The 67,735-nt window shown below is 42.4% G+C and overlaps 1 protein-coding gene across 1 annotated transcript; it reads left to right on the top strand.

Moving 5' to 3' along the window:
- Positions 1 to 27,161: 27,161 nt before the first annotated feature.
- Positions 27,162 to 67,462, top strand: MINDY4B (MINDY family member 4B). Its single transcript, XM_068545628.1, has 12 exons — positions 27,162 to 27,268; positions 27,508 to 27,535; positions 29,344 to 29,511; positions 37,191 to 37,310; positions 38,041 to 38,132; positions 40,774 to 40,939; positions 41,814 to 41,879; positions 46,675 to 46,745; positions 48,510 to 48,582; positions 49,485 to 49,646; positions 65,475 to 65,655; positions 67,320 to 67,462. Exons 1-12 carry the CDS (start codon positions 27,162 to 27,164, stop codon positions 67,460 to 67,462), a joined length of 1,377 nt encoding a protein of 458 aa, XP_068401729.1.
- Positions 67,463 to 67,735: the final 273 nt, after the last annotated feature.

The raw sequence follows: 67,735 nt of genomic DNA, 5'->3' as shown, positions 1-67,735 counted from the left end.
TCTCAGCCCCCTTCATCATGGCTCATGGCAGTCGTTCATGGCTCAGGGCAGATGACTGCTTCAGAAGATAAGCCCCCTCCTCCAAGTGACAAGGGACAGAGTGATGCTGGTCAGTTTAGAGAAGAGGTACCTGCTCCTTGAAGCTAAAGGACAGAGAAAAAGACTGGGCAGGCCTGGGGCCCCGGCTTCCAGGATAAAATTCCCACTCAGGAAAACACCCTCTTGCTGATAAAAATGCTAATGCAAACTCAATAGACTTACACTTTGATTTACAGACTTTGCGATTCCCCCCGTACCCCCTTAGATAACCAGACACACCTGCCGTGTCATGCCCAGAGCTGGGCTCACTGGCCTGTTTGGAAAGTCCGAATGAGCCCAAGGCCAACTGGATGACCCTGTCAGAAACCTCCAGAAAGTGTCCCCTGAGGGTCCTACAGGACAGTATCACACAGTGGCGGTAGAGACCCTGGGGAATAGCTATGGTGCTCTGAAGGCCACCCAACAATTAAAAGGCACACAATATTGTAAATCAACTATACTTCAGTAATTTTTTAAAAGGCACACGTCTTAAATGGTAATATCTCTTTACTAGACTCTTGGTTGGAGGGACTTCGACTCACTCGGAAAGAACAGGATGAGTGGCAAGCTGGGTGTGTCCCTCACTCGGCACAAGTTCTCTTCTTCCTGTGGGTCAGCAATCTAGTTCTGGAGGAGAGGGAGAGTCTCAGGGGCTCCTGGTAGCCTCTGTTCCCTCTCTCCTCCAGTCTGGTTTGTAAGGGGGAGCACAGAGAAGGTGCCTGGGCCCTCAAGCAATTCAAGCCCGTGCCCCACCAGGGACACACAGTCTCAGGGCACACCAGCCGCTCGCCCTGTCGTTGCAGCCTCCTCAGGTTCCAGTTTGTCATGGACTTTACCTAGTGCAAAAAAGGGTGTCACATCTGATTCACAGGTATGCATTCTAAGATGCCCCAGCTCACTAACTGCACTTAAACTGCCATCCTTTCATTTAGCCAAGGAAAATGAAGAGTATGCCTTCACGTGGGGAAGGACCATGTTTGATGCACATTCCTGCCAGACAGCCCAGGAGAAGCTGGTGTAGACACCCATCTGCTCCCACATAGGTGCTCCCTTCGCCCTGATCTTTGGCTGTCACCCTCTCCCCACTGGCCCTCTGTGGCAGACACTGCTATGCACTCCCCACCCCGTTCCTCTTAGGAACACAGCTAAGGCACGTTTCCCAGCTCCTTTGCAGCTGGGGCCATGGGAGTGAGTCTGGATTGATGGGATACGGGCTCAAGTGACCCAGGCCATTTTCGGGCCTGGTCCTGAAGACCCTCCCGTGCGATGCCCCAGCTCTGCCTTCCCCTGGCACTGCAGCCTTGGAGGTCATGGGATCCAAGTGGCGGGGCTACAAAGCGGAGGCAGTCTTTGTTACCTGCCCTGGAGTGCGACAAGAGTGGTAAATAAACTTTCTGTAGAGCCGTTGAGTTTGGGTGGTTATTTGTTACTACTTAGCCTCACCAACAAAGCCCAGCTCTCCAGGAAAGTTCTGCTTCGTGACAGTGAGACGCTCTCTAAGTCCCTCGAGATGCAGCCTGAGGCCAGGTACACCCTCTACCACCACCACCGAGTGGCTCCCTATGCCTTCGTCCTCCTCAAAGCCATGGCCCTCTGGCCACATTACTCATCACCCCCCACCCCTGAAATGAAGACCAGAGAGTGAATTTTCTGCATAAATATCTAAAGAGTAAATAAATGCTTTTGCTTTTGCTGGTATCCTTCAGGATTCTTTCCAAAGGACGATTAATAAACCCCTTCTCATTCATTCAGAAAGGTTTTATCTTGCATCTACAGTGGATCTAGCTGTGTGTAAGGCATTGAAGATGGGGGGAGGAAATGTAGAGTCAGAAAAACATTCTTCCTTGATCTGTGGTTGAGAGCAGAGAAGAATATCTGTCGATATCCTTATTTTCTTCTTAAAGCTTCAATTTATTATTAAAGACAGAGCTTTAAAATTTGTGCAGTAAAAACTCCAACTAATCAGATGCGATTCCTTAACTACATAAATCCCCCCCAAATCAACAATTATCCTAGAGTTTCATTTTTCACAAAATGTTGTAAGAACTGTGAAATTAATTAAATAATGCCAAGGAAGGTTTTCTAATGTATCTGAAAGAGCCAGGAAGGAGGGGGTGAGGCTTCCATCACTGCCCAGGTTTGGGGTGTCACCTGGGTCGTGCCTAGGCAGGCAGCCGTTTTCCCTTCCACAGTACCACTTGCCCTTACTTCCCCCTCCTGAGCAGTCAGGGCATTTGGAGGAGGGATTTTTCCACAGTTCTGGGTCAGACGAGTCCTGAGTGAAGCCTCGGGGCCCTGACCAGAGTCCTTCCTGCAAGGACACTGATGGGAAGCCCTCTCCCTGCTGTCAGCTGAGGTTTCACCTGGACGGCAATGAGGGTGACACCCAGGCACTGCCTTCATTTCCCCAATATTGTTTAGTGCTGGAAAAAGATGGTACTTAGTCCAGCAGAGATTCTAGTTTTAACCTAGGTGTACCTCTCCCCCTCCTGCCCATTCCCAGCCCTAGGAATTTTCTAGCTAGTTTGGAGACAAAAGCAAACTTTTTCTTCAAGAATGTATCTGACTCTGTTTCACACCTAAATTAGTGACTACTGAACTTGACATCACTTTTTAAGTCCACCATCGTCACCCTCTTCTCCCCAAAGCTTATGTGTAGCTACCTGGACTGGCCACAGGTATCTGGAATACAGGTGAAGAAGTGAAACTGACATAGGAGAGCAGAAAAGCAAATAGAACCAGTGAAATATTGCACCTTCCACCCAACACACACACATTAACATGAAACTGGCAACAAGGACCTACTGTATAGCACTGGAAAATATACTCAATATTTTGTAATAACCTATAGGGGAAAAGAATCTTAAAAAGAATACATATATATATATATATAAAACTGCATCACTGTGCTGTACACCTGAAACTAACATGACATTGTAAATCAACTATACTTCAATTAAAAAAAAAAAACGAACTGGGAGCTCTTTTCTTCACTTTTTTTTTTCACTTTCTAGCAAACTTCACAACTGCCCTCCCACCTGCACAAATATGCTGACTATTTCCTTTTTAAAATTCATAAATATATAAAAACATAAAGTGTATTTATGCCATATCAATTAATCCTCTATTCTTTACCTCAAAAGAAAGAAAACTTCCTATTTTACTTAATATCTTGGTCAGTGAATATTTAATATAGAAAAAAACCCCCACTTAAAACATCTTAACCAAGGAAGGAAAGAGTGAGAGCAAGAATGCATGGGAGAGAAATCCATCTGAAAGACACAAGGCATCTCCATCACACTAGTACACGAGGACGAGGACGGTTTATGCACTCAGGCCCCAGGGAGAGGCAGATCTCGTGGAAAGCCAGTAGGACCAAGGTTGCCCTTCCCCTCCCTTCTCTTCTCTCCTACACCCTCCTCTGTGTGTATGTGTGTGTGTGTGTGTGTGTGTGTGTGTGTGTCTAAGGCCACATGCCTCTGGCCCCTGTTTCTCCTGTACCTCTAATTCACTTTCCTCTCTCTCTCTGCATACCAGCTTTCTTTGCTTTTTCAAAACATGAGGGGGAAAAGTTCAGCTCTATATTATCTGCAGGATCTACATTATCCCCAAGATCCAGAACCAGTGAGTGAGAGGGAGTGGGGGAGGGAGGGAAGGAGGGGGAGAGAGAGAGAGAGAGAGAGAGAATGAACATCAGAATGATACAGCCCAGCCTCTGCATCAGATGCCCTTGGTCACGTGCCCATCCTTACTCCACACAACTGAAGTAAGAGATGAGTCACAGCTGCAGGGAGGGGCTGGGCCCAGAGGATGAGTGAGTGTGTGTGTGTGTGTGTGTGTGTGTGTGTGTGTGTGTGTGTGTGTGTGAGGGGAGGTCTCCTAGAAGAGGATATGAGTTTGGCAGGTACCCCAAAACTACCCATCACGGTTGCTTATGTGATTCTGCATCCCATACATTAATCTTTATTCCTTGTTATCTTTTAGTGTCATTTCTTGCCTTGTAATGACTGATCAAACTTCCTTCACAATTTCTTACCCATTTTATTGTTTTCTAAAATCAGAGAGAGAAAGACATGGAGATACATTGAGAGAAAGACGTGGAGACACAGCTTCACTTTTTCTCTGTGTATCGCATTCACAGATATCCCAGCTGACCGAACAGTAAGTACTTCCTTAAGAGGGGGGAGGGGGAGGGGCTCTCTAGATGATTTCTATGGAAAAGGCAAAGCAGTTTCATTTCTAGATGTATTCATTCTATTCTAACGTGACAGCCTTTTCCCATCCTTTCTCTGGCCTTCTTCACCCACTCCATAGCACATCTATGGCCAAACCGACACGTACGTAATGAGCCGGGTGAGCAAAAGGGCCTGAGCGGAGATTGTTCTCATCATGTTTACAAACCCACATTTCTCTGCAAGAAGCTCACTTCAAGCCTTCTTATCTTCCTCCTGCCTTGCTTCCGGCTATTCTGTGAATCACATTAAAGTCCTTTATCTCATGAAACACATGCAGGATCAATAGCCATGCTTTCCCGTGTGTTTAATGTCTGCTGAAGAAAGCGGCAGGGCCTGACTCACTATGGGCACGCTTGCCCCCCCTTGTTGCAGGAGATGCCATGTGAACCCACAAAGCCCCGGCCATTGGGTTCAAGGTGAGAGCTCTCCCAGCCTCACCTGAGTGGCCTTTGGCTTGTGATATAGTCCCATAGCACAACCACAGAGCGTCCTGTTTTTTGGAGGATTCTTAAAGGCATTTCCTTCACGTCTTGGTATTAGGATTTGTTGTTCTTCTTCCAAAGAACCATGGTTGGTTGGTTGTTTCAATGGTGGTATCACCACCCCCCCAAACCCCCAAGTTGTTCAGTCACCGAAAAGCCTAAAGCCGCATCTGTGGCTCACTTGTGGCATCTAGGATTTCAAAGATACACGTTATGTCCTAGTAACTAGCCTTATTCCTGGCTGGATTCGGGTTCCAATGATTTTTAAATTTTTTGAAATGTATTTACCTATTACTTCTACTTCTATTTTATGATATCTTCATGAATTGTATACTACTTTAGGAGTTGCTGTAAGTTTTTTTGAACAAGCTGGGATATAAATTTTACAAATCCAAGTCTTTCCATCATCCTAGGACTACAAGGGCTTAAGGAAAGATGTAAATAAAATATAACCCAATCCTCAAAATGCTTTCACCGTAAATCAGTTCTGTTTCATCCACTGCTGAATTCCTAGAACAATGCCTGATGTGTGCTAAGCACTCAATACATTTTTGTTAAATGTTGATGGCCAATTTTCAACCCTTCTTTCTGTCCCAGAGACCTGACTGCTTCTAATCTTTACTGAAGTCCCTAAACTCAGTCCCCTCCCTACCATATTGCATGTACCCTTCCCCTTGGTTTCTGTCTAACCATAAATCTACCAGGGCTTTCACTCCTTCATTTTGGAGGGGGTGGTGATGTTGAGATATAAGGTCTATTGTACGGCCACATCTTCCCAATCTTTTGCCAGTAACTGCCTACAACACTCAAGAGAAGCTGCCGATGCTGGTTCTAGTGAATGAATCAAATGACTCGCAAGATATTGATTAAGCTTCAACCACATGCCCTACAGGAAAGACGTACAAGGCATTGGCCCCTGCTCTTAGAACTTAAATCAGTTTCCTAAAATCACGGAAACTACGCTACCACTAAAATACAGACTATTTTCTCAGTAAGTAAATACAAATTGAACCAGCGTGTTGAAGCAGGAAAGAGACTTGGTTTAAGCCCAAACTCTTGCTCTCACCAGTTCTGTAATGTTGGGGCATCATCTAACTTTTCCTGACATTTGTTGACCCATCTGAAACCAATATAAATATCCCTAGACTTCCCCAGTAGATGAACATAAATAACAATCATACTAGATTTAATTTCCAAATTTCGATGGCTCTTAATAGTCAGCCCCCTGCCAAAAAGAGAACCAAGGCATTGCTTCCCACCCTGCCCTCTCACCCAAGTCCCTCCTACTTCATTCTGGAAGTTTCTAAGTCCTCCTGTTTCCTCTGCTATCCCAGCTCCCACACCAAGGCAGCTCACAGCCTACCTGCCTCTGAGGCGTCTATGACAAGACTGCTTTCCCAAGGCAAAGGAATTGTTCCCCAGGGACACTCTGCAACCCTAGGGTTCTAGAACGCATGGAGTCTGTGATAGAGCGAGGGCATGGGTGGAGAAGAGCGCACTCTGTCATCTGTACCCCCAACTAGCCTTGTTTGTGCCTGGGATGTCAAATATCTTTCAGGAAAGCCCAAAACCAGACCTGTAGGCTGAGTGCAACCCAAATGCCACACATGGGATGGCATTCTCTCCTGTCACAAGTCCCTCTTCTCTCCTCTCCAAGCACCCAGCTACAAAATTTCCTTCTCTGACCCAGCAGGTCATGCTTATCAGCTCTTGTCGATGTCTTATAGATGCATCCAGAAAGGACCCTAGCCTACGATCTGTAGAGTCAGGGTTGGATCCAAAGCTGCATTATACGTGAAAGACGACCCACTCAGAAAACCTCTACAGTCCCTCTCGACTAAAGCAGCTAATGATTTGAAGGAATCCAGCACTTCCTGGAGGGCACAGCAGGGCCAGGCAGGGCAGCACGTCTCTGGGAGCACTGACTTTGACTGTGCAGGGATGAGGAGGTGGTACCAGGACCTGCCCTAACCTGGCAGCCCCACATCAGAGGCATTTGCCAGTCTGTTCTGCACAGGGTCCTGCCATGCAGACCAAAGAGCCAAGAAAGAAGGTGGACAGTAGGTATTTTAAGCCCTCAGTATTCCTTATTCATCTAATTTTAAGGCCTCTTCCTCCTTTTCTTTCTTCTTCAGTTATATTAGTACTACTTCCCATTTTTTCTTTAAGCAGTGAAAAGTTTATATCATATTTTTTAAACGGCTCACTTTGGAAATTGAAAGCTTCTGTGTAGGGCAGCTTGGGAGCTTTCTAAATCTGCTCCCTGCTCAGAAAGTTCAAAGCTATATCTTCAGCACCTTTTGAGTTACAAATCCCTCAGATTCCAAGTCAAAGTAATCCATGCCTTCAGCTGAGGTATCAGCCTGGCCCCCATTAAAGGTAGAGGACTATGTTGGCTCAGCAAGGTCACAGAGCCAGAGCAAGAGCAATGCAGTGTTGATTTAGGTCTACAGGCTGGCCGTGGAGAGATGCTTAGGGCCCTGGAGAGGCCATATCTGTGGAGGCAGCACGGAGGAAGCAAGAACCCATCCTGGGGAGGGGTCCTCGTGTGCAGTCGTTTCACAGCAAATTGTCGAAAGGAAATGGCATAGTTGGATTTACGTTATAGAAGGACATGCTGGGGCCTGTTGAGGAGGGGTAGGAGCAGAGACTGGTCAACCAACAAGGACATTTTATAGAAAGTCACCCAGGAGATGATGAGAGTCTGACTCAGGCAGTAAAGGGATGCAGAAATGTTTATGAGGCTAAATCGTCAGGGTCTGATGATTGACCAAATGGGAGGAGTAGAGGTGAGTTCAGTTCTATACCAAAGTCTCTCTCCCTTACTGCAGTAGCTTGAGTAAAATCTCACTTGCCATTTTTAATAAGTGTCCGGTGAACATTTTTTCTGTTAAACCAAAGACAAGCTACCCAAATATGAAGTGGGTGAGGAGTGAGAAGACAGAATGTAGGACTAGAGCCTCAGAGGTCGGGCCCACAGTTCAGTGAGGGCAGTCAGAGGAGCCACGCAGGAGAGCTAAATGCTTGGGAGGTGTCTTGGGGGCCAGAAGAAATAGCCAGATAAACATAGGAGAAGCCAGGTCTTCTGCCTTCAAATCCAGTATAGCTAAGCTTGCTTGTGATTGCACAGAGTGTGGTGTGGATGCATACAAATGTGGAAACGTACACATGTGGGCACACACACAAGCAAACTAGGCAGCCACCTGTGCAGTACAGTGTTAAATGGGGGTGGAGAGGGTCGAAAGCTCTTCCCTTTTCCCAGAAAGGCCACCTTTTCATTTCTGTTCTGACACATAAAATTCTTTTATTAGAAAAAAATATGTTTTATTATGTAATTAGAATTAAGGCTGATTTGATCAGCCTGGGAGAGGTATATATCTACAAATTCACATTTTTTACAGTGTCAATAATTGTTGTTGGATCCTTTTCTAATGGCCAGTTTTGATTGGGAAAGAACATGGAAACAGAAGAAACGACAATTTACCTTTCACTTTGAGAGGGTGAAAGGGCACAGATTTATAAGATGAGGGCACCAAATGTTAAACACTGCCAAGTTTGCCAATAATAGAGTTTAGTTGAGGTTCTTGTACGGAAAAGAAACTACCCTAATAAACTGAAACAAAGAAATGGAATTTATTGAAGGAATAAGGCATCTCACAGAATGCAAAGACTTGCTGACCTCTAGGACCCTGGAAAGACTCCAGGATCCCAAGGTTTGTGATTGGCCCCTACAGACCTCAACCACTAGTAGGATTGTCTCACCATCATCTGTCCCTCCAGTCCAAATGCATATTCCCCAAATAAAAAATCAAGCCTGTTTGGGACAAGATTCTATGCCTGAATCAACCAGCTGCAACTGGGATGGGGTCATGACGCAGGGCTCCTGGGGGCTCCCTCTGTGAGAAGGGCAGTGTGATCAGATTCGGGAAAGGTGCGGTGTACCTGGGCTCCCTCCATACATTACTTCCCAGCCATGTGGCTCTTCACCCTTTATAAAGCCCAAGCACTTCCCCACGACTATTCTCATCCTCACAATTATCACATATGTAGGCTAAGCAGGGACTCTTTCAGATGCAATGATGCCTTCTTTCAGGTGAGGAAGATGAGGCTTACAAAGCTTAGTGGACTTACCCAAGGTCACAGATAGACTAAGTAGAGGAGGCAGGACTTAAACCTATGTCTCCCGTGCTGCAAAACCAAGTATGTGAGTGTGGGTGTGGGAGACACAAATGACTACCTGGGTAGAAATGCATGAATAATAGGTAAGGGGGTGTCTGGATCAGAACAACCAGAACTGAAGGAATGTGGTCACTTGCACTCTGAAACTAAGCTATTTACAAGGGGGCAAGAAAAAGGGGAGGAGGGACCAGAATACAGGTGGAGGAAAGAGAAAAGCAAGAAATAGACTCAGATCAAGAGGAAGACTTCTGGAATCCGCACATAAAACATATCTATAATGTATCAATGGCAGAGGCTATTCGTTGCCCCCCCCCCACCAATGGCTAATCTTCCCTTACAATATAGTAAAAACATTCTTAGTAGAATGAATGGCTGCCCAGCTAAGGGTTACATTTCCAATCTCCCTTCCAAGTAGTGGCCACATGGTTCTGGTTTTTGGGGTGTGAGCAAAAGTGACATGTACAGATTCCTTGTCATGCTCTTAAAGGGCATGTCTTTTACCTCTTCCTCCTTTCTACACTCTGGAATACAGAGTTAATGGCAGGAGGTAAAGCAGCCATATTGGACCATGAAGTACAAGCCAAGTATGAGGATGGCAGAGACACACAATGGATAAAGCCTGGGTTCCTGATGATTAAGCCACCATACTAATCACTGCCAACCCAGAATTATTTTCAATTCCAAGAAATAATTTTATTATGGTTATATTGAAGAAATAATATAATGCCATGCATCATGCAGTATTATAGTAGGCACTGGTAAATGCTAAATATTTACATGATTGATATGCAGGCTAAAAAAAAAAGTTGGTGTATTTGGCTAGGGAATTAGTGGTAAGTTCTATGTCTTCTTTATCTACTTTAAGATTTAAAATGATTATATATCAATAGTGAAATTATTAAGAAACTATATTCCATCAATTGAAATTTTTTGAATGCTTACAACTCTTAATACAATTATTCCTCTTCAAGGAATTTTTTTTTTCTCATAGGGAAACTTTTTACCAGAAATTTCTATCAAAAACACAATGACGGTAATTATATACTTTTGGCTCTTGTGTGAGATTTTTCATAGACTAAATTCCTTTAAAATACAAATTTTGGGGCTTCCCTGGTGGCGCAGTGGTTGAGAGTCTGCCTGCCAATGCAGGGGACACGGGTTCGGGCCCTGGTCTGGGAAGATCCCACATGCCGCGGAGCAACTAGGCCCGTGAGCCACAATAACTGAGCCTGCGCGTCTGGAGCTTGTGCTCCGTAACAAGAGAGGCCGCGATAGTGGGAGGCCTGCGCACCGTGATGAAGAGTGGCCCCCGCTTGCCGCAACTAGAGAAAGCCCTCGCACAGAAACGAAGACCCAACACAGCCAAAAATAAATAAATAAATAAATTTTTAAAAAAAATACAAATTTTAAATCACTGGTTATGAACATTAAATATTTTAAACGTTTTACTATGGAAAATTTCAAATATATACATGATTAGAGAAAGCAATACAATGAACCCTTGTATACGTATTACACATCTTCAGCTACTAACTCCTGACCAATTTTGTTTCATCTGTATGGCCTCATCCACTTCCAATCCTCCCCAAGTGGATTATTTTGAGGCAAAGCACAGACATCACATCATTTCATCCATAAATATTTTAGCATATATCTCAGGATAAGGATTCTTTTTTAAAAACGTGATCATCATACCATTCTTTGTTATTATCATTAAACATACAGTGTTTAATTTCCCCAATTATCTCATAAACTTTTTTGCAGGATCCAAATAAATTCCATACATTGCAATCAGTTGATACGTCTCTGTTAGTGTATAGGTTACTTGGACTTTTATGGAAAAGACCAACGATCTTCTGGCTTGTTTAAGCCACTGTCACTTGGAGTCTCTCTGTCACGACAAGGACATCCGAACACCCCATCTCTCCACTAGACCTGCAGGGGCCTCGGCCTAGAACCACTGCAGGCTCCGGTCCTCAGGGCAGGCACGTGGCTCACTACCCTGGTCCCCAGGCCTGGACCGACCCAGACAAGGGCAGGGCCAGAATCCAGCACCCAATCCTGTCTTGGGCTGAGATATTTCTAGTCCTTATCGGGCCACCCATCAGCCATGGCAATAATCAGGACTTGTTGGAAGCACCAGATTTTCTCCAGAAGCAGCCCAGGTCTGTTTCACGTAAAGTCTGAATTTCTTTCCCACGTTGAGAAGGCACTATACTGAGAATTGGTTAGTTTGTAAATTGACTAAGAGACCACCTAGGTCAGGGGTCAGTAACTTTTTCCATAAAGGGCCAAATAGTAATTATTTTAGGCTTGGCAGGCCATACGATCTCTGTTGCAACTACTCAACTCTGCTCTTGAGTCTGAAAGCAGCCATAGACAGCATGTAAACAAGTGAGTGTGGCTGTGTTCCAATAAAACTTTATTTATGGACACAAACCGGGATTTCATATAATTTTCATAAATATTATAATATACATTATTACAAATTATAATTATGTATTGTTAAATTATACTATGAAATAGTAAAATATTTTATGTCATGAAATAGTATTCTTTTGTTTTTAACCATTTAAAAATGTAAAATCCATTCTTAGCTTGCTGGCTGCACATAAACAGATGGCAGACCAGACTTGTTTGTCTGTGGGCTGTCATTTGTTAAGCCCTGATGTAGCCGAACCTTCTCATCTCTTTTACTGAGAATTAAACTGAGGACCAGAGAGGTGAATTAATTCACCCAAAGTCACACAGCAAGTTGATGACAGAGGCCAATCTGAACCCCAAATGTACCAAAGAGTAGAATACTCTAATGTGCAAGAACAGTGTACTCAGGAACCATTTGAAAGGCCAAAGACAGAGAACCAGAGCTTATATTCAATGCCATATGGATACATAATGACAATAGACAGCTTGACTGCAGTGCCCGTTTCCTAGTAACCACAGTCTCTCTGATGAAAGATTGTTCCCTCTTGTTATTTATAACTTATTTCCCAATTGGGAGGGTGAGTGATTGGTTCATATTTAGTTACAAGAGCCAGGGAAATCCTGATCTACCATCTTAGGATAGACACAAACCTTATAGCCACAGCTGCCAGGAGATGGGAGAAAGCAAAGAAAGCAGCAATGTACAGTGTTGTCCCTGTTACCAACAACAAGGGTCACATATAGCAATTCCTGACTGCCTGACACAAATAACAGATGGTGTGAGGGGATACGGGAGGAAAGGGATGCATTCCTATTTATGCTCTACAGAAGCAGTCATTATGAAACACCTCTCTGCACCTTGTTCATTACTGGGAGCATCTGTTAATTTTGTCTGCCTTTTGACTTTGTTAGCATAACTTTGCTTCTGGCTCCTAGGATTATTATTCATTCCTGAGAATGAATTCTGCTGTCTCTGAAGGGGCTTTCTTGGTTCCATTGAAAATTAGATGATCTAAAGTCCAGGAAGAGAGCCCAAAGCATTAAAAACCATGAACAGCCTATAAAAATGAAAAGAGTTCATGGGCCTGAGTCAAGAGATTCCAGGTGGAGTTGGGTAGAATTGACAAATTAAGCCAAAATCAGAGAAGGTATGCACTGAAGGGGTTATCTGGAGATTAGCTAGTGTTGTCCAACCCCTTATTTACTTCTACAGGCTCAGAGAGGGCAAGTGACTTTCATAAGATCACACAGCAGCTTAAGTGCATTCATATCTCTTTACTTGCTGCCCTGTGACCTTTCTGTTGCCTGAGCAGCTGCTAAAACAAGGCAGAAAATATCTCAAAGCAGGCAGATGTGAAGCGCCAACATGATGAATAGATACAGAGCCTTCACTTCCTTCCATGCACAAATGTAAAGAGACAATTATGTGTCATTACACAATATAGGAAAGTAGTCAAAAAGCAACATTTGTTAAAAGAGTAAGGAAGACAAGCCCTAAAACAATAACCCATCCCCATTTGTGTGGTGCTTTTTAGTTAACAGAGACCTTGCAACGCCCTGAGTTGTTTTGTAACAACTCTAAGAGGTTGACAGTGCAGGAAATGTCCCTATTTTGAAGAGAAACTGCTAAAAGTCATAAACACCTGCTATGTTCCACTGTTCTGAATGCTTCTTAGGTATTAATTAATAAATCCTCATAGTGATCCAATGATGTGGTTAAAATTATTATCCCCATTTTTCAAGGGTAGAAACTAAAGCGCAGAAAAGTGAAATGATTGGTCCAAGATCACTGCCAGTATCTAGATATGGTGGACACACCCTAGGTTGACCCCCCAACTAGTCATTGTTCTGTGTCATAACCTCCCCTTGAGTGTTGGCAGGACTTGTGACTTGCTTATTATCAACAGAATCTGGGATAAAGAAGGATATTACACAATGATAAAGGGGTCAATTCACCAAGAACACATAGTAATTCTTAAAATGTATGTGCCTACCAACAGAGCATCAAACTTCATGAGGCAAAAACTGATAGATCTGCAAGGAGAAAATAGATGAATCCACTATCATAGTGAGAGACTTTAACACCCTCTCCCAGAAATGGGTGGATCCAGCAGGTGGAAAAATCAGTAAGGACATAGTTCAATTCAACAATGCCATCAATCAACTGGATATAATTGACATATAGAATATTTCATCCAACTAGTAGCATAATATATATTCTTCTCAAGCTCACACGGAACATTCACCAAGATAGATCACATTCTGGGCCATAAAACACACCTAACGTACTATAAGATGTTAGGTTGGTGCCCACATCCTGGGCCATGAAACACATCTACCCAGTTCACTAGTTGAACTCTTAGAGTTGTTACAAAACCTAACAAATTTAAAAGAATAGAAATTATGCAATGTCTATTCTTAGACTACAATGGAATTAAACTAGGAATCAATAATAGAAAGATAAAGGGGAAATCCCCAAATATGTGGAGATCAAACAACACACTTCTAAATAGCACATGGGTCGAAGAAGAAATCTCAAGATAAAAGTTAAAATATTTTAAACTAAAAGAAAATAAATCACAACTTATCAAAATTTGTGGAATGCAGCAAAAGCAGTTTTTAGAGGGAAATTTATAGCATTGAATGCATATATTAGTAAAGAAGATCTAAAATCAATCATCTAAATTTCCACCTTAGGAAACTAGAAAAAGAAGAGTAAATTCAATCCAAAGTAAGGCAAAGAAAATAAATAATAAAAATTAGAGCAGATATCAATAAAATTAAGAACAGGAAATCAATAGAGAAAATCTATGAAACCAAAAGCTGGTTCTATGAAAAGATCAATAAAATCAGTATAGCTCTAGCCAGGCCTAAGAAAAAAAGAGAGAGCATGACTAATATCAGAAATTAAAGAGGGGGAGAGACCTTCAAGATGGCAGACGAGTAAGACGTGGAGATCACCTTCCTCCCCACAAATACATCAAAAATACATCTACATGTGGAACAACTCCTACAGAACACCTACTGAACGCTGGCAGAAGACCTCAGACTTCCCAAAAGGCAAGAAACTCCCCACGTACCTGGGTAGGGCAAAAGAAAAAAGAAAAAACAGAGACAAAAAACAGGGATGGGACCTGCACCTCTGGGAGGGAGCTGTGAAGGAGGAAAAGTTTCCACACACTAGGAAGCCAGGGGGAGACAGGGGGGTGACGGGGGTGGGGGGAGTTTTGAAGCCACAGAGGAGAGCGCAGCAACAGGGATGCAGAGGGCAAAATGGAGAGATTCCTGCACAGAGGAGAGGTGCCACCCAGCACTCACCAGCCCGAGAGGCTTGTCTGCGCACCCGCCAGGGCAGATGGGGGCTGAGAGCTGAGGCTTGGGCTTCAGAGGTCAGATCCCAGGGAGAGGACTGGGGTTGGCTGCATGAACACAGCCTGAAGGGGGCTAGTGCACCACAGCTAAGTGGGAGGGAGTCCGAGAAAAAGTCTGGAACTGCCTAAGAGGCAAGAGACCATTGTTTCGGGGTGCACAAGGAGAGGGGATTCAGAGCACCACCTAAATGAGCTCCAGAGACGGGCACAAGCCGCGGCTATCAGCGCGGACCCCAGAGACGGGCATGAGATGCTAAGGCTGCTGCTGCAGCCACCAAGAAGCCTGTGTGCAAGCACAGGTCACTATCCATAACTCCCCTCCCGGGACCCTGTGTAGCCCGCCACTGCCAGGGTCCCATGATCCAGGGAAAACTTCCCCAGGAGAACACATGGCGTGCCTCAGGCTGGTGCAATGTCACGCCAGCCTCTGCCACAACAGGCTTGCCCTGCATTCCATACCCCTCCCTCCCAGGGCCTGAGTGAGCCAGAGCCCCCGAATCAGCTGCTCCTTTAACCCCTTCCTGTCTGGGTGGGGAACAGATGTCCTCAGGCGACCTACACACAGAGGCGGGGCCAAATCCAAAGGTGAACCACAGGAGCTGTGCAAACAAAGAAGAGAAAGGGAAACCTCTCCCAGCAGCCTCAGGAGCAGCGCATTAAATCTCCACAATCAACTTGATGTACCTGCATCTGTGGAATACCTGACTAGACAACGAATCATCCCAAAACTGAGGTGGTGGACTTTGGGAGCAACGATATATATATTTTCTTACTTTTTCTCTTGTTGTGAGTATGTATGTGTATGCTTCTTTGTGTGATTTTGTCTGTTTAGCTTTGCTTTTAACATTTGTCCTAGGGTTCTGTCTGTCCGTTTTTTTTCCATGGTTTTTGTTTTGTTTTGTTTTGTTTTGTTTTGTTTTTGTATAGATTTTAGTGCTTGTTATCATTGGTGGATTTGTTTTTTGGCTTGGTTACTCTCTTCTTTCTTTCCTTCTTTCTTTTTTTATTACTTTTTAATTTTTTTTAATTTTTAATATTTTTTTAACAACTTTATTTTATTTTATTTATTTATTTATTTTCTTTCTTTCTTTCTCTTTTTCTTCCTTTTCTTCTGAGTCATGTGGCTGACAGGGTCTTGGTGCTCTGGCCGGGTGTCAGGCCTGTGCCTCTGAGTTGGGAGAGCCGAGATCAGGACATTGGACCACCAGAGACCTCCCAGCTTCCACATAATATCAAAAGGCAAAAGCTCTCCCAGAGATCTCCATCTCAACGCTAATACCCAGCTCCACTCAACGACCAGAAAGCTACAGTGATGGATACCCTATGCCAAACAACCAGCAAGACAGGAACACAACCCCACCCATTAGTAGAGAGCCTGCCAAAAATAATAATAAGGTCACAGACGCCCCAGAACACAACACCAGATGCGGTCCTGCCCACCAGAAAGACAATATCCAGCTTCATCCACCAGAACACAGGAACCAGTCCCCTCCACCAGGAAGCCTACACAACCCACTGAACCAACCTTAGCCACTGGGGGCAGACACCACAAACAACGGGAACTACGAACCTGCAGCCTGCGAAAAGGAGACCCCAAACACAGTAAGTTAAGCAAAATGAGAAGACAGAGAAACACACAGCAGGTGAGGAAGCAAGGTAAAAACTCAGCAGACCAAAAAAGTGAAGAGGAAATAGGCAGTCTACCTGGAAAAGAATTCAGAGTAATAATAGTAAAGATGATCCAAAATCTTGGAAATAGAATGGAGAAAATACAAGAAACGTTTAACAAGGACCTAGAAGACCTAAAGAGCAAACAAACAGAGATGAGCAACACAATAAATGAAATTAAAAATTCTCTAGAAGAAATCAATAGCAAAATAACTGAGGCAGAAGAACGGATAAGTGACCTGGAAGATAAAATCGTGGAAATAACTACCACAGAGCAGAATAAAGAAAAAAGAATGAAAAGAATTGAGGACAGTCTCAGAGACCTCTGGGACAACATTAAACACACCAACATTCGAATTATAGGGGTCCAAAAGAAGAAGAGAAAAAGAAAGGGACTGAGAAAATATTTGAAGAGATTATAGTTGAAAACTTCCCTAATATGGGAAAGGAAATAGTCAGTCAAGTCCAGGAAGCAGAGAGACTCCCATACAGGATAAAGCCAAGGAGAAACATGCCAAGACACATATTAATCAAACTATCAAATATTAAATACAAAGAAAAAATATTAAAAGCAGCAAGGGAAAAGCAACAAATAAAATACAAGGGAATCCCCATAAGGTTAAGAGCTGATCTTTCAGCAGAAACTCTGCAAGGCAGAAGGGAGTGGCAGGACATATTTAAAGTGATGAAAGAGAAAAACCTAAAACCAAGATTACTCTACCCAGCAAGGATCTCATTCAGATTCGACAGAGAAATTAAAAACTTTACAGACAAGCAAAAGCTAAGAGAATTCAGCACCGCCAAACCAGCTTTACAACAAATGCTAAAGGAACTTCTCTAGGCAGGAAACACAAGAGAAGGAAAAGACCTACAATAACAAACCCAAAACAATTGAGAAAATGGTAATAGGAACATACGTATTGAAAATTACCTTAAATGTAAATGGATTAAATGCTCCAACCAAAAGACATAGACTGGCTGAATGGATACAAAAACAAGACCCGTATATATGCTGTCTACAAGAGACCCACTTCAGACCTAAGCACCCATACAGACTGAAAGTGAGGGGATGGAAAAAGATATTTCATACAAATGGAAATCAAAAGAAAGCTGGAGTAGCAATTCTCATATCAGACAAAATAGACTTTAAAATAAAGACTATTACAAGAGACAAAGAAGGACACTACATAATGATCAAGGGATCAATCCAAGAAGAAGATATAACAATTATAAATATTTATGCACCCAACATAGGAACACCTCAATACATAAGGCAAATGCTAACAGCCATAAAAGGGGAAATAGACAGTAACACAATAACAGTAGGGGACTTTAACACCCCACTTTCACCAATGGACAGATCAACCAAAATGAAAATAAATAAGGAAACACAGCTTTAAATGATACATTAAACAAGATGCACTTAACTGATCTATACAGGACATTCCATCCAAAAACAACAGAATACACTTTCTTCTCAAGTGCTCATGGAACTTTCTCCAGGATAGATCATATCTTGGGTCACAAATCAAGCCTTGGTAAATTTAAGAAAATTGAAATCATATCAACTATCTTTTCTGACCACAATGCTATGAGACTAGATATCAATTACAGGAAAAAATCTGTAAGAAATACAAACACATGGAGGCGAAAGAATACACTACTAAATAACCAAGAGATCGCTGAAGAAATCAAAGAGGAAATCAACATATACATAGAAACGAATGACAATGAAAACACGATGACAAAAAAGTTATGGAATGCAGCAAAAGCAGTTCTAAGAGGGAAGTTTATAGTAATACAATCCTACCTCAGGAAACAAGAAACATCTCAAATAAACAACTAACCTTACACCTAAAGCAATTAAAGAAAGAAAAACAAAACAACCCCAAAGTTAGCAGGAGGAAAGAAATGATAAAGATCAGATCAGAAATAAATGAAAAAGAAATGAAGGAAACAATAGCAAAGCTCAATAAAACTAAAAGCTTGTTCTTTGAGAAGATAAACAAAATTGAAAATCATTAGCCAGACACATCAAGAAAAAAAGGGAGAAGACTCAAATCAATAGAATTAGAAATTAAAAAGGAGAAGTAACAACTGACACTGCAGAAATACAAAGGATCATGAGAGATTACTACAAGCAAGTATACGCTAATAAAATGGACAATATGGAAGAAATGGACAGATTTTTAGAGAAGCACAACTTTCCAAGACTGAACCAGGAAGAAATAAAATATAAACAGACCATTCACAAGCACTGAAATTGAGACTGTGATTAAAAATCTTCCAACAAACAAAAGCCCAGGACCGGATGGCTTCACAGGCGAATTCTATCAAACATTTAGAGAAGAGCTAACACCTATCCTTCTCAAACTCTTCCAAAATATAGCAGAGGGCGGAACACTCCCAAACTCATTCTATGAGGCCACCATCACCCTGATACCAAAACCAGACAAAGATGTCACAAAGAAAGAAAACTACAGGCCAATATCACTGATCAACATAGATGCAAAAATCCTCAACAAAATACTAGCAAACAGAATCCAACAGCACATTAAAAGAATCATACACCACGATCAAGTGGGGTTTATCCCAGGAATGCAAGGATTCTTCAATATACGCAAATCAATCAATGTGATACACCATATTAACAAATTGAAGGAGGAAAAACCATATGATCTTCTCAATAGATGCAGAAAAAGCTTTTGACAAAATTCAACACCCATTTATGATAAAAAACCCTCCAGAAAGTAGGCATAGAGGGACTTACTTCAACATAATAAAGACCATATATGACAAACCCAGAGCCAACATCGTTCTCAATGGTGAAAAACTGAAATCATTTCCTCTAAGAGCAGGAACAAGACAATGTTGTCCACTCTCTCCACTACTATTCAACATAGTTCTGGAAGTTTTAGCCACAGCAATCAGAGAAGAAAAAGAAATAAAAGGAATCCAAATCGGAAAAGGAGAAGTAAAGCTGTCACTGTTTGCAGAGGACATGATACTATACATAGGGAATCCTAAAGATGGTACCAGAAAACTACTAGAGCTAATCAATGAATTTGGTAAAGTAACAGGATACAAAATTAATGCACATAAATCTCTTGCATTCCTATACACTAATGATGAAAAATCTGAAAGAGAAATTAAGGAAAGAATACCATTTACCATTGCAACAAAAAGAATAAAATATCTAGGAATAAACCTACCTAAGGAGACAAAAGACCTGTATGCAGAAAACTATAAGACACTGATGAAAGAAATTAAAGATGATTCAAACAGATGGAGAGATATACCATGTTCTTGGATAGGAAGAATCAACATTGTGAAAATGACTATAGTACCCAAAGCAATCTACAGATTCAGTGCAATCCCTATCAAACCATCAAAGGCATTTTTCACAGAGCTAGAACAAAAAATTTCACAATTTGTATGGAAACACAAAAGACCCTGAATAGCCAAAGCAATCTTGAGAAAGAAAAATGGAACTGGAAGAATCAGGCTCCCAGACCTCAGACTATACTACAAAGCTATAGTCTGTAGTATAGTAATCAAGACAATATGGTACTGGCACAAAAACAAATATAGATGAATGGAACGGGTAGAAAGCCCAGAGATAAACCCACGCACATATGGTCACCTTATTTTTGATAAAGGAGGCAAGAATATACGATGGAGAAAAGACAGCCTCTTCAATAAGTGGTGCTGGGAAAACTGAACAGCTATATGTAAAAGAATGAAATTAGAACACTCCCTAACACCATACACAAAAATAAACTCAAAATGGATTAAAGACCTCAAAGTAAGGCCAGACACTAGAAAACACTTAGAGAAAAACATAGGCAGAACACTCTATGACATAAATCACAGCAAGATCCTTTTTGATGCACCTCCTAGAGAAATGGAAATAAAAACAAAAATAAACTAATGGGACCTAATGAAACTTAAAAGCTTTTGCACAGCAAAGGAAACCATAAACAAGATGAAAAGACAACCCTCAGAATGGGAGAAAATATTTGCAAATGAAGCAACTGACAAAGGATTAATCTCCAAAACATACAAGCAACTCATGCAGCTCAATATCAAAAAAACAAACAACCCAATCCAAAAGTGGGCAGAAGACCTAAGCAGACATTTCTCCAAAGAAAATATACAGATTGCCAACAAACACATGAAAAGATGCTCCACATCACTAATCATTAGCGAAATGCAAATCAAAACTACAATGAGGTGTCACTTCACACCGGTCAGAATGGCCATCATCAAAAAATCTACAAATAATAAATGCTGGAGAGGGTGTGAAGAAAAGGGAACCCTCTTGCACTGTTGGTGGGAATGTAAATTGATACAGCTACTATGGAGAACAGTATGGAGGTTCCTTAAAAAATTAAAAATAGAACTACCATATGACCCAGCAATCCCACTACTGGGCATATACCCTGAGAAAACCGTAATTCAAAAACAGTCATCTACCACAATGTTCATTGCAGTTCTATTCACAATAGCCAGGACATGGAAGCAACCTAAGTGTCCATCGACAGATGAATGGATAAAGAAGATGTGGCACATATATGCAATGGAATATTACTCAGCCATAAAAAGAAAAGAAATTGAGTTATTTGTAGTAAGGTGGTTGGATCTAGAGTCTGTCATACAGAGTGAAGTAAGTCAGAAAGAGAAAAACAAATACCGTATGCTAACACATATATATGGAATCTAAAAAATACATAAATAAATAAATAGGTTCTGAAGAACCTAGGGGCAGGACAGGAATAAAGATGCAGACGTAGAGAATGGACTCGAGGACATGAGGAGGGGGAAGGGTAAGCTGGGACGAAGTGATAGAGTGGCATGGATATATATACACTATGAAATGTGAAGTAGATAGCTAGTGGGAAGCAGCTGCATAGAACAGGGAGATCAGCTTGGTGCTTTGTGACCACCTAGAGGGGTGGGATAGACAGGGTGTGAGGGAGAAGCAAGAGGGAGGAAATATGGGGATATATGTATATGTATAGCTGATTCACTTTGTTACAAAGCAGAAACTAACGCACCATTGTAAAGCAATTATACTCCAATAAGGATGTTAAATAAAAAAGAAGAAGTGAGTAGATAATGTATAATAGCTAAGGGCTTTTAAAATTCTGCTTGGTTACTTTTTACGTATGATGATATAAGCCATATATAATAATTAACATAAATCAAAATTTTTAAAAAAAAGAAATTAAAGAGGGGACATCACTACAGATCTCATGGACATTAAAAGGATAATAAAGGAATACTATAAACAACTCTATGCTCACAAATTTGATAACTGAAATAAAATTGACCAATTCCTTGAAAGACACAACTCACACAAGAAAGAGACCATCTGAAAAAGCCAACAGACTATGGCAAAGGTGGTGGGCTATCACTCCCATCATTATGTTACCTCATATGGCAAAGGTGAAGGAATTTTGCAGATGTAATTAAGGTCCCTAATCAGTCTGACTTCCAATTAATCAAAAGGGAGATATTTCTGGGTGGACCTGGTCTAATCAAGTGAGTCCTTTATAAGAGAGCTTAGGCTTTTCCCAAGATCAGAGACTTGAAGCAGCAGAGCCTCCCTTTTTCCTGCTGGTCTTGAAGAAATAAGTTCTATAGTCACAAGGAAATGAGTTCTGCCAACAACTATGTGAGCTTAGAAGAGGACTCTGAGTCTAGATGAGAACTCAAGGCCTGGCGAACACCTTAATTGCAGCCTTGTGAGACATTGAGCAGAGGATTCTAAACCATGTCTGGACTCCTGAGCGGGGGAAACTGTGACATAGTAAATAGGTATTGTTTTAAGCTGCTAAGTTTGTGGTAATTTCTTGTGCAGCAATAGATAACTAATATAACAGAGGAGCAAAGATTCCCACCCAATCTGACTCCAGGATATGTGCTTTAAATGCTGGTTCTCAGATTCTTTCTGACACCAGATGAGAGATTTTTTTTTTTCCCCAAACCAACTAATTCGCTATTTCTCCAACACCACCTAGGTGTTCTACAATTGAAATTCCAAAGGTTTGACAGGAACTGGGGACAAAGACCAAATATGTATATCCCATTATACCACATTGGTCTTTAAGACCTTTTGGAGGAGGAATGTGGCCCATACCAGTGACTAAGTGACCAACCAATGACCTCATGGCCACTGACTGAGGGACAAAATGCCCCAGTCTTCATACTTTAGGACTTTCTGACTTCTAGCTCTATCCCGAGCCTGTGCTATCACCCCTAGAATGCGTAAAGGCAGGAAAAAGTAAAACTTTGAAAGGAGAATTTTTAATATATAAGAGGCAAGAAAACATTGGCTAAAGGTTAGGAGTTTTCGCATAGGTCATATTCATTATGATTCTGTGAGGTAAGTCAAAGGAGATACGGAAAGTGAAGCTCAGAGAAACTAAATAACTTCTCCAAGGTTACGGTCATGGGAGAGGCCCTGGGATTTGACCCTGGGCCTGACACCCTCTTTCTCTTCCTTACCACACCACCAAAGAACAAAAGGGGAATATATCAACTATCTTCTAGTTTCCAGTGGATTGGCAGAATTCTTTAAGGAAGGACTATAATCAGGAAATTTCCATCTCCACAGAAAGAAGAACTAAAGAAAATGAATGATAATTAAACCATAAAGGATTTAACTTAATCCTAAGGAAGTGCTTTCCAGGAGTAAGGTTAATTAAACACTAACAAGATTTTATTTAAGAAAAAAAATCGAAAGGCTCTAAAATTCTGCTTCCAGATTTCTGTTTATAAAGTCTCATGTAGAAACAGCAAGAAGAAAGGTTGGGGATAATTTTTCAAGCCGGTCAAAATGCTTGCAAGCCCAAGGTCTTCAAATTTGACCATAAGGATGAACTGAGTAAATACTGTAAAGATCAGTCATAGTTTTCTGGGAACCTATAGCAAATGTTAATAACATTAAATGTTTACATGTTAATTTCCAAGTTTGAAATAAAAACTAGCTTTTCTCATGAAATCATTGGTATTATTTTTCAAAATTATCAAGAAAGAAAGCAAATGGATTCAGGCACAGGTTTCTGCACTTACATAGTGTATTTCCTTTACAGGTGAAGGATTTCAGACCCTGCACCATCCCCCTGCCCCACTGCAGGGCTGCAAAACTTCCCTCCTACCCCATGGCCGCTGCTTTGTACTCTTTCCTTTTGCTGCTGCAGATCCATTGCTGCATGAAACCCTGTATTCAGGCCCAATCCTTTGATGCATCATGGGCAGTGTTGGGACAGGAGATTTAGGTGACTTCATGTGCCATGGGGTGGGGGCAAAGGTATTAAAAAGTGAGGGGGATAACCCCAAATTCTACATATTTGTGTACACCTTTCCTGCCCTATCTCTCCAGATCTGGCTCGAGATCCCCCAATCCCATCTTTTCTTTCCACCCTACTTCTACGCCCAGCTCCTACCCTAAGTCTTTTGACAAAATGCCCAAGAGAGCAGTGTCTTCCTCCGGATGTAGCTGAGTCACATTCTTAACTCCTGGTGTAGTCCAGAGGCCAGCCCTTTCCATTTATAGAACTCTTATCAACATCTAACTGAAAAGAAAAAGAAAGGAAGGGTAGTAAAGACAGCACTTTCTTGATTGAAAAGAATGGGACCATGAATTCCAACTTAGAAATATAAGGAACAAAAGGGGCTGGGCAAGGAATGCTCACAAAAAAGAACAAAATTTGGCAGTAGCAAAACTCTTTAAAATAACCATATCATTTGGTTCAGGGATTCTATTTTTAAGGATTAAACAATGGAAAGATAAATAAGATCTACATTAAGTAGAGTGATATACCGTTTTCATCGATTAGAAGTCTCAACATGGTAAAGATATGGAACTATCCCCATTTCACAGATGAATAAACTGGGCACAGAGAGGTTAAATAACTTGCCCAAGGCCACACAGCTAGCAAGTGGTGAAACCATGATTCAAAACTAAGCAGCTGGGGCCCAGAGGCCATGCCCTTTACCACTCTGCTCTCCTACCTGCCCCCTGTGCTCCCACAGCCCCAAGCCACTGTTCTCACAGCATTTTCCCCTCCCTGTGTGCCTGTTTCTTCTGCTAGAAAGAGCAAGAACCACATCTTACCTTGGCATCTCCGAGTGCCTGGCACACAGGAAGTACTCAAAATATTTTATTGAACCCAACAGAATGGTGCATTAGTAAGTTGTCTAGTCAATGGGGCTTATGCTTCTACCTTTATAGAATTCTCTGTAAACCAGGACACAGACATAGTTCCAAATATACAGACTTAATAATGATTCTTAAGAAAAATAGTTTTCTCAGCTACTCTTCTTTCTTGGTTTAGGGTTGTTAAATTATTTAAATGGTAGATCCAGAATTAATTTTTTAATATGACTTTCTAAATTGGAAATTCCAAGACATTTCTCACCTTTATATTATTTGAGAGCAAGGATCAAGTATTTTCATTGTTTTTCTACAGCAGGGGTTAGGGGGTGCCCAATAAATATTAAATACTGATGCCACCATTAAAACTATAAAATTATAAAGAGGAAAGCAGAGTAAAGCTTTTTTTAAAGGAGGATGTATGGTTAGAGGAGGGAAATAAGGAAGGATTTCTTTATGCCTCTTATGTTTACAATAAAAATACTGAACCTGGTGGAAGTTTATGAGACCTGTGAATATGAAATGGTTAAGCAATCACTAAAAGTTAGTTTAAGAAACTGGAGTAGAGCATTCCCAGGCAAAACTGTGGACATTTAAATCTGCCTCTGGTTGATGTGGTGACTTGCTGTGTTTCAATATATAACCAGTCCCCTCAGCCCTGACTACTCTAGTCATCATAAATCCACATAGCCTCTTTGCTTTGACCTCTTAGTATTCCCAGAATTTCACAAAACTCATGATCAGATATGTCATAGAGAAAGTGACCTCCTGCTGAAGAGGTCCAATTTAGGTCAGAAAAGACAGGAACCCTTTTCTGGTAACCATTATTATTTGTTTTGATAAAACTATTGTATTTCTCAGGGTTCTCCAGAGAAACAGAACCAATAGGACATGTGGGTCTCTCTCTCTCTCTATATATATATATATATATATTTCCTTAAACTAATTGGCCACATGATTGTGGGGACTGGCAAGTCTGAAATATGCACGGCAGGCTGGCAGGCTGGGGGCCCAGGGAAGAGTTGATGTTGCAGGCTCAGGTCTAAAGGCTGTTTAGAGGCCAAATTCCTTCTTCCTCTGCGGACCTTGGTCTTTTCTCTTAAGGCCTTCAGCTGATTGGATAAGACTCACCCACATTACAAAGGATAATCTGCTTTACTCAAAATCACCAATTTAAATTTTTTTTTGAATTTTTGAATTTTATTTAATTTATTTTTTATACAGCAGATTCTTGTTAGTTATCCATTTTATACATATTCGTGTATACATGTCAATCCCAATCTCCCAATTCATCCCACCACAACCACCATCTCCCACCCCCACTTTCTCCCCTTGGTGTCCATACATTGTTCTCTACATCTGTGTCTCTATTTCTGCCCTGCAAACTGGTTCATCTGTACCATTTTTCTAGGTTCCACATTTATGTGTTAATATACGATATTTGTTTTTCTCTTTCTGACTTACTTCACTCTGTAAGACAGTCTCTAGAACCATCAACGTCTCTACAAATGACCCAATTTCATTCTTTTTTATGGCTGAGTAATATTGCATTGTATATTCTTTATCCATTCATCTGTCACACCGGTCAGAATGGCGCTCATCAAAAAATCTACAAACAATAAATGCTGGAGAGAGTGTGGAGAAAAGGGAACCGTCTTGCACTGCTGGTGGGAATGTAAATTGATACAGCCACTACGGAGAACAGTATGGAGGTTCCTTAAAAAACTAAAAATAAAACTACCATATGACCCAGCAATCCCACTACTGGGCATATACCCAGAGAAACCATAATTCTACCATTTAAATGTTAATCATATCTAAAAAATATCTTTACAGCAACATCTGGACTGGTATTTGACCAAAAACTCAGTACCATAGCCTAGCAAGTTGACACATAAAATTAACCGACACAACCATCAATATTCTTTTTTATGCCAGTTATTACAGCTACAATTCATTCAGCCAATAGGAAGAGACATACTTTTAAATTTCTCCCCAAAACAAATCAAACCAGTCCCTCTTCAAATTGTGTACTATTTCTGTGGACTAAAATCTATATCAAATATCCTTTGGCCAGATTCTTCCTCGGCCTACGTATTACCCAATAGTAGTTGCTATCATTTTTCAGTATCAGCATGATGGCTTTTATCCTCTTTGACTACGTATTTCCAAGGAGGCACCACAGAATAAGGTGCTATCACATTCCCCCAGCATGGTATCTCTCATCGGTTAAATTATCCCAGTTGCTTTGATACAGGTAAGTAATTGCAGCCCCTTTGTTTATAAATCTGTGTCTTGGATTAAACATTCATGGCGCCCATACAGTGAAGAAAAACGCAAAAGTATTCTACCTCTAATGAAAGTTTAATCATGATCTGATAGCAGGGGCTTACAAAACGCCCAAAGCTGCAACTGGGTGGCATGATCTCCTTGCTGGTCAAAAAGTAGGGGTTGCACACACTCCACCTGGGTATCTATGCCAGCCATCTCACTTCACTGCCAGCCCTCTCTCTCCCACCTGAACAACTTCCTTCTTCTAATTCCTTACATTATCTAAACAGCTATGGAGCCCTCGGACCGGGAACAGAGCTCCCAAGAGCTGGATTTAGAGGAGATAACTAGGAAGATTTCATTTCTGGACAAGTGGAGGGAAATCTTTAGTTATCACCGGTAAGATGTTCTCATTTTCTCATTTCTCTAGAACCAGATGGATTTTAGGTGTTTAAGTAATCAGCTTTTACGCTTCCCACGTGAGAAGTGTCCGTTACAGATTTACATTTTAAATGCTTCAGGTATAACTGTTTGCAGAAAGAGCCATCCCTAGCAAGGTTGAAGTTGAAGAGGTTTGAGGGTATAAGGGTTGAACATAGTGAGTAATTTTCTTGATGTTTTCTCTCTTTCATTTATAGGTTGGGAACCAATAATACAACTTCTCAGGTAATTATTTTCCTCAAAGCTAGTGTGTTTTCCTCTAGCTGCTTCTTCAAAACAATCACATTAACAGCATAATCTGCATTTATTCTGTGCGCATAATGTCACTCAGGCACCCAGCATTTAATGTGTGAAAACACAAAACTAGAAACCTCGTTGAAGATCTTTTCTTGCGCTTTCTTTTTTCATAAAAATCTCTTCCTACTTTTTCTTTTTAATTGGGGTATAGTTGCTTTACAATGTTGTGTTAGTTGCTGCTGTACAATGAAGTGAATCAGCTATATGTATACATATGTCCCCTCCCTCTTGGACCTCCCTCCCGCCCTCCACCCCATCCCACCCATCTAGGTCTCCACAGAGCACCGACCTGAGCTCCTCTTCATCATTAGAAGCACATGTGGTTATTATTTTAGAAAAAAATATATGAGAATCTAGAGTTCCTACACTTGTGAAATAACACTAGATTCTGACACCCAAGTGCTTCAGTGATCCTGAAGAAAAGTCGTTCTGAAAATAGTTACTGTCTTGATTCAGCTTCTGAAAAATTGTTTTCCTTACCATCTTCAAATAAGGAAAAGATGACTGAATTCAGGTGTTAAAATGTATTTTAAAATCTGTTATACAGTATAAGATGAAAGATGTTTTTCTCTCATGTCACCTGAAAAGGTTAGAAGGTAATGGACTTTGTGTTTCAGATATTAATTCAATCACTGAACAAACACAGCATAAAATATTAAGGTGATTTTCTTGGCACTAATATATGATACAATCAAACAACTGAATTATTAATATTTTAACTATTAACACTAAAGCACCTTGCTCCCAGTAACCTGTGATCAAAAGCCTTGTTATTTGTGCTGAAACTCTCTTACCCAGTCTATTAGAATTGGGGAGATAATACTTCTATTTTAGTCCTGAAAGTATTAAATGGAGCTAGCTATCATTTGGGGGAATAGAATAGTCAAAAGATAAAACAATCTTTGCAAGGAAAAAATAAATAAATGTCAAGTTATGCTTTACACGAGGTGGGGGAAACCCCCTGCCAAAAATGTAAAGATTTCCCATGTGATTTACGAAATGCATCTTATCCCACCAGTAGTCTGTGACTTGGATGCTGTGTTTCTGAGATAAGAAAGCATCTTAGCCTCTAGGAATCCAGAAAAACTAGGAAGGCAGTTTCCTTCATGTTTCAGCTACCAACTGGGCAAATTTGTTTCATGAAATTAGGATAGAAGTAAATTGGAAGAAGAATCAATGCTAACTTATATTTAAATGCCGTAAGAATCAGTTAAGAAAAGGAAAAATGGATTTTTTTCTTAAAGGTAGGGGGTGGATTTTTTTAAGGAAGAAAATTATTATATTCACTTGCTAAGCAACAGGAATCTGAGAGAATTAAAAGGAGGTAACCTGACTTTGTTTATTGGTCAGTTAACAACAAAATGACAAATACTTCATATAGACTGGAAGATTCACTCATTGTTTATAAAATGTTGCCTTCTCAAAACAAGAGACAGTGACATTTACATTCTTCTATAAACATAATTTCAAGTCAAGGTCTTGATAGCGTTAATTATGTTTCCATAGTTACACTTAACCTCTCCGAGTCACATAAAACTTAGGAGAAACCCTTTTGACACAGACACTGGGATTTTTCTGCCTCTTTTATTGCTATTTATGAAAATTTTCAGACATCTTTAAAAGGGAGACAACATTTTCTGAACACTGATATCTCAGAGAGAAAGAGAGAAAAGAGGGGAAAAAAGGTCATCACCAGCTCTGTTTGCTTTGTTTTTTGGTGGTGGCATTTTACACAGAATCGCGAAGGCAACCATATATCTGCCGGTGAAACTGAAGATGGAACGGGAATACCTCAGCCAAAAGGACACGGACAGTGGCCATCAAGTAGCCTTTGTTCTATTCCCAAACCCTCTACCATCTCTTCAAAATCGGGCGGCTTTCCTATCTCCCTAGCAGTGGCCACGGTAAGTATAGCTTGTCAATTAAACATGAAATGAAACATAATCTTCCCCAAACAACGAGGCTGGGGAATCTTATCTGCTGTCATGTGAGAGTATTATGGAAGATAAGACTACAGACGGTGGTTACTGGTAAAAGGCGAATATAATTAAAATGACTTATTTATGGTATTTTTCAAGGACACCGGTGATGTTACAGGCTTTTCCTCCCAAACTTTCAGCCTCTCTATTTACTCCCTCAGTGTGACAGTCAAGTGTGAAGCCATGAGGGAGTTAAATTCAAATAATTTACCATATAAGGTAGGACAGGGCAGATGGGGAGGACTGCAAAGGTGGAAGACGAGGTAGATGTGGGAGACAGGACCCCTGTCCTGTGTGGGCAGGAGGGAGAGAGATGGGGGCACGTTTCCAGGCCCAGTCCTGGGGCAAAGAGATGATCTCAAGAAAGAAGCGTTCCCTGGGGCTGCCAACTAATAAGGAGATTTGAAAAGAACCCGATGACCTGGAAGCTACTGTTCCCAGGGACTATTTGTTCCATTCAAAACTTGACCAGGGTTGGGGAGAGGGGCTGAGGCAGAGACCCAGACGCACCCCATTGCATGGGCTGGGGGCAATGCCTTGGCGAATGGCCAAAGGACCAGCTGTCGTGGTCAAAGAGGCATGATCGGGAACTGGGGAAGTGAAGCCAGGGGTCGAGGCAGGGAAAAAGCACCAGCGAGGGTGAGAGATCCCTCCAATAGGATTGTTCTGTAATATGGCCCTTTCAATCATAGTGAAAATCAGGGCTTCTAGGGACAGTTTTCCCACATTCACCCCATTTCCTCAACCTCCAGACCACATTCTAAATACTTAGGCAGAGACCTCTCCTTGGGGCCCTAAGGACAAAAGTCGGAAGAAGCACTTCCTTCCTGAGGACACGCTGCCCTGCACCTGGGCACGCTTGCAGAGCCCACCCGGGACCAGCCTGGTCATCTGGGCAAAGACCAACAAGGCCCTACGGTCAGACCTGCCATGTAGTCTGTGCCCTGCAGGCAGGGTCCCTGATGAGAGGCAGGAGTGGGGGCCAGACCCCCTCTGGGGAAACCTCACAGTCTCCACCTGCTTTTCGAGCCCAGAGGCCAGGCTGGCCCTGACTGCATATTTCCAACCCTCCGTGTAGCTGTTCCTGAGGCTTCCCAGACGGAACATCAGACACAAGGACTACAGCCCCCGTGTTCTTTTTCATCATGCACATCCTTACAGGCTTCACAGAGCAACCCTCTCCACTGCCGTAGCTGCGGCACAAACGTGCTGGGAGGCCCACGTGCTCTTTCTTATCTTCACAGATCTCTCTGCCTCAAGCCACTTACCCTCGTGTGCTCCAATGCCAGATGTCACAGGAAGACAGGCCGGCAGGGCTCTCTTGAGATGCTGCACTTTGCTCACTGGCCTCAAAGTCCCTGGACGGTGCCTTAACTTGTGTCTTCATCACTCTCCTTTTGAGTAATGAAGACAGGTAATGTGTAATCCTATTAGCATCTCCAGCCTCAGTGGTTATTCCGCCTACACTGTGCTGTAGAAACAGTAGTTAGAGCAACTACAGCGCCCCTCAATATCCTCGGGAGATTGGTTTCAGGAGCCCCCAGAGGAAACCAAAATCCTCCGATGCTCAAGTCCCTTATATAAAATGGCCTAATACCATCGGCAACCCCCCCCCCCATATCCGCAGATACAGAGGGCCGAGTGTATCCATATTTTACTGTAAAAGGTTTTTAATGAACACTTGAATAAAAAAGTGTTATTGGCTACTAATGAGTTTCTATGGAGAATGTCATTTTAAAATCTACACATATCAGGAAATAGGCTACCTTTTGTATGGAAAATAGAGAAAACTGTGATTCTACACTGATACCGTATTTGCCTGTATATGCACACAGAAATTCCAGAAGACTTCCTACGATGTAACAGTAGGGGGAGGGAGAGGCGCAAGAGCCCTGGGTCGGGGGGAGTCTTCTCAGCATAGCTTTTTGTACCCTCTGGATTTTGAACCATGTGAATGGACAATCTATTTCTAAAAACATCGTCATGCATTTTAAAAACAGGAAAAAAAGGCATTCACAGGTGTTTCCAAAGTCTTCTAGTTCCTCTCTATTTAGTGGAGGCAGGAGAGTCTGGGTCTGAATTCTCCCACTTGTCTGCAAACACAGACGTGATGCAATTGGAGACCTCCTCAGTGACTTTTCCAAGGTAATTCTCTCCCTTTGGAAAAGGCTGGGAGACGAAAGAGTCAGACCTGATGGAGTGTTCAGGAAGTCCCAGAAGCAAAGAGAACTGATTTTTCTTCAAAAAAAAACCAAATTTGGACATATTCCCATTATGAGGACCAGATGATAATGTGTCCTTTAAATAACAGTAGCATTAATTAAACACACCCTGGGATTTCAAGATGATGAGCCTTGGGATTCTGAATACTCGTGTCCAGGGAGGCAGTTTGGATGCTTGACCAATTCTAATTGACATTTTGGCCGTGCAGCCGCCTGGCAAATTATTAGAGCGATTGGATCCTAGCACTCACATGAGAGTGCTTTTCGTTGTCATTCTGCTGTTCTCATTTCCCCCCTCCATTTGGAATTGCGATTCATAGCATTTCATGACATTGGCACACACGTTTTGCTGGGAATCTGCTGAGAAAGTAGGGAGTGGGCAAAGCAGCCAATGCCCCTTTGCTTTCCCCAGCTCTCCTGTTTCTCGCTTTGTGTTGCCCTATTTCCAATACCACAGGGTTCTTCCTTCCCCCAGCCTCACGTCTTATAGTGTGTGTGGTGTCATGAATGGCGGGCAAGGCTGCTGGCCCAGGTGGGATCATTGGAGAAGGTGAGGGTCCTCCTCTGGGCTCGTCCACAGCAACACCCCTTTCCCCCCTGTGCTTTCCACCAGCAGGAGTTTCTCATCCTCCTCCACAGTCAGGCCCTTCTGCAGGACCCAGCCTGGAACACATTCCTATAGCCTCTTTTATCAGCAGCCAATAAACAAACCCCTAGTGTATTTGCAATATCACCCAGCAGGATCATATTAAAACTGTAATACTGGGAGATCAAAATATTCTGGGGGAGAACCAGAAGAATGAAGCTCTAATCGAGGGTAACAGGCAATGGGCTGGCTTTAGGGGAGCAGGAAGCACAGCCTGGTAACCCCAACATAGGACTGGCTGATAGATGGTCCTCAGTAGATGTTTAATTAATTAATTAATTAATTAATTCATTGCCTCTGGGAGATCCCCAAGAGAGGCATCTCTGTACAGGGCAGTGGGTGTCATTTGTGTGCCCCTTCAGAAGCATAATCTACCCCTGTCCGCCCTGCTTTCTGTGCTGGAGACTGAGCTGTACTCACTCCATCAATAGGGCTCCCTCCTCTGACTTCCTGTTGAGTTTGACCAATGGGAGCCCTTGAGGGAGCCTGGAGGAATGGAAGGGAATGAAGTCAGGTGTGCAAAGCTGACTGAATCCCTCTCCTCAGAAGGCAGTCCTCTCCCAGGACTCTCTTCTCCCTTCCACCCCTCCAGATGTCGGGGACGTAAAAACTTCTCACTCTTGCTAACCCTGGGACCCTGCATTAGCCACTGTTGTTGCCCCACATGCAGCCCACATCTTTGTAAATGGTCCCTGAATTAAAGTTTCCTCAAGTTAATTATCCTGACTTGATTGCCATCTGTTTCCTGCTGGGACCGTGACTGGTACCAGTTGAAAGGCTTGCATTTGATTCCTGGCACTACCATTTACTATACATGTGACCTTGGGCATACCACTTCACTGCTCTGGGCCCCAAGTCCTTTAACTGTAAAACAAGACAGCCGAATCAGATTTTTAAAAATTCAACAACTACTTCTTGCGAGCCTACTCTGTACCAGGTACTGCACCAGATGCTGAGAAATCGATGGTGAACCCAGCCAGGTCAAGAGACTACCACTCTATTTGATGGGCTAGTTTAGAAATGTCTTCTTAGGATGCAGTAATTCTAAACTCTCTGATTCCATGATGGTCCAGTAATTTATAAAGCAGGAAATGATTGAGGGAAGGAGCTTCAAAGAGAATTATTCTACTTCAAGTTGTGGGCAGGAAGCATGTGGGAGAGGACTGGATGGGGACAGGTGGTCACAAGAGGTCCCTCTAAGACCAGGGACAGTGGACCAGGCAGTCAGGGTAAGGAAATGAAATCTGTTGGGAAGAATGATCCAGGACCTGTGTGTGTGTGTGTGTGTGTGTGTGTGTGTGTGTGTGTGTGTGTGTGTGTGACAGAGAGAGACAGAGAGAGAATGATCACCATCATTATCGTCATCACAGCAATCAGGGAAGAGAGGTATTCCTGGAAAACTAACAAAGTGAAGAGAGAAAAACCGTGCTTGATTGTGTTAAATAATAACAATCATTAGAGTCATTTATTAGGACCATTTACCATTTGTGTCTAGTTACCAGGCAGCACAACAACATACATGTATCACTGACTATGTGTCAGGTTAATCTTGTTATAAATTATATGGATATGAAAGTCAGTGTTGGGAGGAGGGATAAATTGGGAGATTGGGATTGACATATACACACTACTATATAAAAAATAGATAACTAATAAGGACCTACTGAACAGCACAGGGAACTCTACTCAGTACTCTGTAATGACTTATATGGGAAAAGAATCTTAAAAAGCGTGGGTATATGTATATGTATAACGGATTCACTTTTGCTGTACAGCAGAAACTAACACAACATTCTAAATCAACTATACTCCAATAAAAATTTTAAAAAAAAGAAAAGAAAAAAAAGAAAGTCAGTGTTACGTAAGTAAGGTGAGTCATCTTTGTTGCCACCCTGGACACTGGGGGCTCCCTGAGAAGCCTGCAGTCCCCCTGTTCTAGGCCTTCCCGAGGTGAATCTGGACAGCGGCACTCCCTACGTTGGAGGGGGCAGCTGGCAACAGAAACGGGAGTTTGATTTGGCTTACTGAATTTTTTTAATTGAATTTGAATTCTAAGCTTTCTTAGCCACAATTGTCTTAGTCTGTCACATTATCCATGGCTTCTCCTCCCTCACTCCCGCCAGTCTCTGGTCTTTTTCCATCTGGTTCTGGGACTTTCTTCCATGCAGCATAAGAGGTTCCAGTGTAGACAGGCTGTGTTTTCACAAAGGTAATAACAGCACTTACGGTTCCCACAATCCTTTCCATACTTCTCCTCTTGCAGGGATAGCTTTCAACGTCAGTGATGGGGACAGAGCAGGGGTTATCCCCATTTCAGGATAAGCAAAGAAAGTCTTAGAGAGGTTTGACAATCTGTGCCCGTTCATGTGGTTGGCGAGGAGCAGAGCTGGGGCTTCTCAACCCTGGAGTCAGGAGCGAGCCGTTTTCTTCTGTGTATTCTTGATGTCAGGGAGACACTTTCTGTCCATATTCAGTGCTCTGCTGGGGATGTCCTGGGGTGGTGGCCCTCTTTGGTTAAGGTGCACACCGAGTCTGCGTCTCCCAAGAGCAGCCTTTGTGCTTTCTGCCCCCTCTCCTTGATGTACACCGGACAGATAATTTTCCTTCAGGTGCAATTCTAGGCTCTTGCTTATTCTGAAATGCACCTGTCTCTATTTCTCTGTAGAGGCAATCTTTCCTTTTGAGGGTGGGTGCAGAGGTGGCCAGGAAGTAAACTCCAGCCATGGAACCAGACCCTGGTTTGAGATGGGGAAGACCGTTCCAGATGCATGCTTCTCCTGCATCTGTCCTTCTTGGAAACCATTAGAGCCCGTGCTATGCACAGCTGGGAAGAGGTACCCTGGCTCTGGACCAGGTGGGCTCCATGTTCCTTTTGTCCACACTCTTCAACTGGCTCCAAATGCCTGAGTGTGATATTCAAAGCCCTCCAGGGTCAGACCCAAGGCACTTTCCATTCTGAGCTTCCACTGACTTCCTGCCCTGTGGCCCCAGAACACACAGTGTTCTAGACCCAGTGAACTACTCACTGTTGCTGGATACCCTGGTACCATGCGTGTGCGTTTGCAGATCTCTCTCTCTACCCAGCCTCCCCACCTTTACAGGCGACAGACCACTGTGAGGTCTGTCACAGCGTGTGGGACACGTGTCTGTGCTGGAGCATGGGGTGCTTTGGGGATATGGCAGTAAGTGACACTGAATAGCACTGGGTTACCTCGTGGGAAAGTCAGCCCCTTCTCCACTCTGGCAGGCCAGGGAGAAGACCGGGTAAAGGACAGCACACATTCACACCTCTTTAACGCCTCTTATCTCCCTTTTTAATTACAAAGAGTGCAGGGCTCAGTCAGAGCTTTCACAGGCAACGGTTTCTAGCATAATCCAATAACATCGTTTTATTTCTATTTTTTTTTTATTATGGCAAGTGATTTTGATTCTCATTTAAGGATGTGGTAAAAAGTGTCCTTTTAAATAAATGCTTTATTTATTTATTTATTTAAATAAATGTTTCCTTGTGAAATGGGGATTAAATGAGATAATGCATATATCTGACCCTTTGTAAGCTCTTAATGACGGTGAACTGATTTGAAATAGAGAAACTGCCAACCTCCCTACCAAGAAAGGAAGAAAGAAAGAAAGGAAGGAAGAAATGCTTTAAATAAATGTTTTCTAAGTTATAAAAGAATGGCCCAAGCTAATGAGAAATATTAATTCAATAATCATTGGCATACAAAAATGACAGCAGTTATAAGGATGGCACATACAGGATTAAAGTTGGGGAGGCGGATCAGTGGTGTTAGAATGGGTGCGAATACCAGCTCTGCCTGACTTGCTGGGTGACCTTAGGCAAATACTTTCCTGTAAAAGGAAGATGATAACAGTACCTTTCTCAAGGAATTAAATTAACATAATGAATGCAAAGCACTTAGCCCAGTGCCTGGTGCGTAGAAAATACTCAATAAATGCTAGATGCCATCTGCCAGCCTAGTTTAAATGCCACCTCTTCCACGAAGCCTTCCTGAGTACTTCAGTCGGAAGTTCTCTCTCCATATCCATACCCCACACAGGACCTAGCACAAGCCGAATGATTAATATGCCTCTGATTATAAAGGGATTCCCTTTTTGCCATGGGTTTGGTTTACAAAGGCTTGTACCCAGTTTTCTGGGATTTTCTAAAAGACCGTCTCCAACCTTAACATGCTGCAGAGTATCCAGAAAAAAACTTAAAGATTCTAGGGCCAAAAAACAGAGACTGCTTGTTTAATACCAATTTACACCACTATTGAACTCAGACTGGAATCAGAGTCCTGCCTATTCCTTTTTTCTGGAGCAAGAGAGAAAGACCCAAATGTGGGAGAGATAGGAGTTACAGAGTCATGGTTAGAGGAATGAGAGGCATAAGGAGAGAGCAGTCGCCCGTCACGGATCTTAAGGGGGTACAGGGAAGATGGCTGGCAATGGAAGGTGAGACAGACACAGAGACAGAACTCGGATGGGGAAAACAAGGTGTGGAGTTGACACTCTCAGCCTTCAGGATAAAATGTCCTAAGTGAACCCTATGCAAACCTTTTGCACAGAGCTGCACAATTACAATCAGGGAATAGAGTAATGCGTGAACCTGACTCTAGGAAGGGGACCGGCCCTCCTCCACGATTTCACCACCTTGCTTAAGTCTGTTTGCTGAGGGCTTGTGTCTAGGAAGAATTCTCTTTGTTTGAACCATTTATTTCCCCTCTTTTCAGAAACTGCGCCAGAGCCTCTTTGGAAATACACTCCAGGTCTTCAGCTCTGACTGGACAGAGGCCTATTTCTGGTTTCATGATCCTTTTTCTGACCTGGCTTTCGCTTTGGAAGTGGGAAAGGTAATAGCAGGTGATAATTTTTTAAAGTCCTAATCCCATGCTCCCTGTCTGTGTTTCCTTCCATCCTCCTCCATACGAGGCGTGTTTTCATTATCATCATATTGTGGAAACATATCGACAATTTAAAATTTAACCTTAAATGATAACAGGCTATTGAAAATTATGACACGCTATCTAGGATGTCACAAAGTCTCAAACTCCCCCCCACCCTCTTCCAAATTTTCATTTTCCTGGCTCTTTTCTCCAGGTCCTAAGCATTCCTAAGAATTTAAAGGCAGGAAGAGATCTAGGAGTTTCTTTCTGGCTTGTTTAAAACCTCAATAATCAAATCATGGATCCCTAGCCAGGCAGAATTTCAAGAGCTAGCCGACTAGTTCCTTACCTCCTGCAAATCTAACAGTTGGACATGAGGCACGAGCCCAGTGAAGGTGGGGCGGAGGGGCCAGGCATCCCGGGGTGCCAGTCTATGGAGCTCCACAGAGAAGCTAGTCATCGCAGATTCTAGCCCAGCCATGGCACCCGGCCACAGCCCATGGGGAGGGATGGCACATGTAGAGAACAGTGGCCCTTCCCTAAGCCTAGGGGATGCTGTGTGCCAGAAGGGAAAAGGCTGCCGAGAAGAATAAATAATGACATCCATTTCCAAGACTTCTCTTTTATAACGTGGGCCCTGAGGCTTCCACCACCATTGTAAAGCCCTGCTCCTCACTATTCACCCTCCGCTTCTCAGGGAGGTGCCCGAAGCATTCAGATGGCTGTACAAGGCTCCATCATTAAATATCTGTTGTTTACAAGGAAGGGAAAAGACTGTAACTTTCTCAGGTAAGAGGCCTATGAGAAGTATTTGAAAAGAATTACCCATTTCCCGAGAACCTTTATAGGCTAAATAACCACCAGGGAAAATCCCCCAGGTTGCCTCAGGAAGGGGACTTGCCTCATAAGAGGACTTGCCTCGTAAGACAGAAGTGGCTCTGGCTCTCCCAGAGAGACTGAATTTCATGACTAGGCAGAGCTCTTCCAGAGTCCCTTTCAATGTTCAGTTGCAGGGGTAACACTGACAGCTTTTATGCTCCACTGCAGAGCACCCTGACAGAGAAAATGAAGCACCAGGTCTCCAGATAGGCTTACTTGACAACATTTGATAGGAAGTCCCAACCTAACAGTTCCAGAGAGAGAGCAAAAGGGGGTGATGACAAACCTAATAAATGAAGGATTCAGCCTCCTATTTAATCACGCTGACAAAGTACAGTGTTTGGTAGTTGCCTATTTAAAAAATCAGTTCAAATTATTTTGTTCTTAGATGCTAATAAACCCCTATCATGTGTAAGACTCTATGGTTGATATTAGAGGAAACAGAAATAATTAAAAGGCATCTACCTTCCCTCAGGCAGGGTAACTTATCACCCAAAACAGGAACTGAATGTCTAATCTATTCTAAGAACGTGAATTGCCAGCTTCCTTAGAAGCAGAGCCAGAGATGGGAATTCTTCATGCAGGTGATTTATTAAGGGAATGAACGCCCGCAGGAGAAACCCCTAAGGGAGCAGGGAAGCAGGCTAGGGAAGGAGGAGAAGCAGGGGAGGCGTGTGGCTTCCAGGGGTGTCTAGCCTCTGCCTGATCCATGGGGGCTCTGGGGGACAACTGCTCCACCTTCAGATAAGGGGGCGGGGCCTTTTCACCTCCCACCCTCATCAGGCATCCGCTATGGACCCTCGTATGGGAACGTGGCACAACTCCCAGTCACTTCCAGGGAAGGTGGCTCCAGTTCTTCAGAGAAAGTTGAAAAGTAGGAGCCACTAGCAGCAGTACCCAAAGCAAGGGGTGGGGGGGGCCATGTCCACCAACTGAGTAAAAGCGATCCCAAGGAATGTAGATGGAACACATACAACATTTGCTACATGAAGAGAAAGCATTTCGCACAGTACCTGGCATGTGGCAGGTATTACATAAATGGCAATGCGTAATTGCTATTATCGACCTGCTCCATGAAGCCTTCCTGAACCTTCCCGATCACAAGTTCTCCCTCCTCCCTCCGTAGTCTCACAGCACTTTGTTTTACTCTCATTCTACCTTGGACAAGGGTCTTGGAGTGTGAGGCTTCTGCTACTCATTTCGGTATCACCATAGAGCTAGATGGATTCTATAAATCAGGAGTCCCCAGCCACCGGGCCACAGACTGGTAGCGGCGGTCGGTGGCCTGTTAGGAACCAGGTCGCACAGCAGGAGGCGAGTGGCGGGCAAGCGAGGGAAGCTTCATCTCTATCTACAGCCACTCCCCATCGCTGGCGTTACTGCCTGAGCTCCACCTCCCGTCAGCATTATGGTGAGCTGTACAATTACTTCATTATATATTACAATGTAATAATAATAGAAATAAAGTGCACAATGAATGTAATGTGCTTGAATCATCTCAAAACCACCTCCCCCCACCTGCTCGTGGAAAACTTGTCTTCCATGAAACCAGTCCCCGGTGCCAAAAAGGTTGGGGACCACTGCTATAAATCATGAGTTCATTCACTAACCTCTGTCATGTGTTTCTTCATCAGGACAACAGTTGTCAATGTTAAACATTTAGAAAATGAGCATAGGAAAGGTCTGTGATGTAAAGATTGGCTCCCACTTCCGGGGAAGTCTCACCCACTGGGATTATTTGATGGAATCTAATGGTTAAGAACAATCTAACGGTTAAGTCAGGAGGCACACTGCCTGCATTCAAATCACTGCTCTACTGCTTTAAAGGTGAATGACCAGGGGCAGAGTACTCAACCTCCCTGTCTTCCTTTCCTCATCTCTAAAATGGGACTAATAATATTGATAGCATCCACCTCGCAGGTTGTCATAAGGATTAAATGAGGTAATATGTGTTAGGTGCTTAGAACAATTCTGGGCCCAGTGAGGGCCAGATGAGTGTAAACTACAAGTTAGTAAGGGGGAAGTCGGCCTCAAATGATTCATAGGATGTGATCAGGCAGGAAGAACAGACAGAACTTGCATATTAAAGGCAGACAAGTACATGAGAAAAAGCATGGAGGCAGAATGCAGAAAATATGTCCAGGGAGCTAGTCCATCTGGGGCAGAGGGTTTGCAAAATGGAAACCTGGGAGATAAAACTGGAAGGATTGTTTGGGGTTGCACTTGGGAAGGGCCTGTGTTATCGGGTTAGAGAGTTTGGATGGAGCCCGGCTGGAGCTCAGGAGAGAAGACAGTGTTGGGATTCAGCAGGGGCAGTAATGCACCGGGTGGGATCAGTGGAGAGCCCAGAGGATTAATGCTCTGGGGTGAGGATGCCCGTTCGGGGTGGGCAGAGAGGATGAGGCCCTCCACAATGTTCTCACGGTGAAGGTTGACGAAGGAACCAAACTGACCCATCCTGTACTCAGAAGGGTTCATGAAAGTAGAGGCCCAGGCCCTCAGCCAGGTGGCATTCGTTGCAATGTGTCCCTACCCTCCTCCTGTGTTGAAGTCTGCGCGCGACAAGCAAGCGGGAGCAGGACCACGTGCTGGCTGCGGCGCTCGCGGGTGCCCTGTGGGCCGCAGGAGCAGCTCGGAAAGCCACCATCTGCCTTGTCACCGAGGACGCTTATGTCGCCCCGACTCCTGACTACTCTGGGGACGGTGTCACTGAACGGGTGAGTGCACTCCTGCCTGTCCTGCCAGATAGAGGATGAGGAAGCCTGGGTGAGTATTAGACTCACCATGGAAATGGAGGTGGAACTGATGCCCCTGGGTGGACCTCCATGATGTAAGCGTCTGATGTGGCCAAAGGTACCTGACAGAGGGGCAAGGGTCAAGGGCATACGTAATCCAAGCAGTCAAAATAGAGGTGCCTGCTGTGAATTTCTCCTTCCAGAATTCACCATGATCAAGAATATCCCATACCCAACAGAAAAGAAGCAGATTCACAGACATAGAGAACAAAGTAGTAGTTATCAGTGGGGAGAGGGAAAGGGGAGGGGCAACATAGGGGTAGGGGATTAAGAGGTGCACACTATTATATATAAAGTAAGCTACAAGGTATGTTGTACAACACAGGGAATATAGCCAATATTTTATAATAACTATAAATGAAGTATTACCTTTAAAAATTGTGAATCACTATATTGTACACCTGTAACTTATATAATATTGTATATCAACTATACTTCAACAAAAAAAATTTTTTAAAGAATATCCCATGCCTGAAATTATCATAAACTCCATTTCCATAGCCACTCTTTTAAACCTGGCTAAATTCTACCTATTAGGGGAAAAATCTGTTTACAGTTTTCCTGCTCCAGATACCATATTGGTTTAAAACTGAGGAATGTAAAAGTGAAGCCAGTGGCCACCCAATCCTACCATGTATGTTTTACATGGCCTTGTGTAAGATAACACGTCAGTTTCTAGCAATGTGATTTTGCAAGGAAACAAAGAACTCCCTTGAGGTACTAACAGTGAGTTGACATCTTCTAGATATAACTTTCATCCTCTGTTTCATTTTTATCTTCTATTTCTGATTTATAGCTCCAGCTGTTTGAACTTTTAGAGAAGGAAGCCACTGAGAAATTCATCTATGATCATTTACAGTGTGTAAGTGTTTAAGTGTTGAGATAATTCCTTTATGTTGAATTGATCTTACAGGAATCTTCTTCCTTTTATAAAGTGTATTTCTAATGATGCTTGTTAAGAAAAGCAGGTCATTTTGAGGACTAAGAGAGGGCAGAATGAGGGAAAGAGAAACCCGTCTCTCCCTCCCCACAATCTAGAAAGAGGCCAGATCACACACAGGCCCACTCACAAATGCCTTTCTCCTTGGCTAATCAAACCCAGAGAATAATACTATAGAGGGCATATACAATAAGATTGCTTTTATGGGAAGATAAAATGTTAGAGCAGCCTTGCCTCATCTAAGGGATAAAACACAAAAATGGTAGTCTAAATTGCCAAAATGGCCATTCACATTGGCTCAAAAAAATGACTTCCAGTCTGAAAAAGGTGGCCCCCTTTCACGTCTTCTATCAGCACCTTCCACACAATGCCCTCCCCTGCAATGAATCTTCCCCACCTCCTGTGTGGGAAGGACACAAAGTAGGGGATAGGGATGGTGGAAAACGGAAGGTGCTTTTTTAAGTTTCCTCTGTGGATAAAGAAATGAAAGTTGATTTTCGAAAGAATCAGAACCTTACAATGTAGCAGAGGACAATTTGCAGAGTAACCATGAAGCCATATAAAGGTGGCTAGTATGGAAAGGGAAAATTTGATTCATGAAACTCACAACCCCATTCCTTTCAAAGGTCATAGGGACAGAAAACCTGGGCATGAGTTCCCAGCCACACACTAGCCATATGATCTTGCTTAAACTAGTTACCCCAGACCTTCCTCCCCCACCCTCTCTTGGGTCTATGTGGTAGGCAGAAGAATGGTCCCCTGAAAGATGTCCGTACCCTACCCCCTAGAACCTGTGAATGTTTCATTACATGGTAAAGAGGAATTAAGCTTGTTAATCGGATGACTCTAAAATAGGGACATTATCCTGGATTATCCGGGTGGGCCCAGTGTAATCTCAAGGGACTTTAAATGTGGATGAGGAAGGCATAAGAGAGGGGAAGACTGATGCGATGTGAAAAGAGTACCACCCACTGTTGCTGGCATCGAAGGTCGAAGGTGGGGGCCGTGAACCAAGGAACGTGGGCAGGGCTGCTTAGAAGCTGGAAAGGGCAAGGAAACAGATTCTCCCCTAGAGCCTCCAGAAAGAACGCAGGGCTGCTAACATCTTGATTTTAGGCCAGTAAGACCCATTTCAGTCTTCTAACCTCTAGAACTGTAAGATAATAAATCTGTATTATTTAAGCTACTAAATGTATGGTAATTTGTTACAGCAGCAATACAAAACTAATGAAAGCTATATGATAGATTTTAAATACCTGACATGAAATGTTAAGCTAGAAGCCTGCTTAGGGACTCTTTGTGGTAGAGGGAGATGTTTAATGGGGCTGCATGGAGAGGAACCATGTAAGAAATGACTCTGCCAGCAAACAGAGGCAAACCCTTCCCTCTCTGTCTTCCATCTCTTCAACTCAGACCTGGGAGAGTCTGATTCAATAAGAAAGTCTATCACATCTGCAAGGGCTTCTTAAGTGTAGCCAGAGTTGAGAATAAGACGATTAGAGCTAGAGCTATACATAGGTTTTCCCCCTCAAGGACTAAGAGTTGATAACGGGGACCCGCTGTACAGCACAGGGAACTCAATACTCTGTAATGACCTATATGGGAAAAGAATCTTAAAAAGAGGGGATATATGTATATGTACAACTGATTCACTTTGCTGTAAAGCAGAAACTAACGCAACATTGTAAATCAACTATGCTTAATTTTTAAAATAATTTTTAATTAATAAAAATTAATTTAAAAAATAAAATTTAAAAAAAGACTAAGAGTTGAGCTGGAATAAGTAATGAAAGGAAGCAGAATCAGACTGCATGGTGCAGGTGAGCTTTGCACAAGAGTCGTGTCAAGCGGACCCAAGCTGACCATTACCATAGCCACGCGGGGAAAGGGTTGGCACCATTTCCTGAGTGAGGGGGCATCTTGATGCATAGATATTCCTCTGAAGGGCACTCCCTAACCGGGGCTGCATGTGTGATCAGCCCCCATCCAGACCTTTATCAAACACCATTCACTATCAAAATGAAGCAGTTCTGTGCCCTGTCTTCAGGCAGAGATCACAAGCTAGAGGTCTGAGGGTTACATGTGGGCAGTAGGCCTGTTGTTATTATGGGTTGAATTGCATCTCCCCTCTCCCCAAAAAAGAGATATGTTTAAGTCCTAACCCCCAGTACCTGTGAATGTGTTCGTTTTTGGAAAGAGTTTCTTTGCAGATGTAATCATGTTAAGATCAGGTCATGCTGGATTAGGGTGGGCCTTCATCCAATGACTGGTATCTTTATAAGGGGAGACAAATTTGGTCATGGACACTGACACATGCAGGGAGAACACCATGTGACAATGAAGGCAGAGACTGGAGTGACGTACCTCCCAAACCAAGGACACCAAGGACTTCCAGCAGCCACCAGAAGCTAGGAAGATACAAGGAAGGATCCTCCCCTAAGGCCTTCAGAGAGAGCATGGCCCGCCTCTGACACCTTGATTTCAGACTTCTAGCTTCCAGAACTGTGAAGGAATAAATTCCTACTATTTCAAGCCATTCAAATTTCTGGCCATTTGTAGGGTAGGTCTAGGAAACTAATACATCGATCACATAGGATCTGCAGCATTAGCTCATATGGTGGTGTATTTTTAAAAACTTGAGTTGATGAACGTCAAAAATAATCAGAAAATTCCACGTAAAAACCTAAATGTTTGGGCATTCCCTGGTGGTCCAGTGGTTAGGACTCCTCGCTTTCGCTGCTGAGGGCACAGGTTCAATCCCCAGTCGGGGAACTAAGGTTAAGCCACCCCTCAATCTGCACAGAGCAGCAAAAAACAAAACAAAACAAAACCAACAACAAAAAAAACCACACGCAAAAACTAAATGTTTAGGTCCCCCCCACTCCCACCCAAAATCAGAAAATCTGACAGCACTAGGCCTGTATTCTAGCATGTCTTCAATCAGCTGATAAAGGGAGCAGTGACTCCCATTAGACAAGTTGTGATAGACTGAATGATGTTACCTAACTGGTAAAGAGGGCTCTGCAGATGTGATTAAGTTCAAGATCTCAGATGGGGAGATTATTCTGAATTTTTCTGGTGGGCCCAATGAATCATAAGGGTTTTATAAGAGAAAGAGGACGGCAGGAGATTCAGAAAAAGGGATGTGACGAGGGAAGCAGAGGAGAAGAGGCTATGTGATGTGGAGTCATGAACCAAGGGATAAGGACAGCTTCTAGAAGCTGGAAAAGGCTAGGAGACATCATAGCCTCCAGAAGGAACACAGGCCAACCAGCAGTTTGAATGGAGTCCAGTGACACCAGGGCTGGACGTCTAACCTCCAGAACTGTGAGATGATGGATTCCTGTGGTTTTTTTTTTTTTTTTTTAACATCTTTATTGGAGTATAATTGCTTTACAATGGTGTGTTAGTTTCTGCTTTATAACAAAGTGAATCAGTTATACATATACATATGTTCCCATATCCCCTCCCTCTTGCATCTCCCTCCCACCCTCCCTATCCCACCCCTCTAGGTGGTCACAAAGCACAGAGCTGATCTCCCAGTGCTATGCGGTTGCTTCCCACTAGCTATCTATTTTACGTTTGGTAGTGATTCCTGTGGTTTTAAACCAACACGTCTGTGGTTGTCTGTTAAGGCAGCAACAGGAAACTGACACACAAGTGCTCTCCCTTGCCTCGGGCCCCACCTCTCCCCGTTTCCCTCACGCCCTGCCGTACACCCATTTGGGTTCCCATCTGGCTTCTGTGGGCACTGAAATTTCTTCTCCTGCCTGAAGATCCAGCCCCTGCAAGGGCACAGATAGTGAAGGGGACAAATTAATCCACAAAAGGAAAAGTGCATGCATTTTAGCAGAAGGCTTCCTAATATAATGCCTTTAAAGAAGAGGCTTTAAGCCTGGGCACTTTGAAAGCCAGCCAAGGAGCTTCTTTTCTGCAGGTAGAGTATTGACACAAAGCTAAGATAAGGCCAACCATTGAGAGGCCCTGAATGGGGATGGATTTTATCCTGGAGCTCACAGGGCACCTTTGGAAAGTTCGGAGCAGAAAAGTAACCTGGCCAAGAAAAGAGACAGGGAGAAGTGCCTTAGAGAGGGACAGACAGTAATTTTGCTGTGGTTCTAGCATGTTCTAAGAACTAAGGTAGGTCCTGTGCATTATTTCATTTAACTTTTGCAACAATCCTAGGAAAAGGGTATTTTTATCTACATTTGCAGATGAGATTGAGACTTAAAGAAGCTGGAGTCAGCATAGTAGAACTGGTTTTGAACTCAGGTTTGTATAACTCCAAAGCTATTTCTAGAAAGCTCCTCTGCTCCCCCTGAGTTTAAAAGGGTGATGAGGAAGGGTGCACTGACTGAGGGAGGCTGGATAAGGGCCAGCCAGAGTAGCTCTGAGGGACTGAGCTAGGATAGACACTGGAAAATGGAGAGGAAGTATACACTATGTCTTAGCCGTGATTCGAAGAGAAGCACATGATAGAAGTGGAGGAAAGAGAGGTTGAAAACCAAGAGAATGATGGTGCCATTGGCACGCCTGAAGCAAGGAAAGAGGATGCATCTGAGGGTGGACGTGACCTAGGGAAGCAGAGAGAGCTCCCACCGTCCTTTCGGCAGCTAGAAAAAAATCTCTCAGGTGTAAATCCTTGAATTCATGCCCACAGATACACAGAGATGCATCACGTTTATGCAAACGTGTTTTTCCTTTGTTTTTCGAATAGTTCAAAGGAGAAGGAAGCCATGGTGTCATCTTGTTTCTTTACAGTCTGATCTTCTCCAGAACGTTTGAAAGGTAAATTCTACAAATATTTGCACAGGTATTTCCTATAGCTCTGGGGTCACATAAACAATGCTCTCTTGTGTTGGAAAATATTTTCATGCCTTATTGGAAACATGAGTGCAGTTTTTTTCTAGTGGACACTCTTCTGTTGATGCATCCTTTCCTGTAGTTCAGTTTGGCCATATTCATGGGAGAGTGGATGTCATCAGAAAAGTTTGAATCTACTTTTCTAGCACAGTAGTAGGTTCCTTTTTCTTGTGGTTATAAATATTGGCAGATACCACTCAGGCTTATTTGTACAGTTTTTATAAATGAAAATATTTTATGATTTCTATGTACGATAAAATATATACCCACAAATATTTATTTCGTCCCTATGAAATGCAAAGCCCTGTTCTTGGCACTGTGGGAAATACAAATAAAAGAGGATATGGCCCTGACATCCTTGCAGGTTCCAATTTGGGAAAAACCAGGGGTACACAGAGAGACTGAGCAAGTCCCAGGTGGTACTTGACATGCCAAATGAAGTACAGAGACAATGAATCTTAACGGATTCCAGAGGAGGGAGGGGCCCCAACAGATAAGGTGGCCAAGGAAGGCTTCTGGGAAGAAACAGACTTTCTTCTGGACCCTGAGAAAAGGGTAAGCTTTTGAGAGTCAGAGAGAAACAGAGGGCCCCCAGAAAGGAAGAATTTCAAGCCTTGAAGCAGTGTTCCTGAAAACTTGTCTTTTGCATATCATACTTTTATGACCTATATTATTATTTGCTTAACAATGTCCTTAAATCAACACACACTTGGGACTTCCCTGGTAGTCCAGTGGTTAAGACTGTGCTTCCACTGCAGGGGAGGCACGGTTTCAATCGCTGGTCGGGGAACTAAGACCCCGCATGCTGTGTGGCACGGCCAAAAAATAAATAAAAGAAAAAGAATTCAAAATCAACAGACATTTAAATATCATCCTCTTCTTAAACATTAATATCCTCTAAATCATGTATTTGCTGTGCTAAAGAAAAAACTGTGTGAAACACATCACTGTAAAATTTTTTAAATGCTCCTATCTATACCACCTAACATCATGCCATAATTTAGGAAACGCTGCCCTGAATTATATCTGACGCTTGACCCACGTCTTTAGGTCTTATTCACGGAAGTGCTTGACCTTCCAGGCCTGTGAACAGGTTCGTTCAAGAACACATACAGCCCACATAACTCAGCATCTCCCTCTGGGTGACAACACGAGCACTTTCCACCTCGATATTATACTGTCCTGGATGGAACCCTGACCCCTTGGCCCTGGTGAAACAGTAGAGGCTGCAGCCAAGACATGGGCTTAACTCCCCAGCTGGTGGCTTCCACTTGAACAGTCTGGTCAACTCTGCCTTGGGCCAGCACTCTCTGGAGGGGTCACGTGTCACCACCCTAAGCCAAGCGTCCCTCGGCCCTCAGCGCAAACAGTTTTGCTACAGAGCCCAGCACCCGCACGGAGCCCACACCCAGGGATTCTAACGTGTGAGATCTGTCGCTTCGTCCTCCTCCCTGACCACTTAATCGCTGGCTTCCCCCAACGGCATCCAGAGCTTGCCCAATCACCTCTGCAGCTGCAGTCCTAGAAGCTTTCCCAGCGACAGATGGAAACATGCCAGGCACATGGGAAGGACAGTGGCCAGGCAAAAGCCCAAGCAACTGCTGCTGTGCGTTGCGGGCTGGCGGGAGGAGAGGCTGCATGTCCCTGGAACACCGTCTGTGAGTGCTGATGGCTCCTCCCGCTCTGCAGGCTTCAGAAGGACCTGGACGTCTCCACCACTCCTTTGCTACGACCAAATGCTGGAGGTTTCCTGTGCAGGCAGGTGGGTTGGAAGACTTTGCCTTTTTTTTTTTTTTTTAAATTAATTAATTTATTTATTTATGGCTGTGTTGGGTCTCCGTTTCTGCGCGAGGGCTTCCTCTAGTCGCGGCGAGCGGGGGCCACTCTTCATCGCGGTGCGCGGGCCTCTCACTATCGCGGCCTCTCTCGTTGCGGAGCACAGGCTCCAGACGCGCAGGCTCAGTAGCTGTGGCTCACGGGCCCAGCGGCTCCGCGGCATGTGGGATCTTCCCAGACCAGGGCTCGAACCCGTGTCCCCTGCATTGGCAGGCAGACTCTCAACCACTGCGCCACCAGGGAAGCCCCGACTTTGCCTTTTTATTGTAGCATCTCAATTAGGCTTTTTTTTTTTTTTTTCCTTTCAACTAAGTATATTCTCTCCTTAAGTGAAGAGTGATCAAATTATCTTTGAAAAACTAAGATGCTCCCCTGAGTTTGTTATCAGATTCTATCTTTCCACTTTCCATTACAGTCCTTTCTAGTTTACCTCTGAGAGCCTGCCATCCCTGAGATTCTAGAAACGTTAGAAAATATCTTGACAAGACCCCCCAGGAGTCCCTAATAACTGAAAGAAAAGCACTATAAAAACTTCTTAGCTTCTTGCAGCTTAAATCACAACTATGGAAACCAAAGTTTAAAAAATATATGAAGGGAGGAAGGGCCCATGGGGAGTTATGGGGCATGGCTCAAGAAAAAAAAATCAATAAACTCCTGTTTTAAGACTACCAAACATTCATGACATACGTCTTCCCAGAATTATATATTGTGGGATTTCATTCTTTTCACTAAAAATGATACATTTTATGATTGTTAAAAGAAAAAAGAAATTAAGTCCTTGTGTCAGCACTACCTGAAATGTAAATATTTGTAAAATGTGTCATCTAGGCAGTTTTGAACATGATTTTAACTGGAAGAGCAAGTCCACACGTCTTTAACGGCTATCAGGAAGGAAAGTCTCAGGAAATGTTATGTGGGGTCCTGACCCGCAGTGACATCGGCTATTTGCAGTGGCGTAAGGACACTTCAGAGGATGATAGACTTGCACAGGTGAGTGTGTCCCAATTCTCAACCACACCACCAGAGTGTCACTGTTTGGACAAGGCAATTCAAATCGGAGCTTACTTTTTCCTTTACTACTTTCCTGCCTGCCTTCCACTTGCACATATAGACACACATGGAGATTTTTCAGCATCTAAATGGAAATATCCAAGTTTACTTGCTTCATATTTTACTTTATATATTTTTATGTATACAGAGTATAGGTAATATAAGTAATATGCAAATAATTTTTAAACAATACTTGAAATATACAAATAAAGTCTCCTGGCATCCCCACTCATCAGAAATCAATACTGCCAGCAGAGAATGGTTATCTGCCCAACCGTTTATTATGCAAACATGAATGCATATATTCTATCTATTGCTCAAAGCTTTAAAAAAAAATAACTGAAAAAAAAAGGGAATCCCACTTACGAAACACCTCTCAAAAAGCTTTCTAGCTCAGGGGATGTACAACCTCTGACAACCAGAAAGTAGACTGTGCTGTTGAAAAGCACAGCCAGAGAATTAAGTAAGATGTGGTTCTGTAAAAACAACCAGGAGAGAGAGTAAGGAAGCAAGCATACCCACCCAAACCACAAATCAAAGATGCTTCTGTGATATAGTCACAAAAATTTCATTATAAAACCCAGGGAAGGCAAGGCAGATTCTATGAAAAACAACACTTCTTTGGAGCGGCCCTAACACTAGCTGGGATGGAATTCAATGTGATGGTGACAAACCCCCCCAGGCTCACCATCCACCAGCAACAAATGAGGCCCCATTGCTCAGAGCCTGTCCTTCACTCTCCTGGTTCCAGCTCAAAATCCCTTTCAACGTACAGGGATTTACACTTTATCATGTCCTTTTATATCCATAGCTTCATCTGTCTTTCCTCCTACTGTTGGCTCCAGCTACAATGCGTTAATCATGAAATCAGCATCTCACAACACATACAAATCACTTCTGATAGCATTGGGAACGTAGTGTCTGACTTTCACAGAATTAGTATATTTTGTGTACAAGTGTGTCTTAAAAGTTTACCTAGTATTCCTTGAGTTTGGAATCTAGTCCATCATAGAAAAATGACACCAGAAACTAACATAACATTGTAAATCAACTATACTTCAATTTAAAAAAAGAAAAAGAAAAAATGAGAAGTGACAGATAAGCTAAAAGCAAAAGAAATGAACCCAATCCCATCACCCAGGGTCAATCCTCTCAGAAATGCTTCCTTCTCTTTCTCATATAAATATGTTCTATTCTACTCCTCTGAACCCTGCCTTTCTCATTTAACACTAACGTCCTTATATGCCAATGAATATATATCCTTCACCACATTTAATGGATGCAAAGATTTGCACTGTATGAATGTGAAGACTGTACTTTGAATATGCCCTAGACAGAGAATGGATTTGTTATCATTATACAGTTCCTAATCGTTTGTTCTAGACAATTTGGGAATTCATGTTAGAATTTGATATATATATATATATAATGACAAGGACAACTAAGCCAGAAATAGGGGACTTACAGGTTTCATTTTACATATTTTTCTTTTCTTTCACCCATGCATGGTCACTTGAGGTCCATGGTAAAGCACTCTGTACCTATCAGAGCCCAATAACAGGCCAAGACTCAGTCTGGTAGGATACACTGGGGGCAAGTTTCAAGGAGTGAGGGTGCAAAAACCACAACAATTTTAGTGCTGTGTCTACTATTACAAAGCTCTTTCACAATATTATTTCACTGTATCCTCATTTTAAACTACAAAGCTTTAAAAGTGTTTCTCATAGTTCTGTCATTTAATTAGGTAATTCAAAAGCTTTGTCATATCTTCGCACCACCTCTGCTGTTATTTGCTTAATATTTTCCTTTAAATCAACTCACTTTTACAATTTGAATCTAATGTTTTCTGCAGCAGTAATACAAACTATGGACTTGATATGCTATTTTTTTCTAATACATATTAAATAAATAAGTAAACATGTTTTGTTTTAAAGTTCACTCCTTGTGCCCTGACTTCCGTGCCACATGCCACCAAGGGGCACGTGCACCATACTTTAGAAACCTGGTGTAAAAGTGGGGAGGTTCCCCTAACACGTGGAAAACAGCCCTGTCCTGGGAACCAGGAGACTTGGCTGGAGGCCTTGCCCTGCCACTCACAGAAGTGTGACTTGGGCCAGTCCCTTACCTGCTCTGAGCCTGCTTCCTCATCCACAGACTAATGTCCTAACACTTGCCCTGCAACCACATGACTGATGCGAACAGCAAACAAAATCGTGAATGCTGAAGCCTGTTTGGAAAGCCCGAATGACCTCTCCACACATAAGGCTTTATAATAGATGATAAGGAATAACAGTAGAGTGTTTTATTCAGCCATGTTCATTCAGCATCTATTGATTGTGAGATTCTGTGTCCAATACAAAGAGGAGTTATACATGGGCCAATACCACATACGTAAACTGAGTGCTATAGGAAGGCTAGGCAATAAAAGCTAAATAACAGCGATCTTGACACTGGCTGCACATTGAAATCACCTGGAGAGTTTTGTTTTTTCAAGCGACTTTATTTTTTTAGAGCAGCTTTAAGCTCTCGGTAAAACTGAGTGGAAAGTATTTACAAAGATTTCCATGTATCCCCTATCCCTACACAGGCATGGCCTCCACATTATCAGTATCCATCACCAGAGTGGTACATTTGTTACAACTGATGAACCTACACTGACATATCGCTATCGTCCAAAGTCCATAGTTTACATTAGGGTTCACTCTTGGTGTTTACATTCTATGGGTTTGGACAAAGGTACAATGACATGTATCCACCATTATAGCATCATACAGAGTAGTTTCACTGCCCTAAAAATCCTCTGTGCCCTGCTGTGCAACCCTCCGTCCCCTCCAACCCCAGCCACCAATGATCTTTTTACTGTCTCCATAGTTTTACCTTTTCCAGAAGGTTACCTAGTTAGAATCATAGAGTATGTAGCCTTTTCAGATTGGCTTCTTTCACTTAATACTATGCATTTAAATTTCCTCCATGTATTTTCACAGTTTGATACCTCATTTCTTTATAGCACTGAATAATATTCCATTGGAATATTGTGAGTAACATTTCATTGAACAAATATTATTCTACTGATAAACCATGGTTTACTTATCCATTCACTTACAAAAGATATCTTGGCTGCTTCCAAGTTTTGGTAATTATGAATAAAGCTGCTATAAACATCCGTGTGCAGGTTTTTTGTGTGGATGTAAGTTTTCAACTCCTTTGGGTAAATACCAAGGAGGGCAAATGCTAGATCATATGGTATGTTTAGTTTTGTAGGAAACTACCAAAGTGCCTTCCAAACTGGCTGTGCCGTTTTACATTCCTACCAGCAATGGATGAGACATCCTGTGGCCCTACATCCTTGCCAGCATTTGGTATTGTCAGTGTTCTGGATTTCGGCCATTCTAATAGGTGTGTAGTGGTATCTCAATTATTGGGTTTTTTTTTTTTGCATTGCCCTGATAATATTATAGTATATGGTATGGAACATCTTTGCATATACTTATTTGCCATCTGTCTGTCTTCTTTGGTGAGGTGTCTGTTAGTCTTTGGTCCACTTGTGGAGCTTTTAAAACTATCAATGCCCAGGTCACCCTCCAGAACAGTATCAACTACACGTGTGTAGGACCTGTGTGCTCACACCCAGCCCCACACTTACAAGGTGCTGCACTTGGTTTGATGCTCTGTTGTCACTGCCTTAAAATTCTTAACACTTTTTCAACAAAGGCCTCCACTTTTTCATTTTGTACTGGACCCGACAAATTGTACAGCCTTGTCCTACCCAATGACTCTGTTTATCTGGCCTGGAGAGCACCTGGGCATTGAATTTTTTTTAAGTCCTCAGGTGATTCTAATGTGCATCCAAGGCTAGAAACCTCTGTTCTGGAACAGGGCTGCTTAACCTCAGCACTACTGATATTTTGGACTGGATAATTCTTTGTGATGGGGGCTGTCCTGTGCATTATGGGATGTTTAGCAGCATCCTGGCTTTTACCCACTATGCCCCCCGCCCAGCGTGACAACCAAAAATGTCTTCAGACATTGCCAAATGTCCCCTGGGGGACAAAACTGCCCTGACTGAATCACTGCTCTAAAAAACGGAAAAAAAAAAAAAAAAATCTCGTTTGGCTTAGCTGATTAAATCCATGGTGTGCAGAACTGGAAAACTAGCTATTTCAACTGAAATTACAAGAAAGAGTATCTCCTTTCAATCAGTATCAGAAAGGTTGACAGCTTTCTATTCCTTTTTACCTTTTGCAAGGCTTTCAGGGCAAGTTTCAAACCTTATCTTAAATTAAAATTAAACAGGTGTTTGCTAAATAGCTACTAAGCTGCTCCAACAAAAGAAACTATATCAAAGGCTACGCGCCCCACCACCACCACCCCCGCCCCTGCTCCAAGAAAGAGAGTGAGATAGAGAGAGAGAGAGAGAGAGAGAGAGAGAGAGAGAGAGCCTCAGAGAGTCAAGAATTCACAGCAATCCAGTGCTACCATTTTCCCTGGATCGCATTTCTTTTGATACAAGTCAGCTCTGACCAATAGTGCTACTAAATCATGCTCTAAAGAAAAATACCTGCAGAGCCTAAAATATCCTCCAATAATAAAGTGGGTGTTTGTTGGGACCTTAAAGTCAATCAAGAGGCCGAGGCCTAAGGTTAAAAAAATAAATAAATAAATAAGAGCTTTCCTGCCGGGAAGAGGGCAAAATGTACCCGACCTCAGGACCACCGTCCAAAGGCCTGCTCACAAATTGGAAGTAGGGCAAAGGATGGCGACAGGCCAGGTTAGCTTTTAAATCTACATAGAAATCACATCTACAAAGCTCCCATCTTTTCGAAAAGTGACTAATGTGGCTTTTCATCCTTTCTTCTTAGTGTCAGTGTTCTCTCCCCAGGGAGAGGCCTATGAATCCTGCCCGCGGTAAAAATTGCCTGAAATTGTACACTAATGGCTTGAAACCCGGAGGATGTTTATTATGTTGTCTCTAACGTGCACTTGAAGCTTGGTTTCAGAACAAATGTATTAAAGAGCAAATATAGGCTGGTAGGTAGTATTCTTACTTGAACTGCTGAGATATATGACTATTAGGCATCCACATGTGTACACATAAAGTTTATTTAATCTGAAGGTGCTTTTTTATTTTCTATAGCAGCTCATTATATTCCAGGATAAAAGCAATCTACAACTCATCTATTATTATTAAAATAATTTTTACATAGAATGACTTTATGTATATAAGAATTTTATATTTTCTCATCATCCTTGAAGACGGTATTTTTTAAAGCTCATTTAGTCATTATATTGCCAACAGCCACTTGTGTAGAGCACATACTGTGTGCCAGGCTCTCTCTAAGCCACTGGTAATGATATCTTCTTTCATTTAATCCTCACTTCCACTCAAAGTTATAATCAGTGTTAGTTCAAGTGCACTGGCTGTTGTTTGGTCATTCATTTTAGAGATGAGAAAATCCAGACTGAGAAAAGTATAGGAAGTTGCCCTAGGCCACCAGCTAGGGAAGTGTCAGAGCCAGGGTTCTGATCCCAGGCCCAGCTACATCCAAAGGCCCCTTCAGCCCACCGTGCCACGTTGCCTGTCATGATCATCTTGGCTTGTTTTCTGATAAAGTGGTAAATACAAAATGCCAGTTCTTGGCATTATATCATCAGAAGTACTTTCGTAATCGATCGCATCAATGTATTGACATAGAGATGTAGATCTGTACTACATAGTCTGTAAGATCAGTCACAGGTACACTGCTGCTGAACCACAACAGTTAGATGGTAGCCAAATCATGGCTCAGTTTTAGAATGCATGACGGCTGTGCTCAACATCTAGAACTTTATCCCCTGACTTCCAGGTTAAAGCAGTGGTGAGTTTGAGTTGACCATGAACTGCAGGTACTGGTAGCACGTACCCTTTCAAGTATCCGTTACCCTTCACCTGTGGTTTGTCAGACCACATCTCTCACTTATGTGCTAGAAGGACAAGCTCAGTGGCACTCAGAGACGTGCTAACCAGAAGCCCCATCTGACTGCAGTGCATACAGATGTCTAGTATTTCATAACGTTTTATCATAGAACTTCTTGCAGAACAGCAATTTGCTCAGAAAAGAACCAGATGTGGTTCTAGGACAATGCTTTAAGCATCACTGGATTGAGGCTCTCACAGTCGCTCCCCTCCCTTTCTGCTCTGAGGCATAGTGACTCTGCACAGGACACGTGAATATGCCAAAAGCATATAGGTTTAAGCATTTTATGGGTATTTAGGGACTCCCGCCTAGGGTGGGTGCTCTACATCAGAAGATTCTATGTAGGCACTGGTAATAGAAACCTAATATAAGGTTTCTGAGTTCAAAAGAAAACCAACGTGCTGCCTGACAGATTCTGCTGTCGAGGTGAAACCCCTCCTGTACCACTGCATCTGTCTTCCCGAAGCGAATCTCTTCTTACTCGGTGACAAAATTGCAGAGATTGCAAAAACACACGTCTTTCAGTCCCAATGTCACAGCCCAGTAGGTGAGATTAAAAAATAAAAAAGGAGCTCTCATTAGATGACATGGCAGGGCCCCCAGAGCCCAGCAGACGGATGGTTCCTGCAGCACACAGCCAGCTCCCCTCAGGATGAGGCACTATTTTGAAGCCTCCCGTCACTTTTCTATTTGAAGGTACAGGTTTGAGTGTGAGGTTCCAATACCTAAGTGAGAACATAAAGCAGTTGGAGTCTAACACCATCTGGAAAGCCTTAGGAGGTTCACATTACCTTCGCACCTGCCACAGAGAAGAAAAATCAACTCTGGTTTTTAGAAGGGACTGAAGCCATTTAGGTCTTGCTGGATTTATTCCCCCAGCAGCCCTGGCAGAGCACATCACCATCCGAGTGCTACCCTCTTCCCTCTTTACATTTTCCCTTTAAAGAGACTGATAGGAAGATATCCAAGCCTAAAAGTACCAGATGAAGCTCGACCCACTGTTCTCTACCACTGAGTCACCGAGGTAGTGCCCTGCAAACATGACAACATCCCTGCAAACTCACTGAGAGAAGTTACATCAACTCAAGTTCCAGGTGGCAGAGATGAGAGCCAGACCCCAAACAGTCATGCACACAAATTGTCACCAGGAATCAGCAAAGAAAACACGACATTTCCAAAACCTTTCTCCGGTTCAGATCACCGGCTGGGGGCCTTGGGACTTCAACATCACGCTCGCTGTGCAAAGGCAGACTGTAAGAGCCATTGTTCTAGACGGCGGCATAAGAAAGAATTACGTGGACTCCATCCTCATCCTCTGGTGCTTAGAATTGTCCCATCTTTCTTCCTATCTTCATAACTTTACACTAAATGGTACATGTGTGGAAGGCTTGATTGCTGCATGTAAGGCTGAACACACTGGGCTTATAACACTATGAGTGAATTTAAGGAGAAAGGTATTTTATTTATAGCACCACTGTATCACAATTTAATTTCCTTCTTACCATGGCAACATGAGGCAACACACACAAATTCTGCATTGGTGGAATCTCACCAATAAAACATATTTAGAATCCTCCTTTGGGGGAGCTTAGCTGATAAATTGTGTCTACCCCAAAGCAATACAAATTCTTTTTTTTTTTGAATTTTATCTTATTTATTTTTTAATACAGCAGGTTCTTATTAGTTATCCATTTTATACACATCAGTGTATACATGTCAATCCCAATCGCCCAATTCATCACACCACCACCACCACCCCCTGCCACTTTCCCCCCTTGGTGTCCATACATCTGTTCTCTACATCAGTGTCTCAACTTCTGCCCTGCAAACCAGTTCATCTGTACCATTTTTCTAGGTTCCATATATATGCGTTAATATACGATATTTGTTTTTCTCTTTCTCACTTACTTCGCTCTGTATGACAGTCTCTAGATCCATCCACGTCTCTACAAATGACCCAATTTCATTCCTTTTTATGGCTGAGTAATATTCCATTGTATATATGTACCACATCTTCTTTATCCATTCGTCTGTAGATGGGCATTTAGGTTGCTTCCATGAATGGCTACTGTAAATAGTGCTGCAATGAACATTGGGGTGCATGTGTCTTTTTGAATTATGGTTTTCTCTGGGTATATGCCCAGTAGTGGGATTGCTGGGTCATATGGTAATTCCATTTTTAGTTTTTTAAGGAACCTCCATACTGTTCTCCATAGTGGCTGTATCAATTTACATTCCCACCAACAGTGCAAGAGGGTTCCCTTTTCTCCACACTCTCTCCAGCATTTGTTGTTTGTAGATTTTCTGATGATGCCCATTCTAACTGGTGTGAGGTGATACCGCATAGTAGTTTTGATGTGTATTTCTCTAATAATTAATGATGTTGAGCAACTTTTCATGTCCTTCTTGCCCATCTGTATGTCTTCATTGGAGAAATGTCTACTTATGTCTTCTGCCAATTTTTTGATCGGGTTGTTCATTTTTTTAATATTGAGCTGCATGAGCTGCTTATAAATTTTGGAGATGAATCCTTTCTCCGTTGATTCGTTTGCAAATATTTTCTCCCATTCTCAGGGCTGTCTTTTCATCTTGTTTGTAGTTTCCTTTGCTTTGCAAAAGCTTTTAAGTCTCATTAGGTCCCATTTGTTTCTTTTTGTTTGTATTTCCATTACTCTAGGAGGTGGATCAAAAAAGATCTTGCTGTGATTTATGTCAAAGAGTGTTCTTCCTATGTTTTCCTCTAAGAGTTTTATAGTGTCTGGTCTTATATTTAGGCCTCTAATCCATTTTGAGTTTATTTTTGTGTATGGTGTTAAGGAGTGTTCTAATCTCATTCTTTTACATGTAGCTGTCCAGCTTTCCCAGCACCACTTACTGAAGAGACTGTCTTTTCTCCATTGTATATCCTTGCCTCCTTTGTCATAGATTAGTTGACCATAGTTGCGTGGGTTTATCTCTGGGCTTTCTATCCTATTCCATTAATCTATGTTTCTGTTTTTGTGCCAGTACCATACTGTCTTGATTACTGCAGCCTTGTAGTATACTCTGAAGTCAGGGAGTCTGATTCCTCCAGCTCCGTTTTTTTCCCTCAAGACTGCTTTGGCTATTCGGGGTCTTTGGTGTCTCCATACAAATTTTAAGACTTTTTGTTCTACTTCTATAAAAAACGCCATTGGTAATTTGATAGGGATTGCACTGCATCTGTAGATTGCTTTGGGTAGTAGAGTCACTTTCACAATATTCATTCTTCTAATCCAAGAACATGGTATATCTCTCCATCTGTTTGTATCATCTTTAATTTCTTTCATCAGTGTCTTATAGTTTTCTGCATACAGGTCTTTTGTCTCCGTAGGTAGGTTTATGCCTAGGTATTTTATTCCTTTTATTGCAATGGTAAATGGGAGTGTTTCCTTCATTTCTCTTTCAGATTTTTCATCATTAGTGTATAGGAATGCAAGAGATTTCTGTGCATTAATTTTGTATCCTGCAACTTTGCCAAATTCATTGATTAGCTCTAGTAGTTTTCTGGTGGCATTTTTTAGGATTCTCTATGTATAGTATCATCTCATCTGCAAACAGTGACCGTTTTACTTCTTCTTTTCCAATTTGTATTACTTTTATTTCTTTTTCTTCTCTGATTGCCATGACTAGGACTTCCATAACTATGCTGAATAATAGTGGTGAGAGTGGACATCCTTGTCTTGTTCCTAATCTTAGAGGAAATGCTTTCAGTTTTTCACCATTGAGAATGATGTTTGCGGTGGGTTTGTCATATACGGCCTTTATTATGTTGAGGTAGGTTCCCTCTATGCCCACTTTCTGGAGAGTTTTTATCATAAATGGGTGTTGAATTTTGTCAAAAGCTTTTTCTGCATCTACTGAGATGATTGTATGGTTTTTATTCTTCAGTTTGTTCATATGGTGTATCACATTGACTGATTTGTATATATTGAAGAATCCTTGCATTCCTGGGATAAACCCCACTTGATCATGGTGTATGATCCTTTTAATGTGTTGCTGGATTCTGTTTGCTAGTGTTTTGTTGAGGATTTTTGCATCTATATTCATCAGTGATATTGGTCTGTAATTTCCTTTTTTTGTACTACCTTTGATTTTGGTATCAGGCTGATGGTGGCCTCATAGAATGAGTTTGGGAGTGTTCCTTCCTCTGCAATTTTTTGGAAGAGTTTCAGAAGGATGGGTGTTAGCTCTTCTCTAAATGTTTGATAGAATTCACCTGTGAAGCCATCTGGTCATGGACTTTTGTTTGTTGGAAGATTTTTAATCAGAGTTTCTATTTCATTACTTGTGATTGGTCTGTTCATATTTTCTATTTCTTCCTGGTTCAGTCTTGGAAGGTTATACCTTTCTAAGAATTTGTCCATTTCTTCCAGGTTGTTCATTTTATTGGCATAAAGTTGCTTGTAGTAGTCTCTTAGGATGCTTTGTGTTTCTGCGGTGTCTGTTGTAACGTCTCCTTTTTCATTTCTAATTTTATTGATTTGAGTCCTCTCCCTCTTCTTCTTGATGAGTCTGGCTAATGGTTTATCAATTTTGTTTATCTTCTCAAAGAACAAACTTTTAGTTTTATTGATCTTTGCTATTGTTTTCTTTGTTTTTATTTCATTTATTTCTGCTCTGATCTTTATGATTTCTTTCCTTCTGCTAACTTTGGGTTTTGTTTATTCTTCTTTCTCTAGTTACATTAAGTGTAAGGTTAGATTATTTATTTGAGATTTTTCTTGTTTCTTGAGGTAGGTTTGTATTGTTATAAACTTCCCTCTTAGAACTGCTTTTGCTGCATCCCATAGGTTTTGGATCATTGTGTTTTCGTTGTCATTTGTCTCTAGGTATTTTTTGATTTCCTCTTTGCTTTCTTCAGTGATCTCTTGGTTATTTAGTAACGTATTATTTAGCCTCCATGTGTTTGTGCTTTTTACGTTTTTTTTTTTTTTTTCCCCTGTAATTGATTTCTAATCTCATAGTGTTTTGGTCAGAAAGGATGCTTGATATGATTTCAATTTTCTTAAATTTACTGAGGCTTGATTTGTGACCCAAGATGTGATCTATCCTGGAGAATGTTCCATGTGCACTTGAGAAGAAAGTGTAATCTGCTGTTTTTGGATGGAATGTCCTATAAATATCAATTAAATCTATCTGGTCTATTGTGTCATTTAAAACTTGTGTTTCCTTATTAATTTTCTGCTTGGATGATCTTTCCATTGGTGTAAATGAGGTGTTAAAGTCCCCCACTATTATTGTGTTACTGTCGATTTCCTCTTTTATAGCTGTTAGCAGTTGCCTTATGTATTGAGGCACTCCTGTGCTGGGTGCATATATATTTATAATTATTATATATTCTTCTTGGATTGATCCCTTGATCATTATGAAGTGTCCTTCCTAGTCTCTTGTAACATTCTTTATTTTAAAGTCTATTTTATCTGATATGAGTATTGCTACTCCAACTTTCTTTTGATTTCCATTTGCATGGAATATCTTTTTCCATCCCCTCACTTTCAGTCTGTATGTGTCCCTAGGTCTGAAGTGGGTCTCTTGTAGACAGCATATATATGGGTCTTGTTTTTGTATCCATTCAGCCAGCCTGTGTCTTTTGGTTGGAGCATTTGTTCCATTCACATTTAAGGTAATTATCGATATGTATGTTCCTATTACCGTTTTCTTAATTGTTATGGGTTTGTTTTTGTAGGTCCTTTTCTTCTCTTGTGTTTCCCACTTAGAGAAGTTCCTTTGGCATTTGTTGTAGAGCTGTTTTGGTGGTGCTGAATTCTCTTAGCCTTTGCTTGTCTGTAAAGCTTTTGATTTCTCCATCGAATCTGAGTGAGATCCTTGCTAGGTAGAGTAATCTTGGTTGTAGGTTCTTCCCTTTCATCACTTTAAATATATCATGCCACTCCCTTCTGGCTTGTAGAGTTTCTGCCTAGAAATCAGCTGTTAACCTTATGGGAGTTCCCTTGTATGTTATTTGTCGTTTTTCCCTTGTTGCCTTCAATAATTTTTCTTTGTCTTTAATTTTTGTCAATTTGATTACTATGTGTCTCCGCATGTTTCTCCTTGGGTTTATCCTGCCTGGGACTCTCTGCACTTCCTGGACTTGAGTGGCTATTTCTTTTCCCATGTTAGGGAAGTTTTCAACTATAATCTCTTCAGATATTTTCTCTGGTCCTTTCTCTCTTCTCCTTCTGGGACCCCTATAATGCGAATGTTGTTGCATTTAATGTTGTCCCAGAGGTCTCTTAGGCTGTCTTCATTTCTTTTCATTCTTTTTTCTTTATTCTGTTCTGCAGCAGTGGATTCCACCATTCTGTCTTCCAGATCACTTTTCCATTCTTCTGCCTCAGTTATTCTGCTATTGGTTCCTTCTAGTGTATTTTTCATTTCAGTTATTGCATTGTTCATCTCTGTTCGTTTGTTCTTTAATTCTTCTAGGTGTTTGTTCTTTAATTCTTCTAGGTCTTTGTTAAACATTTCTTGCACTTCTCGATCTTTGCCTCCATTCTTTTTCTGAGGTCCTGGATCATCTTCACTATCATTATTCTGAATTCTTTTTCTGGAAGGTTGCCTATCTCCACTTCATTCAGTTGTTTTTCTGGGGTTTTATCTTGTTCCTTCATCTGGTACATAGCCCTCTGCCTTTTCATCTTGTCTATCTTTGTGTGAATGTGGTTTTTGTTCCACAAGCTGCAGGATTGTAGTTCTTCTTGCTTCTGCTGTCTGCCCTCTGGTGGATGAGGCTATCTAAGAGGCTTGTGCAAGCTTCCTGATGGGTGGGGCTGAGTTCCCTCCCTGTTGGTTGTTTGGCCTGAGGCAACCCAACACTGGAGCCTACCTGGGCTCTTTGGTGGGGCTAATGACAGAGTCTGGGAGGGCTCACGCCAAGGAGTACTTCCCAGCACTGCTGCTGCCAGTGTCCTTGCCCCGTAGTGAGCCACAGCCACTCCCCGCCTCTGCAGGAGACCCTCCAACACTAGCAGGTAGGTCTGGTTCAGTCTCCTATGGGGTCACTGGTCCTTCCCCTGAGTCCCGATGTGCACACGACTTTGTGTGTGCCCTCCAGGAGTGGAGTCTCTGTTTCCCCCAGTCCTGTCGAAGGCCTGCAATCAAATCCCACTAGCCTTCAAAGTCTGATTCTCTAGGAATTCCTCTCTCTGTTGCCAGACCCCCAGGTTGGGAAGCCTGACGTGGGACTCAGACCCTTCCCTCCAGTGGGTGGACTTCTGTGGTATAAGCGTTCTCCAGTTTGTGAGTCACCCACCCAGCAGTTATGAGATTTGTTTTTATTGTGATTGTGCCCCTCCTACCGTCTCATTGTGGCTTCTCCTTTGTCTTTGGATGTGGGGTATCTTTTTTGGTGAGTTCCAGTGTCTTCCTGTCGATGACTGTTCAGCATTTAGTTGTGATTCCCGTGCTCTCGCAAGAGGAGTAAACGCACGTCCTTCTACTCCACCATCTTGAACCCACATTACAAATTCTTAACAGAAGATTCCAGTCAAACAGATTACATGGTGCTCAGAGGAATGAAAAGGGCGTGATATTTGGCTGGGTTCCATTGGGAGGTGCTCAGTTTTGGTTTTGTGGGACTCCCTTTAAACCAGGTATGTTCTCAGCTGTAATCCGAAGGCTCACCCCTTGGAGTTAAAACCCAAAGTGCTGTGACAGACATTTTCCTCTTGACCAGAGTCTCTCAAGACAAGCGGGACTTTGCCTGCTTAGTGTGGGGTCTGTGGCTGGTCACTTTGGGTGCTGGAGATTGTTATATTTATGACTACTTCATTTTCCTCCTACTTTAATAAAATCTTGAGTAGCTTTGAGTTCAGGAAAGAAACCCATTGCATTGTTGCATAAAAGCACAACAGTGTGGTGTCAGCCCTTTGCGGAGTATGAATCTGAGCGCCTGTTGAATTTTGCCTACGTTACAAAGATTCCATGAAACAATATCATACAGTCTATTACATCCACCCACACATAATTTACAGGAAATTTCTTTGGTTTAAAATCAGCCAGAACATCGACCTGAAGTTCAAATGGAGTGGCTTTTTATTACAAACAGCCCTCAGTTTCCTAATTGGTTTATCCATGTGTTCCAACCTTAACAATCCCAAATCACATGGATCATATATTGATTACACATAACCTTAGTACAGGAGGTACCATCGCAAGAAGGCCTGAGAAAGAAAGAGCTTATTTTATAACAAATGAATGGTGACAGTGTTCTTTGGAACTTGGGGGTGGCTCCTGGAACGTAAACACATGGCGCTGCTTCAGTGGCACATCCTCTGTGTTTTATTTCCGACGTAGCCAGTGGGCGACTTGCCCCACGTTTGTTGTGTGAGAGGTTCATGTTATACTCAGCCCAGAGGGGCCAGTGCTGGTGTGGCAGATGAGCAACTCCTGCACCCACTATGAGCATATCCAGACTGGGGTGCTGGGCTTGCACCCCTTTTTCCAACTGTCAACTAAAACTGAGGTCATTTCTTTTAAACACAGTAATATAATTTTTCTCCAGTAGCTGAAGAGAAAAGCTTAAAGACAAAAGCACCTCTGATTCACCCACTCACCCACAACTGAAGAATTTAAACTCTAGAAAAAGGAAGAGATTTGAATAGAACTATTGAGAAATCAAAATGTCAAGTTATTAGCCTTTAGTACTTGGGTTTACAAAACACATGATCATTTTCTCAAAGATGGATTTTCCACACAAAAGAATTTGCTCCTGAGCACACAGGACAACTTGAAGGACTGAGAAGAAAAGAAACAGAACTGAATCCTTTTGTTATGGGAAGACGTGCCAGGGCTGAGGGTCCAGAGCTCTCCCTGGCATCGTGTGAAAATGATGGGGGTTTCCATGTAGCTCATGTTTGTCTCTTTAAGTAGAAAAAAAGAATTTTTTTTAACATTAATGAGTTTCAATGGCATTTAAAAAAATGTGCTTCCCTGCCTCTTCAAACAAAATGGGAGACATCATTAAGAAAAATACACTGTAATATCGAGATACCCTCAGGGGCTACTGCAGTGTGTAGGACCCTTTATTACGGCACCTCCCAGAGTGGTGTTTTTGTGAATCTAATGCACTACCTTGAAAATTCAAGGCTGAATTGACAGTTGCCTGGAAAAACCAGATAACAAGCTGCTTAAAACAGTGAACTTAACATTATAGGTAATATTAAACTAGTACACTCAGCTGTAAGTACCTCTTCACAATTGATCTACACGTTAACACGCAGATATATGTATATCTGTGTGAGTGTGAGGGTGTGTGTGTCCCCCTTATTTCCCAGAAGCTTTTTTCTGTATTCAAAATATTCACTGTTTCCATATTCTAAATAGTCTCTTTTTCCTATATTCTAAATGGTTAGTGCTGCCAGAATGACCACCTGCTGAATGAAATACTGTCCTACCTTGGGAATGGGGGTAAATACGCTAGCCAACAACAAAGACCACTTGACGTTCTCCTGTTCCACCCCTACATTTCTATTTCAGTTTATCTATTTATTCTCCACCTCCCTTCCAAACTGAACTGAGGTGGTCCCACCTCCTCCGTGAGCCCATCCCCAAAATGTTATAAAATACAATCCATGCAGAGAAAAACTGCAGCATCACCACCACGCCATTCATAAATGTAAATTCATTCATGATGAAGCTTTCGTTTGAAATCTTCCTTCACACACTGAGCCCTGCACAGCTCCCCGCGCAACGCCGAGCCCCCAAGCTGCTTTTTGATCCTGATGCCATATCAGCATCTTTCACAGTGTGGCCAAATCTCTATGTTCATCTGTATCCCCCTCTCCCCTTGCAGGTGGGCAGCATGCTGAAGACTCCCAAGTTACCTATTTGGCTGTGCAACATCAATGGAAATTACAGCGTCCTTTTTAGCACAAACAGGCAGCTGTTATCAGACTGGAAAGTGGAGCGCCTCTTTGAGCTGTACTTCTACAGTGGCCAGCCCGCACAGAACAAGCCTGCGCACCTTACCGTAGGTGAGCATTCCAGATCCCAAGTGCCCTGAGCTTTAATGTGCTCAGAGAGATGCAGCTACCGCCGGTTCACAGCTCATGCTAGCTCTGCAGGAAGGTGTAGAAGTGTGATCTCTGAAATGAAACCTAGGCATCGATCCCATGGGCCTAACCTAAGCATTGTAACGTGGGAATTCTAAACCTGCTTTAAATAAGGGTAGGGGGGTCTAGAAGTAGCACAGAGGAACCAACAACTTGTAGGTAAGAGAAAAAACAAAAGGTTGAGAGTCAGATTTCCAAAAAATCTTCCCTGGGGTCTTCTATCTGTGAGCACAAGGCATGTAATGCCCAAGGAAAGAACTAGAAAAACAAAGGGATAGGGGCAGGGAAGTTCCAATTGGTCTATTCTATCCCAAGAACAAACATCAGATGATCAATCATCCCGGGACATAGTAACGAAACTGAGAGGGCATTTGTGTTCAGATTAGTTCAAAAAGCATTTTTGAGGTCTACTAAGACGCAACCACCATGCCAGCCACTAGGAAAGCAACGATAACGAAGGCACAGTCCCAGCAAACCTTAGAGGTTCTGGTCCAAGGGCGACCACACAATCCATTTCAATTCCCACCATATTTTTTTAAACACATGAGGAAAAAAGACCAATCTTAAGATGTCTTTAAACATTAGCCTTTTGGACAAGGGAAAAACCACGATGAGACTGGGAGGCTGTATCTGGTACCTCGGCACCATAGATGGAGCCTTGTTGATTTGATGTCTGACTCTTTGCATTTAGTATCACAGGTCTGGTGTTAAGCAACTTTTCATCATTATGACTAAATCTGGAGAAGTATCTTAGTGACTGCTTTATCTGTGTAACTCCTAATTCTTTTTCTTTAATTATGAGAAATATCTATGTAGATATAGAGATATACATGAGCCCATTTCATTTAGTGGGACACTGACAATACATTCCTTAAAATATATTATCGTTTCTACTTCACTCTCTTCTTCGAGGAAAGCATCGTTTTTTGTTTTTATTAGCTCACATGCATGGCAAGCATTCTGTTCCGGGCTCTGCGTTGAAAACTTTACGTACACTATCTCATTCTCCCAACAGTCAGCTGAGGTAGATACTATGATATTTATTTTATGTAGAGGAAACTGAAGTGGCCAAAAAATGATTCCTAATTGAGTAAATGAGGCTGAGAGATATTAAGTACCCTTAAGTACCCTCTCAAGTTGGTCTCAATGTCATTTGAGACCAACCTGGGCCTGGAACTCAGTTCTTGACTACCTCATGAGAATACTTTGCCCTTCACCCCAAAATGCAAAGGTACTCTTAGAAGCATTGAGAAGTGGTAAGCTCTCTCTTTTCTTGTTTTTCCTGACAACATCCGGTGACCTACACCCGGCTCTACGTGTCCCATCTGGTGCTGGACCATGCCATTACATGTCATCAATATTCCGTTTCCAAAATCTACAACAACCCAGGTTATCATGGTCGTGTTTTGTATGGGGCGAGTCTAAATACCATCATCTACTAGAATCCCCCTCTGCTTACCCAGTTCTAGGAACACAGCTTGCTGAGCCCAACTCCTGCCCACCCATCCTACATTCCTTCCTTCCTGGCTTCCTCCAAAATGGTATACATAGGCTGGGGTCTAAATGCTGGCTGTTCCCCCCGACAGATACTCACTCCCATCACTGGGAAAGAGTCCGACATGAAGATGAACACAGGCCAGGAAGACGGTTTTCTCCAGTGGAGATGGCAATCAGAAGCAAGTGGAGAGAGGCCACCATCAACTGGAATGGAACTGTTCCCCTTTTCTAAAGAGAAAGCCAGGATGTGCATGACGTCTGAAGTGTCAGCACCTCTGGGATACAAAGCCTAATTGGGGGAGAGACCATCTCACATCTACATTCCTCATGCCGAAGCCCCACCAAACCCCGCCCCCCGTGAGCGTTCTGTTCTTTCTTTGGTCCTCTGTGAACTCTCTGCAGTTGCTATATCAGTGCTGTAGGAGACATACAGGCCACTTACTGCAGCACCTGGAACGTGTGTCCTCTATACTCACCTAGACTGGTGCCTTCATTTTTATTCAAA

This window comes from Eschrichtius robustus, chromosome 6 (genome assembly GCF_028021215.1).
Source record: "Eschrichtius robustus isolate mEscRob2 chromosome 6, mEscRob2.pri, whole genome shotgun sequence".
NCBI lineage: Eukaryota > Metazoa > Chordata > Mammalia > Artiodactyla > Eschrichtiidae > Eschrichtius > Eschrichtius robustus.
This window is presented reverse-complemented; position numbering and strand designations above follow the sequence as displayed.

What these genes read in the sequence shown, in the direction of transcription:
- MINDY4B (XM_068545628.1), top strand. Translation starts at nt 27,162, where the DNA reads ATGGAGCCCTCGGACCGGGAACAGAGCTCCCAAGAGCTGGATTTAGAG. An exon ending in TCGCTTTGGAAGTGGGAAAG is followed by an intron (nt 37,311 to 38,040) that starts GTAATAGCAGGT and finishes TCCGCTTCTCAG; the next exon opens with GGAGGTGCCCGAAGCATTCA. An exon ending in AAAGACTGTAACTTTCTCAG is followed by an intron (nt 38,133 to 40,773) that starts GTAAGAGGCCTA and finishes CCTGTGTTGAAG; the next exon opens with TCTGCGCGCGACAAGCAAGC.